The sequence below is a fragment of the Pelobates fuscus genome, chromosome 2 (assembly GCF_036172605.1).
Source record: "Pelobates fuscus isolate aPelFus1 chromosome 2, aPelFus1.pri, whole genome shotgun sequence".
Lineage (NCBI taxonomy): Eukaryota > Metazoa > Chordata > Amphibia > Anura > Pelobatidae > Pelobates > Pelobates fuscus.
In genome coordinates, this window is record NC_086318.1 from 125,423,598 (window position 1) to 125,495,686 (window position 72,089).

The 72,089-nt window shown below is 42.3% G+C and overlaps 1 protein-coding gene across 1 annotated transcript; it reads left to right on the forward strand.

Moving 5' to 3' along the window:
- Window positions 1-14,206: 14,206 nt before the first annotated feature.
- TMEM212 (transmembrane protein 212) lies at window positions 14,207-26,769 on the forward strand. Its single transcript, XM_063441043.1, has 4 exons — window positions 14,207-14,431; window positions 20,732-20,791; window positions 22,801-23,124; window positions 25,685-26,769. Exons 1-4 carry the CDS (start codon window positions 14,276-14,278, stop codon window positions 25,703-25,705), a joined length of 561 nt encoding a protein of 186 aa, XP_063297113.1. The 5' UTR covers window positions 14,207-14,275; the 3' UTR covers window positions 25,706-26,769.
- The last annotated feature ends 45,320 nt before the right edge of the window (window positions 26,770-72,089 follow it).

Genomic DNA, 72,089 nt, shown 5'->3' on the forward strand with positions numbered 1-72,089 from the left:
TGTTACAATGGCACCTGTCAAGGGGTGGGATATATTAGTCAGCAAGTGAACAGTCACAACCGTCGGAAAAGATCTCAGTGACTTTGACAAGGGCCAAGTGATGGCTAGACGACTCGGTCAGAGCATCTCCAAAATGGCAATGGGGTATCCCTGCTATGCAGTGGTTAGTACCTATAAAACTTTGTGCAAGGAAGGACAACTGGTGAACCAACGTCCGAGTCATTTGCGCCCAAGGCTCAATCATGCATGTGGGGAGTAAAGGCAAGCCTATCTAGTCCAATCACAAAGGAAAGTCACCTTAGCTCAAATTGCTGAAGAACTTAATGCTGGCCATGATAAAAAGATGTCAGCACATCCAGTGCATTGCAGTTTGCTGTATATGAGGCTTGAAGCCACAGACCAGTCAGGGTGCCAATAATGACCACTGTTCACCACCAAAAGTACTTTCAGTGGGGATATAAGTGTCAGAACTGGACTATGGGGCAATTGAAGAACGTTGCCTGGTGTGAAAAACCATGTTTTATTTTAGATTAGGTGGATGACAAAGTACGTGTGCATTGTTTACCTGGGGAAGAGATGGCAGCAGGATGCACTATGGGAAGAAGGTAAGCTGGGAATCCTTGGGTCCTGGCATTCATGTGGTTGTTACTTTGACACGTACCACCTACCTAAAGATTGTTGTAGATCACGTACATCCCTTCATAGCAATAGTGTTCCCTGATGGCAGTGGCCTCATTCAGCAGGATAATGCACCCTGCCACACTGCAAACATTGTTAAGGTATGGTTTAAAGAACATGACAAAGAGTTCAAGGTGTTGCTTTGGCCTCCAAATTCCCCAGATCTCAATTCGATTAAGCATCTGTGGGATGTGCTGGAATAACAAATCTGTTCCATGGAGACCCCACATTGCATGCTGCATGACTTAAAGGATCTGACGCTAATGTCTTGGTGCCACATACCACAGGACACGTTCAGAAGTCTTGTTGAGTCCAAACCTCAACGCAAAGCAAGAGCTGTTTTGGGAGCACGAGAGGAACCTTGAATGATATTAGTCAGGTGTTTTTAATGTTGTGTCTGATCAGTGTATCTCTGCACTTACAGATTCACACACACACATAAGAATCCACACAAATACATTCACACACACAGTGACATTCCATATAAATGCACCCCTACATCCATGGAGTGGTATGTGCTATTGCTGTGGAATTCTGTTATGCGCTCAAATACAAATGGTATTACATTACAGCAATACAATACACTGTAACATATTGCCAATGAGTATTTTTTTTTTTTTTATCTGCAGCAGTGAATTAAATATTTTTCAGTTTCCTTCCAAACATTGGGTTCTGGATCCTCGTCTACCTGCAAGTGTCATATGTAGCTTTAATTGTGGAAGTAGCCAGCAATTATCATTATTGATATTTTATATTCGCTCATGATCAGCAACCTGCACATGACATACAAGTTAACTGAAAATCGTGGGATATAATATAATATAAGAAACAAGAAACATTAGAAACATAAAACAAGTAAAACAAATAATAATAATTTAACCAATGGTTAACACATATAAACATACAATTAACTCTAATATTATTTGTTTTTGTTGTAGTAACACACCATGTCTGTTTGTGTGTAGTGGGCAACGGATTCACATTGTTTGAGTCGGAGAATGCACACTGTACATAGCAGCTGTTTTTCAAAGCTATGTGCCCACCACTTGCTGTGGGAAAGTTTCATTTTTCCTTAACTCTAGTGTCAATAGCCTAAATCTCCAAACAATGCATGTTTTAGCTGCAGGCTAGCTGAGCATGGAGTACAAATGTTTGGTATTGGTTTCAATTATATACTAGATTCCACAGTGATCATCTGTTTGTTTATTTATTTATTTAAAAAATTTTTTTTACCAGGAAGGATACATTGAGATTTCTCTCATTTTCAAGTATGTCCTGGGCCCACAAATGTGATATTGTTACAATAGGGTACAATATAATATGAAAAAATTACAATATATATAACATATATATACATACACACATACATAAATTTAACACATACCAGGTAATACAAATTTTATGGCAAGACAGGAGGCTTCATATTTGCTTTATCCTTCTTTACTGAACCTCCCAGCAGCAAAGAAATAGTTAACAATATTTTAAAATAGTTCAACCAATCAGAGTACATATCAGTATTATATAGCCTTGTGAAGCTCCTCCCAATTCCCTCTTTCTTTGCTGCTTGCCTCCCAGGTGAGTCTATTCCAATTATTGTGCCTTACTTCATACAATTAATACCTTTATTTTTCTCATTAGTGTCTTTGATACTATTTAATATTTTTATTAAGAAGTTTTTTACATCTCATTATTTACATTTATACACATTTAGCAGTTTACATTTCATTATTTACATTTAGTCACGTTATTTTACTTTTCATGCTTAGTATAAGTCTGATTAAACAATTAATTTTTTCTACGTATGTCTCTTTAAGTCGCGGAATTTCCGTGACTGGGGTTTTCTACCCTTTCGTTCTTTTATTCTCCAGAGGTCTTTAGCCGCGGTATTTCCCTTTATTGAGGGACCGCGGCTTGAAAGTTAAACACTACCGCGGACTCCATTTCCCAGGAGTCCGCGGGTCACTATTCGCGCCCTTTTTCGGCTTCCCGCCCCTCGCATCCCACTTACCAGACGCGCTTTCTCCCGCCTTTCACTTGCGGCGGCCATCTTCTGCGCGGTCCTCTGGCTCTCACGGCGCACTTGCACCATCTACCGCCAGATCGGGTAAGTACACTATTTATTCTCTAGCAATTTTAAAGTGCCAGCTCACTTTTTTTGTTCAGTTTTTTATCTCACCTTTTTCTTGTTCCTTACAGATTTACCCTGTTACAATACACTTAATAAAGGCCTTGTGGGTGAACCCCACCTTTCTTATACTGCTCTGTGTATGAGTATTTATTGTGGGTGACCCCCACCATTACTGCCACTCTTTTTTATATTCCATAATTAAAGTGATCCCACACTGGGTATATATTAAGGACATAACCATCTGTCCAAATATTTTAGTGGTGAATCCCACTTATTATTATTATAGTGGTACAAACCACTTGTATATATTTAGTGGTAACCCCACTATTTATTATTGTGCCGCCCTTACTCATTTACTACGCAAGAATTTGGGTGACCCCCAATTACAATAACCCATTTTATACTGTTGGGTGAACCCCAATTTATCATATAAGACAAATGTCTGATAATACCGAGCCAGCAATTTCTCAAGAGCTTAGAGCTTGGCTGGTCTCAACCATCGCCGAGTCTATTCCTAAGGCGCTAGCAGCCTTCCAAGAAAGGACTTCTACCGAAGTCAACCCCACCACAGGCATGTTCTCTGACTCCGAGGACTCTCAGCCCTCAGACCAGGAAAACGCCCCTGGAAAGGGGATAGTAGGTCTGCTGGCAAAGGCAAGGCTCCCGCCAAGTCCTTAAAATGATCTGCCCCTCAACCCGCCCACGTTACCACCGACCCCTTAGAGGGCTCTGCTTTTCACACGGGCGATAGGGTTGAGGATTATTTCCTTGACTACTCTGATGTAGATCCCTCGGCGAATGCGCTAGGGGATACTTCATCGGAGTTTGTCAAGGAGACTTTCCTTGTACCTAAAAATTCGGATACTAAAGTACCTATCCAAAAGGGAACCGACTCAGACATCCTTCTGGATGCTTCGGGTACCCCATTTTTTGATCCCAGAATCATCAGGCACCCACGATCAGCCGAATGGTCTTCACCAGATCATATCGCTAATTTTTGTAAGATGTGGTTACGTAAACCACTTGATAAGGAAATCAGGGCGAAACTCAGAGCCGAGTGCCCTCGCCCAACCATCCCAAATAAGGTGGCTCTCACACCAGAGTTCGATCCATTATTTGTCACCTTTCTAAATAAGTCAGGGAAGGATCCCCGCAAGGGAATAGAACAGGGCCTCAAAACAGCCCAAGACAAACTCCTAGACATATCTGGTCCTATCGTCCAAATTTTTATTCTGGCAGACGAAGCCATAACCAGTGGGGAATTTGACCCCAATACGGTTAGAGAATGGGCCCAGAGAGCCTTATGCCTCCTTGGAAACGCTAATGTGGCCATATCCACGGAAAGGCGCAGGGCGGCACTATATAAATTAGACGCTAAACTAGCCGATCTGAGCTCCCGAGAACTGGGACCAGAGGCCAATGGGTTGTTATTTGGAGTCTCATTTATGAGGGACCTCTCCAAGCACGTGGCTGTATTTACGACACTTAATAAGGCCCAATCATCCTTGCGCAGGGTCTTTCGTTCCCAGACTACTCGTTTTTCTGGGAGAGCTGGACGTTTTAGAGGCCGACCGTTCAGCAGAACTGCCTTCACAGGCTACAGGCCTCGTCCAACAGACAATTACTGGCAATCGGGACAACCCCGACCCTACCACAGGCAGCTGTTTACAAACAGAGGAGCTATCCGGGGACGTGGCTCTGCATCCCTACGCGGACGCACTGCTCAAGGTAATCAACCTTCCTTTTTTACACACACCTATTGCAGGTCGATTAAGCTATTTTTTCCCACAGTGGGAATTACTGTCACAAGACCTATGGGTTCTGCACACAGTACAAGGGTTCACAATAGACTTTCTTTCCACTCCAGTCCAGAACATGCCCCCTACACCACTACAGATGTCCACATCAGACAACCTCACATTGCAAACCGAATTGCACAAACTTCTTCAAAAAGGGGCGATAGAAAAATCCCCCTTTCCCCAAACGTTTCTCAGCAACATATTTCTGGTACACAAAAAAACGGGAGATTTACGTCCAATCATCAATTTAAAAGACCTGAATCGCTTCATCAGGTACCGTCATTTCAAGATGGAAGGCATCCATCTACTCAGGGACCTCCTTTGCGTGGGAGATTGGTTCTCCAGATTCGACCTCAAGGACGCATATCTCACTGTCCCAATTGCTCGCAACCATCGAGCCTTTCTCCAATTTGCCTGGCTAGACCAAATCTGGCAATTCACATGTCTCCCGTTCGGCCTTTGTTCCGCACCATGGTGTTTCACGAAACTGATGAAACCAGTGATGGCGTTACTCCGATCTCAAGGGATTCGGTCCATCATTTATTTGGACGACATCCTAATTATGGCTCAGGATTCAGACCTTCTACGCAAACATACAGACATGACAGCAACCTTACTACAAAACCTAGGGTTTGTGATCAATTTTCAGAAATCAGCCCTGGAACCGTCTCAGAAGGTTCAGTTTCTCGGTTTTCTGATAGACTCCGTACAAGCGATCTTACAGCTTCCCTCCAAAAAAGTCAAATCCATAAAGAAAGAGATCCGCAAACTACTATCAGCCTACCAGATTCGCCTACGCGACCTGGCACATACCATAGGCCTGCTGTCCGCCTCTATCCAGGCTATTTATCCGGGACCTTTACATTACCGGGCTATGCAACGGCTCAAAACACACTATCTACACCGATCCACTTCTTACGATCAGTACATCTCCCTGACAGACGAGGTTCGGATAGAACTTCACTGGTGGCTTCACAACATGGAAGCATGGAATGGCAAAGCCATTTTCGGATCGCAACCGGATTTCATCCTGGAATCCGATGCCAGTCTCTTGGGATGGGGCGCCACGTGCGCAGACAGGTCCACCGGAGGGCTATGGTCCCCCTCGGAACGAGCATTGCACATCAATTGTCTAGAATTGATTGCAGGGTCCTTTGCGATTCGCAGTTTCGCAAAGGATTGTTTCAATTGCTCACTGGTACTGCGCATGGACAACGTCTCTGCAGTGCGTTATGTGAACCGGTTAGGGGGTTCCCGGTCCAAACTAAACTGTAAAAAAAAATTAAACTTACCATTTGACGTCTTCTTTTTTCTAAAATCTTCTTTCTTCAGCCCCCAAAAAGGCCAAATAAAAATCCATCATACCCGTTGAACTAGAAATAAACAAAAAAATCCGAGCGCAAAAAAAAAAACTAGACGAAAAAGAAAAAACCGAGCGCAAAAAAAATAATCCATCTTCACCCATGGAGGGCTCCGCGCAGACTGAGCTCCGCAGGGCGGGGGAAGGCTTATAAAGCCTTGCCCCGCCCTGCAATTAGGCTAAGAACACTGATTGGTGGGTTTAAGCCAATCACAGTGCTCTGTGTCTCTGTGTGCTCAGCAGTGTGGCATTTTTTGTGTGTGTCTGCCTCTGACAACAGCGATGCCATTTGCAACCTGTGCCAAAAGAAACTGAGTCGTGGGAAGTCCAACACCCACCTAGGTACAACTGCTTTGCGAAGGCACATGATCGCACATCACAAACACCTATGGGATCAACACATGAGTACAAGCAGCACACAAACTCAAAGCTGCCATCCTCCTCCTGGTCCAGCATCTTCAGCCACGTCAACCACTGCTGTCCTCCTTGCCCACTCTCAACCATCCGCCACTCTGTCTCTCGCCTTGAGCAGTTCCTGCTCATCTGCCCACAGTCAAGGACATGTTTGAGCGTAAGAAGCCAATGTCACAAAGTCACACCCTTGCCCGGCATCTGACAGCTGGCTTGTCTGAACTCTTAGCCTGCCAGCTTTTACCATACAAGCTGGTGGAGTCTGAGGCGTTCCAAAAATTTTTAGCTATTGGGACACCGCAGTGAAAGGTACCCGGCCGAAATTTCTTTGCACAAAAGGCAATCCCCAACCTGTACTCGATTTTGCAAAAGGAAGTAATGGCATGTCTGGCACACAGTGTTGGGGCAAGGGTCCATCTGACCACTGATACCTGGTCTGCAAAGCATGGTCAGGGCAGGTATATCACCTACACTGCGCATTGGGTAAACTTGCTGACGGCTGCCAAGCATGGAATGCATGGCTCTGCAGAAGAGTTGGTGACACCGCCACGACTTGCAGGCAGGCCTGCTGCCACCTCCTCTACTCCTCCTACTCCATCCTCTTCCATAACCTCCTCGGCTGAGTCCTCTTCTGCTGCTGCATCATGCTCCACATCAACGGCACCCCCCAGCTCCCCAGGTACTATTCCACATCCCGGATACGGCAGTGTCACGCCTTCTTGGGGTTGACTTGCCTGAGAGCAGAGAGTCACACCGGACCAGCACTCCTGTCCGCCCTGAACGCACAGGTGGATCAGTGGCTGACTCCGCACCAACTGGAGATCGGCAAAGTGGTTTGTGACAACGGAAGATATTTGTTGGCGGCATTGAATTTGGGCAAGTTGACACATGTGCCGTGCATGGCACATGTGTGTATTCTGATCGTACAATGCTTTGTGCATAAGTACCCTTACAGGCTTACAGGACGTCCTGAAGCAGGCCAGGAAGGTATGTGGCCATTTCAGGCATTCCTACACGGCCATGGCGCACTTTTCAGATATCCATCGGCGAAACAACATGACAGTGAGGCACTTGATTTGCGACAGCCCGACACGTTGGAATTCAACACTCCTAATGTTCGACCGCCTGCTCCAACAAGAAAAAGCCGTTAACGACTATTTGTATGACCGGGGTGCTAGGACAGCCTCTGCGGAGCTGGGAATTATTTTGACACGTTACTGGACGCTCATGCTCAATGCCTGTAGGCTCATGCGTCCTTTTGAGGAGGTGACAAACCTAGTCAGTCGCACCATCAGCGACATCATACGACATCATACCATTTGTTTTCTTCCTGGAGCATGCCCTGCGAAGAGTGCTGGATCAGGCCGTAGATGAGCGTGAAGAGGAAGAGGAAGAGTTGTGGTCACCATCACCACCAGAAACAGCCTTATCAGCATCGCTTGCTGGACCTGCGGCAACGCTGGAAGAGGATGGTGAGGAAGAGGAGTCAGAGGAGGAATGTGGCTTTGAGGAGGAGGAGGAGGAAGACCAACCACAACAGGCATCCCAGGGTGCTCATTGTCACCTATCTGGTACCCGTGGTGTTGTACGTGGCTGGGGGGAAGAACATACCTTCAGTGAGATCACTGAGGATGAGGAACGGGACATGAGTAGCTCGGCATCCAACCTTGTGCAAATGGGGTCTTTCATGCTGCCATGCCTGTTGAGGGACCCTCGTATAAAAAGGCTGAAGGAGAACGACCTGTACTGGGTGTCCACGCTACTAGACCCCCGGTATAAGCAGAAAGTGCCTGAAATGTTACCGAATTACCGCAAGTCGGAAAGGATGCAGCAGTTCCAAAATAAATTAAAAAGTATGCTTTACACAGCGTATAAGGGTGATGTCACAGCACAACGGGAATCTAACAGGGGAAGAGGTGAAAGTAATCCTTCTCCTCCCACGACCACGCCGGCAAGGACAGGACGCTTTACAGACGTGTTGTTGATGGAGGACATGCGGAGCTTTTTAAGTCCTACGCATTGCTACAGCCCTTTGGGGTCCACCCTCAGAGAACGACTCGACCGACAGGTAGCAGACTACCTCGCCTTAACTGCAGATATCGACACTCTGAGGAGCGATGAACCCCTTGACTACTGGGTGTGCATGCTTGACCTGTGGCCTGAGCTATCTCAATTTGCGATAGAACTTCTGGCCTGCCCCGTTTCAAGTGTCCTGTCAGAAAGGACCTTCAGTGCAGCAGGAGGTATTGTCACTGAGAAGAGAAGTCACCTAGGTCAAAAAAGTCTAGATTACCTCACCTTTATTAAGATGAATGAGGGATGGATCCCGAAGGGACTGACAGTGGGCGATACATTCGACTAAAAAAGGCCTGATGAGGGGGACGTAACAGGGATTAAACTGATAAGAATAGTACTACTTAACACACCACTCCTATCTGGTGGCACATTAGATTGCATGCGCAGTGCCCCAAATTTGAAGTAGGAGGACCGACCAAGCATCTTTCTCCATCTCCCGGTTCCTAAAATCAATGCCATATACACGTCCCCTGATAGGGGACGTAACAGGGATTAAACTGATAGGAATAGTACTACTTAACACACCTTATAATAACGCAGAGAGAGGCAACGCAGAGAGAGGAGTCTGAAGAAGAGGAGTCAGAGGAGGAAGGTGGCTTTGAGGAGGTGGAAGACCAAACACAGCAGGCATCCCTTTCTGGGACCCTTGGTGTTGTACGTGGCTGGGTGGAGGAAGAGACCTTCAATGACATCAGTGAGGACAAGCTTGGTATCCAACCTTGTGCAAATGGGGAGTTTGCGGTTGTGCAAATGGACTGTTTGCGGTTGTTTGCGGTGCGTTAAACGGGGAGTTTGGTCTGTCACTGTGAAGCGGGCGTAACCCTTACACTACCTGATCGATACAACATCATACCTGATGTTTTAAAGCACGTTTTTCCAAACAATTTAGGGATGTTAGGTGATTTATGCCCTTTATGGATTAAAACCAGACTCTGCATCAACTATGTAATTTTCCATGGGAGTTTTGCCATGGATCCCCCTCTGGCATGCCGCAGTCCAGGTGTTAGTCCCCTTGAAACAACGTTTCCATCACTATTGTGGCCAGAAAGAGTCCCTGTGGGTTTTAAAATTCGCCTGCCTATTGAAGTCTATGGCGGTTCGCCCGGTTCGCCCGTTCGCAAACATTTGCGGAAATTCGCGTTCGCCATTCGCGAACGGAAAATTTTATGTTCGCGACATCTCTACTTCCCAATTATCTCCAGGATAGAAGACTCTGTGGAACTGGTTTTGGGCAGAAAGCCATGCTTCCTTTGGTCACAAAGGACTACGATCTATCTTTTGAACCAATGGACCAATGTGGATGATTTAGACATATGTTCATATTTGGAGTATGCTGATTCTGAAAATGTAAGTTTTATGTGAATGTGACGCATACTTTTAAAGTTATGTGGAAAAACTGTATTTCTCTGCCTGTAATAATTACATTACCCATTGTGTAAGGTAATTGTATCACAGGCAGAGGGGAGGATTTTGTGTGGGAGTGTCTGAGTGTATTGGACGTGTTTATTGGTTGTTTTTCAAAACCCTGTGGGTGGTACTAATGTGTATATACAATAAACAATAAACCCACAGCTCTGTCTGTTCCTGCTTGACCCTCAAAACGGAGCCTTGTATCGTTCTTGGGGGGGATTTATTGTATGCTGTTCCAGTTTGACTGCTAGGAGTGTAAACCTATTTGTATGTTTTTCCTATTCGGCTGTTTACAGCATTCGTAAGATTCCGGTTCAGCTGTTTACGGCATTCATATGCTTCTCCGGTTCGCTGTATTGGTGTCTACAGTAGCTGTGCCTGTGTCTCTGGAAGGGAAGATCTACTAAACGGCTGTTAACCCCTTTTTATGCCTGGGGGTGCCGTTACACACACAATGCATCACTTATGCACACACACAAACACACACTGCTTCTCTTACAGACACATAAACAAAATGCATCTTACACACACTTAATGCACCCCTTACAAATACAGATTCACACAATGCATCCCTTATGCGCACACACACACACACACAAACATAAAATGCATTCCTTATACACAAACACACACTGCTTTCTATCCCTTACAAACAAACACGCTGCATCCCTTATTCACACACACATACACACTACATCCCATACACAAACTGGTATTCCTGTTCACTACATTCCATCAGAACACACACACATTGCATCCTCTACAATAACACATATCCCCTACACACATACACCCCACTCCCTGTGAGCAAACTCAGGTGTGGGCCATGTAGGTGGACTTATGGGCTGGCCTTGTAGGCATTCTCATGGTCAGGCCCTGGGGGCCCAGACCTTGAGCTGTGTAAGGGGCCTCAAAAAATGGAGCTGCTTCCTGTTCGTTGCTTTTTGTGAGGAGAGTTACAAACAGCCTCCAGAGAGCCTGTTCTACACCTGACCAGTGGAGCCAGATTGCAGCCTGAGCCCATCATCATCCTCTTATCCTCATCTGATGGTAAGTAGACTCACTAATCTACAATTTACATTAAAGGGACACTATAGTCACCAGAACCACTACAGCTTGATGTAGTAGTTCTGGTGTCTATAGCATGTCCCTGCAGGCTTTTTAATGTAAACACACAGCATTTTCATAGAAAAGACACTGGGTGCAGCACTGGCGTTAACTCATATGTCAGATCATATGGATGTGGCATTGTGATGTCACATGGTAGGCAGAGCATATGAGGGGCGTCAAATTTCTATTTGCATAGGGTGGCAAAAATCCTTGCACGGGCCCTGATGGGAGTTATGATTTACGAGTTACATTGGCTAAAAACTCCCCCCCAAAAAACACATTATTAAGGGGGTTGAGGTGACACTGTGTGTTACTGCACCGGGTGATACCAACCCTAGTGACACCACTGGGCGCAGGCATGACAGGGACCAATCAAATGTGAAATATAACTATTTAAACTCCTCTAGCACTATCCACTTTGCCCTGCTGTGATTTCTGTTCCCAGTACCCTTTAGTGTGATCCTTGATCTATTATGTATATTCTGGTGTTGACCTTGACTTTGTGTCTGTGTTTGACTTTAACCCTTTTCTGTCTTGTTTGCCTGTCTTTATGATTACCGTGTACCTGACTCTGGCTAGTTCTTGTTTTCACTGTCTCTCCTTTACCCGGACCTCGGCTTGTATTGTGACTATGATTTATCTCTGTCTGACCTTTAGTCCGGCCATTCTAAGGCCCGGTAATACATTATTTTCTCGTCTTGTCCCTTGCTATCATAAACTCTGCAAGTTGGGTTATTACACCGTGACAATATGTCACACATTGTGCTTTGACTTTTTCAGTGTGTTTTCTCCTATTCTGTAAACTGTGTTCATAATGTTTTTTTTTACTATGAGAGTCTTTATATTTTAGTTTATTTCCAGCTTTATTTTCAAACAACTATTATATGTATGATAATACCCCAAGCTATTGGGACTGTGTTTTATTAGTGTAAAGTGCTTACTAAGATCTTGTCTGACTTGTATTGCATTTGACCTTTTATGTTTTGTTGGCTATTGGATGACGTTTCGATGACATCAGCAGGCTCTTTATTCTTCTATTCTTTTCATTGTTTTAGGGCAGATACGGACTGTATTGTTTTCATAACCTTTAATTAGCCTATGTGAAAGACCTTTTTCCTATAAGTTTAGATCGTATAATTAATCCTCTAGCGTGATTTCTCAACAAATATTTCACATATAAAAAACAGGTCTTCTAGATAAATTTCCAACTGAAGAACAGTCTGCTTCATGTGATCTTTATATATTTTTGACATCCTGCCAACATTTTGACGGCTGATACTGATTTACAACAGGTTGCCTATTTAGGGCCTTTCTGAAGAATTTGCAAATACAGTAATACAGTATTCACCATTCTTTTTTTAACAGGCAAAGTTGGTGCCCAATCAGTGCGTTTCATTATCATGATGATTCCCATTAACTACAGATGTTTTAGGTCTGCTTCAAATTCAATAGAAATTCAAAGGAAACATATCTAAGTGTGTAATTTGTTGGCATAGCATTTTCCTTGAATTGGTTTCCTTGTAAAAAACAGGCATTCCATAAAGTGAGTGTCAATTCTCCGCAGCACAGACCTATACACAACCTATAGTTTTCTCGAATATGTTTTAAGGTTAAGATTTTGTCTTCAAGTCCAATTTGTACAATGTATTAATTGTAATAAAAAACTGTAATATCCAGCATCTACAATAATTTTAAAGGGACACTTTAGGTACTGTAGCTGATTCACCTCATTAAAGTGTTTATAGTGTCTGGAGTCCCCTGGTGCTGTTCTTCCATCAAGTGTTAAACAGTTTTTAATGTTTTCATTCTAACAGAGAATCCCCAGCAGCCCATTCCCTCTGTCCTGCTTGGACTAATTCCCTCCGTGCTGCATGGAGACACTGAACTTTCCTCAAAGTGATGTGTTAATTCTGTGCATCTCTATAGGGAGATGCTAAACTGGCCATGGCAGAGTTTGGCTCCTCCCCTGGCTCCTTCGCTGAGATCATTAGAAATGACGATCTCAGCCAATCAAATGCTTACTGGACCCGGTGCGTTTTCTAGTTATTTAAGGGGGGCAAAGGGGACTACGTTTTTTAACACAATAGGGTCAGGAATACACATTTTTGTTTCTGACCATATAGTGTTCCTTTAATATCCCTTCTGACTGTTTGATTGAGTAAGTGGCCTTGAAATACATTTCCTGTTCATTCCCCTTTGTGTGAGCCCACCCCCCCGATACCTGGACTATGGCTGAAAACAATTAATGCAGAAGCCATGCATGTTCCTCTATCCAGTCTCTCAGTGCTCCCCTAATGGCAGATATAAAGTGCATATTGTGAAGCGACATATTATGTAAAGTCATCTCCCTACATATCACTGCTATTATACTGACAATCACACCGAGAGACCAGGAATGTGCACTGCCTCTGCCACGATGCTGCTCAAACGCACTATATAGAAAAATAAAGAACAAACCTACCTAATCTGTATTGAATGGTCTCCATTTAAAGAAGCTACATTGATTTATGTTTTTGTTGCTGTTGTGAAGAAAGCAGCTTTTCAAGTTTTAGGTCAAAATAGCTGAATTTAAACAAATCTCACTTGGATAATTTTGCTGCCTAAAATGTGAAACTTACTCGGAATTCATACCTTAACCATCAATCCTGAATGTAATGCCGCTAAACTTTTGACCAAATGCAAATGTAGTAATTACTGTTCCATACGTATAGTGCAGTTTGTTCCCTCGGCATTGCTTTGCCCACAGAAATACATTTTCTTTTTGATCCGAAAAAATCATATCAGGAGATAGGCATTCGGCGAAATGAATGAAGATCCGTCTCACATATACACATCTGTTTTAAATTCCACAAGTACGATACAGATGGACTTTAATTTCCATTTTTCGTGTTTAGAAACTTTAAGTTGAACGTTTAGTTGAAAGTTGGAATGGTTTAGACTCAGGCCTTATTTACCCAGCGTGAATACATTCTTGACATGTTTTCCTTTAGAAATGATGTAATATGGTAAAGGCAAATTCCTTTCCAAAGGAATCTACAGGTAACCAACATAAAGACAATAGAATGTTATTCAGAGGAAATTGCTTTGCTATCTTCTACAGCCTCGGAGTAGATTATTTGTTGGCCAACCTCTTTTCTCTCCAGAAATAATTAAAAGCAAACAGCTTCTTGGGTTAACATGTGTAAACAATGGATTTGTGTCTTGACTACAGTTTCTAAGGAACAAGAGTTTACAGACAGTGCCTTGAAAACACCACTTGTTACAAGTCTGTCTTAACGTAAAAAAGTATCTTTATGGAAAATAATGAGCGTCTATCAGTGTGCTGGTGGAATTCTAATTGCTTTTGGCATAATAAGCATGGTTTCAGGAGTTATAGCATTTTTTCCGGCATTTAGCTACCAACCTCTGTTTATTGGATGGAGCGTTCAAATTGCTTGTCCGATCTGGAATGGGATTCTGGTAAGGATATGATAAATTATACTACATTTCATTTTGTGTGTAATAGAAGACAATTGCTGTATTTAACAAGAGATGTTTCGAATTGATTTGGTTTTATAATTGGGTATGAAATGATTCTGTGGGTGAAAGAAGAACTCGTTATAGCTTAACAAAAATGTTTTGCGAAATGCAGTGATTAAGATTTGACACAGTCTAGTCGGCCTTTACATTGTCAGAAAGAACCATGGATCATGCAATATGATATGGTTTCCTAACTTATGCTATTACGTAACAAATATTTGCAAATACATCAAAATGTACTGAATAAATAAGGTGATTAGCTCTATAATTTAAATATTATCTAGTTTTTGCATTCGTGGATTTACTCAAATGGGTACAAACTCTATATAATTTGATATATATAGTTGACTTTTATATGGATTAAATAAAAGTAAAATTTTATTTGAAAACTATCACAAAGACCTTGGAGTGCAGTCCTTTCTACTATATTTATATGATTTTGCCAGACCTGCACCGGGCATTAAGAATTTAACCAGGAGTGCAAGCCCTTGTTACATATATATATATATATACACACAAAATACAGAAGAGGGCTGCACTCACCTGAACATGCATACATTATAGGGTGCTGCTGGGGCCAAAATATACAAAATACAGATATAATGTATGCATGTTCAGGTGAGTGCAGCCCTCTTGGTTTATTTTATATATTTGGGAGTCCCAGGCCAACTCCTTGGTTTTGTACCCCTCCCTGTTTAGAGGTGCCTCATTCCAGGACCCTATTTAGCCTTGGCTTGCAGAGATTCCCAGTAAGGAAGTATTTCCCAAGTAAGTGGATTAATCTCATAAGAGCAAGCATTAGGCTGCTACTAGGATAGGACCTGCCGAATATGGGGTACTTTGACGTAGTTGGCAGGCTTATGCAATGTATGATCATATAATGTAACTAAACCCCCATCATTTTTTACCTAGGTGAGGTGTTTTTAAATAAAACTATTACAATCTCTAAGATTTGAAATCATTGTTTAGTGAATAAGCGAGTGCGCTGGATTCTGTGTTTTGTGTATTTTGGCCCCAGCAGCACCCTATAATGTATGCATGTTCAGGTGAGTGCAGCCCTCTTGGTTTCTTTTATATATATATATATATATATATATATATATATATATATATATATATATATATATATATATATTTGAAAATGACCACACTCCAAGGACTTGATGATAGTAAAAATAAAATATAACTTTTATTCTATATCATTTAAAAATATCGACGTTTCAGCCCCAATACATGGACTTTCATCAGGATGGCAATAAACCAAATATTGTATTTTTTTATTTTTGAACAAAGTAAATATTTAAAGTAGTTATATATTTTTGAGGTGTCATAATTAGCCTACATATTAAAGAAAAAAATCTCAGGTACTCACTGTGATTACTTCCAGGCAGATTTATTGCAACGTTTCGACCTGAAACCAGCTCAGCTTGATAAAGACCTGGTTTTAGGGCGAAACGTTGCAATAAATATGCCTGGAAGTAATCACAGTGAGTGCCTGAGATTTTTTTTCTTTAATTCGTATTCCTTGAGGTTTGCTGACCCATGCTCAGTAGCACCCTGTGTTGAAATATTGTGGCTGAGTTCGAAACTACCTTTTTTCTACATAATTAGCCTACATTTTTTCAGGAGCATTTTGGATTACATTTGGGATATTTGAGATTTGAGACCGTAGGCTGAACTTGTATTAAGAGAAGAAAAGTTGAGTTGATTCAGTAATCACTAAGAAACAAAGAGAAAAATTGGGTAACCCCAATATTACACGTACGGGAAAGAAAGCAACGAGATTATTTCTGAGTGAATAGTGAAAAAGGAAAAAGAGATGACTAAAAGTGTAACTTTTATTTACAATAAAACACATCTAACAAGATCCCCTTTATCAGACCAAAAATCTTAATGATAAATTGCATGGGTGTAGGAACCCCCAAAAATCTGGGGGGGACAGCATTCTTGCTCGCCGGGTATATTCTTATTCAGTAAACTGGGAGTTGTTTATAACGTTAAATTTTAAGTGTGTGTGTGAAAAATCTCACAACAAAAAAATATGCAAAAGGAACAGTTCTTTATTTATCAGGTCACAGAAATTAACCAAAGGTTTGGCATATATTTCAGTTATTCCACTTAAAACTAGTGGTAATAATACTTTATGTAATGCACTATTGCCTGATTTTAACAAAACAAAAGATCTTGTATAAATACAATTAAATACTATAACTATATAAATAGACCCAATATGCTCAAAGGATCTTGTATAAATACAATTAAATACTATAACTATATAAATAGAAACTATTTTCTAACTGCAGACAGAGTGAGACCCTCCAAGCACCACAACCACTGCAGCGTACTTCAGCTAACTAGGTGCAAGGTAGCTGTTCCTGTAAATATGTGCCTGCCACTGCCAGCTCACACACTAAAGAACGCAAGTTTTTAAAATCCAAAAACTTTTTTTGCGTCGATCACAACACATTGCAAATTCCTTTGCTATGGCTTCGATGTCTAGTTTATCCATTATGTCTCTATGGATGTTGCATATAGCAACATGGTTCAAACGTTTCTGGGTCATTGTGGACCTCAACCAGGTTTTTAATCTACGCAGTGCACTAAAACTTCTCTCAGCTTCACAGGAAGAAGCAGGAATAGTTATTAGGATTCTGACAATTTGTTCTACTTGAGAGAAAAAGCATCTTTCTCTGGCAGGCATCTTTCGCAAAATGTCTACAACCCCAGAGACTGAGGTGTACTTGTAAACACTTGATAAGGTGGTTATCTGGGCAGAGAGAAGATGATATTCAATCTCTGGATACTGGGGAAGAACATCACTAGCTTGTCCTGTTAACAGATAATGTTCCAGTTTTTCATATACAAGTAAGCCCTCTTGGTCAAAGCGCTGCATTAACTGTGTCAATATAATATCCATTATTTGGAAATACTGAGGACAATAGTATTCCTTCACAGTCTTTGCATGAAATTGTTCAGTTGGCCCATGTTGAAGACGTTTAGGAATATTAGGTTGTCTTGGTACAGTAACCTCTTTTATCTGGTATTTTTCCACTAAATTAATAGTGGTAGCAAGAACTCTTTCAAAGGACGTGTCACATCGTAACTTTTGTATAGCATCATGGGTCCGTTGTACACTTGCTAAAAGTCCTGATATAGTTTGTTCTCTGCCTTGCAAGGCTACATTCAGGCATTCTAAGATCTCCATGATGCTAAGAGAGATTTGAAGACCTAGTAGAGTTTTCCCTTGCCTAAACTGTTGTAGTAGGCCACGTGCACGTGGATTTATATCTCCACTACTTCTGGTATTTGCAATTTCTTCAAGTGTTTCCAAAATCAGCTGGTAATTATCCAGAATTTTTTTCACAGGCTTCACTCTAACAGTCCAGCATGTTGGGCACAATGGTTTAATATGCAAGACTTTAATAGGCCCTTCAGCTTCACGATGCACAATTTCTGAAAAAGTGTTTCTGCATTTCATAGATTGCCCAAAGAGTTTGCCAAGATCTTGCACACACATAAGTGCATCTTCCATTATTGGACATTGATGTGCTGCGGGCTGCATAACTAAAGTTGTGCAATGTGCACCGCAATGGACATAAATGGCAAGTGGTTGTTCCTGCTTGATTAATGCCTGGGCACCATGATATTTACCAGCCATATTTGAAGCTCCATCATATGTTTGCCCTCGCAACATTGACATACAAAGCCCATTACGGCATAAAGCATCCTTGACAATCTGTGCGATTGCAGATCCACTTGTTTCATCAACTTGATATAAGCCTATAAAGTCCTCATGTGGGTACAAGTCTTCATCAACATAGCGGATACAGAAACTTTCTTGTTCTTGACCAGACATATCTTGTGTGCCATCAACAATAATTGCAAAGGCATTGTTCCCAATCTGTTTCCGAATAAGGCGTAATACGGTGTGAGACAATAACTTCAAAATCTCATTTTGAATGTCGGGACTCATGTATTCTGCTTTGTGTGATATCCAATTTTTTAGATAAGACACATCATCTGCTCGTGCAAGCAGAAACTGTTTAAAATTGCCATCATTGTCTTCATGGCCACGAAGAGGGAGACCTTGTTTTGCCAACAGGGCTATTGTTTGTACTATCTTGATGAGACACAGCCATGCATCATTCTGTTGCTGTTGAATTTGTAGTGAAATCTAAGCATTAATGGGTTGTGAATCTTTATGATGCAATAGTTGCTTCATAGAATATGTATGAGCAGAACAACTCTGATGTTTTTTAAACTTTTCAATAGCTTTTTTCCAATTTTTAAAGCCTACATACACAAATGCTGGCTCAGTGTTCTTTTCGAGTTGAGTCAGATTCAGGACAGCTGCTTTAGCACAGTAAAAACATAGTACCCCTTCAAGAGTAAAACTATAGTGCAGCCATGAAAAGCTTTGGAAGTAGTGAAAAAGGGAAAACGGATTGTTTTCCTGGCACTGGAGATTCCCTTTAAACAACTTTGTTTTCCTGGCACTATAGTTTCCCTTTAAGCATTCTTAGGCCTGATAATACATCTTGCTACATTTTCTTGTAGTTCTGATACATTCTGCAACCAATGGTAACACGTTCCTGACAATGACACAGATTTATCTCTCCCTCTTGCATCATGTCACAAATAGCCTCTCCTTAGTCTCAAACTGCATTATTACGCACTTCTCGAAACTCATTCTCTCCATAACATAACTCTCTCATTTCCCTCTCAACTACTAAACCTTCTCTGTACGAATTACATAAGCAGTTGTGCTGCTATGTAGTCTAACCTACAAGCTCACTGTTTTGGTATAATATGTGATTCTTGTCAATCTTTCAATCCTTATATATAGCCATAACATTACAGGAACAATGCAGGCACTGTCATTTCAATGAAGTGGTTTTAGTATCGGAACATCCATCTGTTCACTGTTAAACCACTTTTAATACTTTAATGTTAAGACTTCCCAGAAACCTGTCCCCTCTCCGTATCTTGATGCATTAACAATATGTACACTATTATGGTATGATACAACTTTACAATGTGAAGTGATAAGGTGTGTACGGTATTCCATATTTATATTGATGGCTGTTACGGTTGCCCCAGGCTAGCTGAGGGTTGACTGTAGACGGATGCTCCTAGCGCTTACCAAGGACCATCAGCACCGCACCAGACATCATAAGCACCGCAGACCTCACAAACTGCCGCAGCTTGGTTGGGGTCTTGCCGTCTCCTACCCACCCTGGACCTACAACAAGGCTCCAGGCTCCAGTGGGTGAACCTCTCTTCCTTCAGAGAGCGAAGCAGGAACAGGAACAAGCTCTTACAAGTGCTTAGTGATTATTCAAGGGAGTATGAAGAGCATAGCAATCCCTGTAGTGATTATAGCTGTCCCCTCCAAACACGAGTCGAGGCTGCGAGTTGAGGGTCAAGTAGAACTGAAGGTTTAATGGTACAGCTGCTTCTTTTATACAGTATTTCCCCACAAGGTTACCTCCCACGTGGACCTCGTGGGGCACAGGACATGACATGCACAATCCAATAAAAACAAAAAAAAAGAGTTTTACACTTGAACACTCCCAGTTACTGTACACAAACCCTCCCCTCTGCCTGTGATACAATTAACAAAGACAATGGACTAACTCAATTAACTTTAGCAGAAAGAAAAATTAATTTTTACAAACTCCAAAAAGTACCCCAAAATACAACATGTCCCCACAAATGTCACATCCCCTGATGGGTGAACAACATATCCAAAAATCACCCAGATCGGTTTAGGGCTTCAGGAATTTCCTGAAAGTCTTATTTTTGCCCCACCATGCACATGGTCCCATGCCTAAAAAAGTTCCATACACTCGACGGCAAAACACTGCTGGACAATTTAAGATGGCCGCCGCCACATGCTTGAATCAGTTAAAAGTCCAAGGGGCAGAAGCAGTGCTTTAAAATCCAATATGTACAGATAGTTTTTAAATGGCAATACACCCCAGGGGCCATAATCACAGGGCAAGAGGCTGGCAAGCAGCTCTCTCCAACAGCCAGTGGCAAAGTGTAGTTCGTCAAACTGGCATTTATAGAATCTTTTTACATAGTAGTCCATAAAAAAACCTTCAATAGTCTTTGGGCAGTAGGGGTAGATAATGTGTGTGCATTACCATACAAGGCTTTTGAGAAAGTAAATTTTATAATTTATATGCTGAAATGAATATTGTTATTTAATTCGACCATGTCTATCTATGTTCACAGGCATTTTCAGTTGGCATTCTGTCACTTTTGGCATATCGAGAATGGACGCAAAGGTCACTGGTAAGTTAGCACAGAATGTTACATTGCTAAGAACCTATTGATACCATGCCAAAGATAATTAGGACAGGATATTCAGTCTCTGGGCTGCAGTCACTGACAATATTTTATTTCTTTCATTGGTTTAAAAATGCCACCTTATCAGAATTTTACCCTACGACCAGAATATAACTTTTTCCTGTTTTCTAATTATATCAGTGCTTTATAATGTGTTTTGTACTTCAGCTAAAAACAGAGCAAAACTGATTTAATCCTTGCTTTCTGCTTCAAACACAGGTGGAATATTAACTCACCTCATATATGCTCAAATGCTTGGCCTTGTGCACACTTAACAGTCAGTTAGTGTCATGTATGCAGATAAAACAACATAATCTTGTGTATTTGTTCTATACAAAATAATCTGCTAATGTTATCAGTTTTTTGAGGAGGAACCTTAATTTTTCTTATATAGCTGTCATATCTTTGGCTGCCGCTTGGCATTCTCAGTCTCAGTGGTAGCCTCGGACTCCGGGCATCTTCTTCCGTTACCCAGGAGTGCATTGTGTGCTCTTCTTCTTCCATGTTGGTTGTTGCACAGTGTTCTCCGGATCAGGTCCTTCGACGTCCTCCTCAGATCACAAAGATCGGCGATGATGCTGTCCAATAGTGTTTAAGTTCACCCTACATATATTTCTCTCTTCCTAGTAGTAGATGTCTGTCGTGGTTTCTGTTGCCCAACGTGTAGTTTGATATTGATTATTATTGCCGTTCCTGAACCAGCTTTCTTTTGACTATTCTGTATATCTGGCATCCATGACCATGGCTTGTCTATTCACTTTGCAGAAATAGCAGACGAAGAACTAAATAAATATAAAAGGCAGCATAGGCTTGTTTCAATGTGTGGGCTTGGAGCTTCTGCTCCAACAACCTACATTTATCTGGTCCTGTTCATCACTTATATAAATCTTTAAAAAAAATCTTGAGTGTGTTTGACACAACATTCATGGTGAACTAAATAAGTAAGTGATATTAGTCACAAGTGCTAATGAGCACTCTCTAGTGGCATCAAGGATAACATTGACTGTAGCTTAAAATAGGTATAAAAAAATATTATATAGGAAAATCTTTAAAACCGCTCAAGCACTCAGTTCCGGATCTACATGTCAGGTGCCTGCAGGCACAAAATTCTAAGGCACAAACCAACCCCCAAAAAAGACAGATAAAGCAATTATAATGAATTTAATCTGCCTAATGGGAAATCCGGTCTTGCAAACATTACGAATTAAAAATGAGCATGTAGCAGCCAAAGATATGGAAAATTAACATTCTTCTGCAAATCTGACAAATTAATTTTACAAACAATATCATTGTCCTAAAACTATTTGAAATTGTTACATAGTATTGCAATAGAGATATGTATTCCAACACTCTATAATAACAGAATAAATGTCACCAAAGAAATTATAAAACACCACAAATTAAACACTACTTTCCATTCATCAAGGGAAAGGAGAGTCTTTAGGAACATAGAAAGAGTCAAGATTTAGAGCTTGTTCCTATATATAAACTTCGGTCACAAATAGTGTCTATGTGCTCTAGATTCAGCCTGTGGTTCATCTCAATGGTTTATCCACTAATCTGGAGCAAATACAAAGAGATTACCTGGGACTAGTGTTCGCTATAGATACCACCACTAATTATTTGATGTACAAAATGCTGTGATTTCATTGGTGGTGTGTGTGCTATACAGTTATAACAAATTAACACTAAAATTGAGATTAATATGATTTGTGTCTGGTAGGCAGGATGCTAAGACAACAGAGTTTGAAAATGTGGTGTACTTCTTAGAACGCATTCCTCTGGCTGCACATTTCTCTGTAAATATGTTATTAGATCAAAATATTCAATTAATTTCACAACCAGACTTCCAGCCACCATGCAAACAACCATTAGTATCCAATAATGACAATGGTGTAATTGAATTTGTACAACTGACCAGATAAATTAATGTGGTCTTTTTGTTTATCTTCTAGTGGGAAGCCACATTCACATTGGGTTTACTAAGCATCATGGGGAGCCCAGTACAGCTGATGGTGGCCATTGCATCCATCCTCATTGGTCCATATTGCTATTACACTTTCGCTGGGATGTCATCAACCAACTACATTGGCTACGCAATTAAATTTCCATTTCCTTACACCAAGTTTGTAAATATATGTCAAATTCCAAAATCCTTCGAGCTGTTCCATTTGATTCTACAGATTATTGATGTGATTTCAAGTGTGGTCATATTCTGCTCGTGTTTGGCATTAGTAATCAGACTCTCGGCAAGAAAAGTGAGAACCGGAACCTTTAATGTAAGTATTGGTTAAATTGCTTTAGACAGTGATTACATTGTTGTGGGTAATGATCTACAAATGGGGATTTTTACATTTAAAAAAACAAACACATACCATCTATTATGTCATTATGGTCACAACTATAATAGACATGTCTACTGATCAGAAACATATTTAAAAAAGACACATCCATTGAACAATGTCGATTGTAACAAGAAAAATAAAGCACTGGTTACGGGTTATTTGTCAAAATAAATTGTGTACATTGCTCTACAAGTGGGTGTGTAAAATTTTTATTTATTTATTTATTTTTTATCTGTTCACTTACACTTTACTTTTTTAAAATAAATAAATACAATAAGCCTTTAGATCTGTTTGCAGTCAGTTTATAGTGTTGCTAGTTCTTGTTGTGTTCAGTTTTAGTAGGGGGAGAAACAGCTCCACATTTGACCTCAGGCTGTATTTAGCCCTCAACACAGGATATTTTGCTCTTTTGGTAAATTCTAAACCTTAGCAAATTCCACGATGGGCTCTACCAGATACACAAGGCAGGTGACAGCCAGACATATCCTAAATGTATGCAGTGGTGTCAAACTGAAGTCCATTCTGGTAATTTTGGGCTACAATTATTTGTCATGCTAGAGCACTTGATAATTAAGGAGATTTTAATGTAAAAAAAGCCTAAGAATTTCCATACCATGCTGTACAACTTTGTATTAATTCATTAAAGTGATCAGATTTCCATGTTTAAGGGGAGAACATTATAAAATAATATACGGTAGCATAAATTTCCATACTGCCTTTATGTCTCTATCATAGGGCCTACACAAAAAGTCACTAAAATTGTAGTTCTGGTACAATTATTTACTCCCTATAGGGACACTACTTCAATGCCCAAATAAAAATGAATCACTCCTTAGTATATATACCGCAATCAAAACATGCATGCGTTTAATTGTGCATTGTTTTTATTATCGGAGGTACATCTTCAAAAACCTGCAGTTGTTTTGTCTGCTGCCTTTGCAAACCCTCCCCTTCTTTCCCAGCCCAGACTTTCTGTGACTGTCCAATCACAGACTTCCCAATACAGCTCAATGAGAAGTCTTAGCAAGGCAGGTGCTCTGTGCAATTGCTGCCTCCACTGAGCTAAACAAATCGAGAAGTAACACGACTGCTTGTCTGATTGACAGCCAATGGCTGTAGCAAGGTTAATTAATAAAGTTGCCAATTTCTATTGAAATCTGCACCTTTTGTAATATGCTAAAAAGAGCAAGTGCTTAAAGTGCTTAAAGGGTCTGGAGTGTCACTTTAAATAGTTAAATATTTATGAACCAAGTTAAGACTATATTCAGGTGGGATGTAAATTAAAGCCATAATGCACCAAAACATCTGATTGTTACTCATTTACATGAGAATTTGGCCATGCAAGAGCTTTGTATCATATTGTACTTTGGGATATGTGCATTGTCAATATACTGTATAAGTATAAAAGATTCAGGAATAATATGGTTTTCTTTATTTTATGTCACAATGGCACTTGTTTGGCAACAAAGACACATTGATATCTGATCTTTCTGTCCTTTTAGAAAAGATCATAGGATGTACTTCTAAACAATTTCTGTGAAATAAACACCTGCTATACTGCTATTGTGCCAGAACAATGACGTCTTATCTTCTTGATATTTTCCATTGTAGCTTCTTACATTACATTTTTTTATTTTTATTTTTACACACCTAAAATTTTTATGTTGATTTTAAATTTAACTACTTGTGCAAAAGGCAACAGTGAATGAATAAAAAAAAAAGATCTCCTTATATAATACCTTTTGGTCAGCTTGCTCCCAAAGAAAACATACATGTTTTTTATTTCACTTTTTTTCTTTAAAAAAAATATGAAAAAATAGCTTGGGAAAAAAAGCAGGTCTAAAGCCTTTGCAAGCCCTCCCCTTTATCTTTGGCACAGACTGAAATCAAATAATTCTCATTGAGAAGCCCCAGTGCTGGAGCCTTGACCGTGAGTGTACAAAATCGTGGATTTCCAGTGCTTCTCAATAAGCGGTAGTGCTACTCATTGAGAAGTAGTACATCCAGGTGTGCTGCTCTAACAGAAGAGGAAGCACATCTCCAAGGCTCTGTGATTGACAGCCGGGGAGGTCATGTGGCAAAGTTTATAAAACTGCCAACTTCCATTGATATCAACAACTTTTACAAACTGCCAAAGATTCGACAGACTTCAGGTACATAAAGCACTTAACCCAATGCTTTATGTGTTTTGATTGTTCCTTTTAAATAACAGAGCAATGCAGGTACTTTGGTGAAAAGGGAAATTATCTCATTAATGAAATGAAGAGTTCTTACAACTGACTTTAAGACCAAAAGTGCGTAACTTTATAAAATCAACAACTTTTCTGGTTTGGATGTTTTTTCGAAGTTGGCTATTGGGCCTAAATTATGCAACATGACTGGTAACTCAAAAGTCAGTGTTTGGTGAATAGTTTGTATACAGTAAATAATTATTTGAATTCAACGAACTTGAATTTCAGAGAAAATAATACTTGTATGTATTTGTTTTTTACAGACACAAAAACGTATTTGGTGAACTGGAGATTGGAGGAAGAGTCTATCTCGGAATGAAAAAAATTATATAATTGTTTGTTTGGTATATAGGGGATACTTTAAGATTGCCACATTGGATATCTATTACAATTTGTCCCACTTTATCCCAGGTAGAAAAGAACACACACACACACACACACACACACACACTCATTCACACACACTCTAACACTTAGCTAAACTATTTTATATATATTACCAACTGAATACTCATAATACAAACTTGTGGAACAAAACAAAAACATTCTATTTTAGTGATATACATCATCTACTAAAATAAATGGCAAGCTTCCTCTTTGAACCTCTGATTGCTGGAGATGCGGCACAAAGGATGCACATTTTATGCACATTTGGTGGAATTGCAACCCACTCCAACTTTTTTGGCAAATGATTTGGAGAAGAACAAAGACGCTTCTGGGGAATTAATTAAACTTCAAACTAGAAGTGTTTTTTTTTGTTACACCTGAATTTCAATGAGATAAAGTCAATTGAAAAGGAATTTTCAATACATATTTTTTTTTATTGCATCTAAATATTTGAATATATATAAAACGATGGCTGTACCTCACTGGTCTCACTGTTAGGAGCCAGACACTACACCAGTTAATAGGAGAAAGTGGTATTCAACAAAAAAATTAGAGATAAATTGCACTGTGGATGACTAAAATCCTACAGCATGAATAAAGGTTCTGAGAAGTAAAGATTCAGGTAAACACACTATTAACTAAGATAGGGCTGTCCAACCCCAGGTAGTCCGAGGGCCGAATTAAAAAAAAACAGATCTGAGGTCTGCATGGAAAGTTATGAATTTATTACAAAACTTATGCCTAGACATTTTTTGAGAGCCCTGAGCAGCCACGTTTTTGACAACCCTGAACTAAGATTAAGGTTTGGCATGGTATGATGTCAGGCTCCTCTCCCCCTTCAAGCACTCTCTCTTACATGCATCCTTCTGTCAAAATGTTATTTTGTTTTTATGTCGTGTATAACTATGTTTTTTAAGGAATTGTAACTACATTAATGGAAAAAATAATTTTTAAGCAATGTCTTGTGCAATTTTATGTAATTTGTTTATTTTTTTATATTTGAAATCAATAAAAAGAAAATAACTTGAAAAAATAATTTTCCTCTTCGACAGGATAATGAGGTATTTCCCATTTCTGTACGAGTGGAAGTAGCGATTTAAATCTGGACAATGTGTAGACTGAGCCCTACAGCAGGGTATATGTCTGGGCACAACTGGCACATCCTTTGTGCAATCCTACACTTGTGCCCTTAGTCTACACTAGAACTGAGTCATTACATTGACTTGGAATGAGAGCACTGTGCTCCCACATGCCAGATAACATGATCTACCTATTTGAACCCATGTTTAATCCTTTTAATCTTTAATCCTGGATGGAATGCAAGGGTCAGTGGCTGGAATCCACCAGCAATCGAGGACCCAAATCATATTAATGCAATGCTTCCCCTCCACCTCCCCAAAACGTGTTTCATATGATGTTGTTTGAAAAAAACTTTCCTGTAAGGATTTAAGATATTGATTGTTTTTTATGTGTTTTTTTTTTTTTTTATACATTTTCATTTTAAAAATTGTTTGGAATATGAATCATGATTACATTATTGTCATGAAAATGAAAAAAAAAAATAAAACTTAAAAATTAGCAGATGGGCAATGCTTTGGAAAATTCACTAAAAGCTTTATTTGAATTTCTGTAGATGACAAAAAATATTGTATGTAATTTATAAAATAAAATAAAATCACAATGTATATTCAAGTAAAGTGTTTGAAAAGAATGTAAGACATTCGGTAAGTGGCTGTGGGCATTGCACATGTAGTAATGCATCTGGGAAAGAACAGTGGTCACATGAAATATCCACTGAGTGCAAGGGCGTACCTAGAGCATTTGGCACCCGGGGCAGATCCTGTGATTGATACCCCCCTCTCTCAAAATACACCCCCCCCCTTAAAATGTAAAGAGACATCACAATTGTTTTTTTATTTTTTCAAGAATTTATAATATACATAAATCATTTTCCTACGTGTATTTTGATATTAAAATTTTAATAAAAATACATTAAGAATAGGAATATAATAAATATGTATAAACCCTTTATTTATTTGGTTCTAATTAAGACTGATACCTCCCTAGGGACATTCACAATCAGCTGCTCCCCCTCCCTTCTACAAAACACCTGCCCCACCTCTCTAAAAAAAAAACACCTTCCCGCCTCTACAAACCCCTGCCCCCTTTACAAACCCCTGCCTCTTCTCAAAAAAACCCCTGCCCCCTTTACAAACCCCTGCCTCCTCTCTAACAAACCCTGCCCCCCCCCCCCTCTTTACAAACCCTTGGTTGCCTCACAAAACCCCTGTTCAGCCCCCATAATTCCTTGCTCCACCGACAAAACCCCTGCCACCCCATACAAATCCCTGCTCCCCCCAAAAAACCCTGCCCCCTCTACAAACCTCTGCCACTCCCCCACAAAACCCCTGCCACCCCATACAAATCCCTGCTCCCCTGAAAAACCCTGCCCCCCTCTACAAACCTCCGCCACTCCCCCACAAAACCATGCCATCTCCTACAAACCCTGCTCCCCCCCCCCCACATACCCCCTGTCCAGCCCCTACAAAACCCTGGTCCCCCACATAATGCCTGTCCAGCCCGTAAACATTTCCTGTTCCCTCCCACAAACCCCTTGTCCAGTCCTTACAAATCCCTGCTCTTCCCACATACAGCCCCTAAAAAGGAACTGTCTCCGCGGCTCCACTCGCATCCAATGTCTAATGCTCAGGGCAAAGCACTGAGAGTGTGAAGGCAGACCACGATGCAGTGTTGCACGGCTCCACTCTTCTCCTCCTTCACATGAATATGTTGTGATACTCCGCAGCTGAATGACATCCCCCCAAGAGAGTGGCACACTGGGCGGACCGCCTCCCTCCCACAGTTAATACACCACTGACTAAGAGTTGTCTTTTGGTAGGAACCTGATGAAATTGGACTTTTCAGCTGTGTGCAGTCTTTGTAGTTATTACTAGAGAGCACCAACACAAGATAAGATAACACTATCTGTTATAAATCACTGATAAAGTCTCATCTTGCATATGATATCTAGCTGGCTCTGTTTCAAGGAGTTGGCCAGGAGTCATACGCAGATAGACTGTACAGAAGTAGAGCTAGATCATGATGTAAAGGCATACGTGACCTGACAAGCTGTAATACATAACACAGTATGCTGATATCTGATAATATACTGCTCTGGAACAGCATAAACTGAATGCACATTGGAACATTGCAGGTGGAACACATCAGAATAGTTGGCTAAAATACACAGATGTGGTAAACGTCAGATTAGTACTAGGCTAGAACAAGTGGAAAGTAGATTTGTGCACAAAGCCTGTCCCCCTGCGACAAATGAATCAAGTTTTTCTTAATCTATTCCTGATGAGTCAATCCATCTGGGATTACGTAATGGTTCGATTAGTTTGGACATAGATTAACAGGATTTTGATTCCTTCGTCACAAGGGGAAAGGATTTGTGTACAAGTCTGACGAAAAGTACTTGATTGAATGAACGCCCAAACCCAGATCACCAAAGTGTTTATTTCAAATATGACAACTGAGTTAGAGTTGATATATATATATATTTTATTATTATTGGTATTTATATAGTGACAACATATTCCGTAGTGCTTTTACTATACAGGGAGAAATGACCAATAATTGAGACAATTACAAATATGTTACAGGAACAACAGGTTGATGAGCACCATGCTCAATAGAGATTACAATCTAGAGATGAACTGAGAATAGAGAATGCACACATACGTTTGCAATTAGCAAATTTGTATTTATTTGGCTTTAAGGGATATACATTCATCTTGGGAATTGGGTAATTCTTCAGATGAATACCAGCATGTAGCTACTGCAATGCTGTACAGAATGAATATGCAAGTTTTAATGATCTTCAAAACACAAGGTAGGCATTAGAGTGTTTCGGGTATTATCTTTCAGTTCGTTCTGGCAGAACACAAATACTGTCTGTATCAGTAAGCAGGATACACTTGAGGCTTATTGGAAAACACAATCCAGGTAAAGAAAATCTTTTTAGATGCTGTAAAATCCCAGGAGCATAGCGCTCTGGGATTTCAATGTACAGAAAATTCAAAGCGGAGGTCTTTTCAAATGATTAATAAACCAATAGCACATGGACAAAGTGTTATTTCAAAGGTAAAACATACAGAACTGAACACAGTCCCTCAAAAAGATGTTCCAAATATAATAAACACCAGATTGGATAGCTGGTGGGATTTCTCTGCTAGCAGTAAGTACATTGAGCACACATAGATACTAGATTAGACTTGGGCATCAATGAAGTTTAAGTAAAGTTGGTTCTGTAAGCAAGCACCATAGACTGGAAGCATTCATTAAAGCAGAGTTGAGTCATTACTGTGTGACCATAAATCAGGAATGAAGTGCCATGAATAGATTGAGGTGAAAAACAATTCCAAGGCAATTACTGCAGCTGAACAACACCCCCCAAGCGAGTGGCACACTCTTTGATAAGACATGGCATTTCTTTGATGAGACATCCTCACCAGAAGAATGACCCATAAATCTCCAATGAACCATGAAGACAATGGTGGTACATGATATACATAGAATCAATGGTTCCCTCCCCATGTGAATCAATTCAGCCACATGACTTTACCCATAGGATTGAAACAGCACATTTGTGTGCACTGGTTCATGCAAAGTTAATAGAACAGGAAAGGGTTTAGAGACAGTAGATATACAAGATAGAAATCAATGGATGGTGCTAGTTATGAGTATCTTCATGATATAATTCGATTTATTATATGGACAATACACATTTAAAGGCATATGATTATCACATACAATTGGAGATGATAACAATACCTAGAATTTGGGAGACAGGACCAAGTGTTACAATTCATGCGATATTCTCATTTACTATTTGAGTACCCGAGATACTATGTTGGGTACACCTCTAGAGCAACAATGTACTAATCTACACACACTTAGTTATCTATACACAAACAAACACTATAAGCCCTTCTCTCTCATGCACACCTAATTGGCCACATACCTATACAAATAACTAGCTACCTATACATACATTCATACACAAATATTTATAGCCAATAATAATTATATGCACACTCATATTTAGGAAATCATTCATAGCCATATTAAAGCATACACTATATGGGTAAAAGGATGTGGAGACTCTACTAATTATTGTGTTCAGATGCTTCACCAATTGCTAACAGGTGCAAATAATAGTGGAATCTCCATAAGCAGATATTGGCAGTAAAACTGGTCATATAGAAGAGCTCAGTAAGGTGCCACCTTTGTCATACGTCAGGTTATGACATTTGTGATATTGAAAAACCCAAAGCACACCAAGTTAATCTTGCACATAAAAAAAGTTTTTATTAGGTAGAAATTTGATAAAAATTGTACAATTAAAGTGCAAACAGTATATAAGGCATGCAAATCAAGAGTAACATACCCAGGTCTGTTTTACAAGTAGGATGACTTCCGGGTTCCTAAGAGACGTCACCGCATATGCGTAACATCTGACGTCATCAACGCTCGACGTCATCACACGTGTGAAGTTTCAGACATAAATTATTTATTTTTGTTGTGCACGCATTAACAACATGCTTGGATAGCCACGACAGCTATAGCAAGCTTATTAGCAATAAAGTATAACAATAGCATGGCATTTCGAGTGATGGCACAATTTTTTAAAATGGTAAAGATAATTCGTCTAACAACATAGAGTTAAAGGCAATGTGTGAAAAGAGTAGTTTCCGTTCTGGTCGAAAGTTTAGTTTTGGCGTATGTGCTTGTGATCTGGATTGAGCCTGTAAGTGAAGGCATGGTGTGCGCTTATGTGTCGTATGTGTCGAGGTTGAGTTGGAACCTTGCCCTCTAAGGGAGTAGGTCGCTATGTAGAGATGTCCCGAATAGTTCGCTGGCGAATAGTTCCTGTCAGGTTAAGGTAAAGGCATGTAAGGAACTACGACAATAAACTCTTTAGGAGGTGAAATAATGACATGTTTAAACGCTTGCTACTTTACGATTAGTTAAAGGGAAACTCCAGTGCTAGGAAAACAATCAGTTTTCCTGGCACTGGAGGTACCCTCTCCCTCCCACCCCCCAATCCCCGGTTACTGAAGGGGTGAAAACCCCTTCAGTCACTTACCTGAGGCAGCGACGATGTCCCTCGTCGCTGTCTCCTCCTCCGCGCCGCTCCTCCTACTGATTCCGTCGGCCGGTGGGTGAGACTGATCCCGCCCACCGGCCGAGGAGACCTAATGCGCATGCGCGGCAATGCCGCGCATGCGCATTAGGTCTCTCCATAGGAAAGCATTGAAAACTAATTTCAATGCTTTCCTATGGGGAAATGAGCGACGCTGGAGGTCCTCACACAGCGTGAGGACATCCAGCGACGCTCTAGCAAGGAAAATCCCTGCTAGAAATCAGGAAGTGACCTCTAGTGGCTGTCTAGTAGACAGCCACTAGAGGTGGAGTTAACCCTTCAATGTAATTATTGCAGTTTATAAAAAACTGCAATAATTACAGTTGCAGGGTTAGAAGTAGTGGGAGTTGGCACCCAGACCACTCCAATGGGAAGAAGTGGTCTGGGTGCCTGGAGTGTCCCTTTAATGTTCAGAGAGCAGTTCATCTGATCAAAGGCATGGTGTGGAGGATCGGCTATAGTGGGACATGCTTGGCAGGCTGCTGTTTACTGCTTGTTCTCATCCGATCCCTTCTGGGCGCCAGGTGCAGACCCTGGGAGTCCCTGATACCTGGGAAAACAAAGGCAAGTCTCTGGCTGAGTGCCAGGTTCGCGGCTTGAGGTGGTGGAAGCTTGTTTTGTCGGGTGGTCGGATCTGTCCCGGTGGTGCTTCACGTCCAGTGCGGGATTGTGGTGGCTTAAGGTGGAGGCGAGTGCTTGACGTGGGGCAGGCTCTGAATTTCTGTTTGTGCCTCTGGTCCCGTCTTCGACGCCTTTTGCGTTGGTGGATTTTAATGGGGACTGCTTCGCTTAGCTGTGGTGGAGCATGTTGGGGCTGTGGTGGAGCTTGTTGGGGTTTCCTGCTTGTTATTTGCTTCCAAAATTGATTAAAGAGTCTGTCCAGCTTAGACTCAATGTCCTGCCATGCTTTGCTGGTACCAGGAGGACACGCGGCTGCCACCATATTGGGAGAGTCGCAGATGAGTATGTCAGCCTGGGCGGCTGTGCTCTGTGCATCCATTAGCTCTAGATAGCCTCTCAGGGGTGGACCAGTATAACCCCCACCGGTCCGAGGGGGGGGATAACGGAGCTCCTGCCGGGAAGTAGCTGCTCCTGGGCATCCCAGGATCGGGAGATCGGCCGCCTCTCCCGCCTGGTGAGCACCAGGCCACACTTGCCACGCGGAGGTAAGTAAGACTCTGTGGAGTTGCTGACCGCTATTAAGCATGTCGGGTCGGTCAGGTAGGAGCAACATTGCTGGGTCATCCCCTTCTGGGGTGAAATTCGCTTGTTGATAGCTGCTTAAAGTGAGATATTGAGGGAGCTCACACGAAGTGCGTCTTTCCTCCATGACAGCTAGGCCCCGCCCCCCGGAAGCTGCATTCTTAGTGAGAGGAGGGACAGTGTAGCTGCTGCTGATTTAATAGGGAAATCGATAGCTAGGCTAGTGTATTCAGTGTCCATTACAGTCCCGAAGGACTCTAAAAAGCCCTTTTTAGGGCTAGAACATCAGTCTGCTTTTTTTTTTCTGTGTAATCTAATTGCAGTTGCCTGCCTGCCTGCCTGCCAGCGTGTGTGTCAGGCTCACAGTGTATACTGTGCCCACTTGCCCAGTGCCACCGCTCATATCTGGTGTCACAATAGCTTGCATTTAAAAAAAAACAAAACTTTTTTTACTGTAATATAATTGCAGTCAGTTTCCTTCACACGTGTGCGTTTCAGGGCCTGCCAGAGCACAGTGTCACACCAGTGCAACTCATATCTGGTGTAACAGTAGTGTACATTTAAAATAAAAATAAAAAATTTGACTGTAATAGATTGAATAGCAGTTAGTTGTCTGCAAGCGTGTGTGTCAGGCCTACAGCGTCTACTCTGCCAACTTCTGCCAGTGCACAGTGCCACTCATATCTGTTGTCACAGTAGCTTGCACGCATAGTACCACTAATCGAAAAAAAAATGACAGGCAGAGGCAGGCCACCCCGCAGGGGCCGTCGTGGTCATGGTGCTGTGATTCCCTTTGGCCCTAGAATAATGCCCAGTGTTCAGAGGCCACGTACCCTGAACTCGAAAAGTTCTGAGGACATAGTTGACTGGCTAACACAGGACACCCAATCTTCTACAGCTTCCGCTCGGAACCTTGACGCACCATCCTCCTCCAGCTTAGCTTCGGGCACCTCTCAAGTTACCACTCGCCCACCTGCCGCCACCTCCAACACTAGCACCACAGCCGCTTCACTTGATCTGTCAGAGGAGTTATTTACACATCAGTTGGAAGAAATGAGTGATGCACAATCATTATTGCCAGAGGATGTAGATAACAGGGATATGTCTCAGTCAGGCAGCATTACACACATGGACGTACGGTGTGATGATGATGATGTTGTACCCGCTGCTGCTTCCTTTGCTGAGTTGTCAGATACAAGTAAAGCGGTTGATGATGACGATGCGTCCGGGGATGTCACGTGGGTGCCCGCTAGAAGAGAAGAAGAACAGGGGGAAAGTTCAGATGGGGAGACAGAGAGGAGGAGGAGACGAGTTGGAAGCAGGGGGAGGTCGTCACAAGGAGCTAGTGGCACAGTCAGACAGCATGCATCGGCACCCGGGGTCAGGCAGACAGCACGCCAATCAACGCATGCTGTTGCCACCACCAGAATGCCGTCATTGCAGAGCTCAGCAGTGTGGCATTTTTTTTTTGTGTGTCTGCCTCTGACAACAGCGATGCCATTTGCAACCTGTGCCAAAAGAAACTGAGTCGTGGGAAGTCCAACACCCACCTAGGTACAACTGCTTTGCGAAGGCACGTGATCGCACATCACAAACACCTATGGGATCAACACATGAGTACAAGCAGCACACAAACTCAAAGCCGCCATCCTCCTCCTGGTCCAGCATCTTCAGCCACGACAACCACTGCTGTCCTCCTTGCCCCCTCTCAACCATCCGCCACTCCATCTCTCGCCTTGAGCAGTTCCTGCTCATCTGCCCACAGTCAGGTGTCTGTCAAGGACATGTTTGAGCGTAAGAAGCCAATGTCACAAAGTCACCCCCTTACCCAGCATCTGACAGCTGGCTTGTCTGAACTCTTAGCCCGCCAGCTTTTACCATACAAGCTGGTGGAGTCTGAGGAGTTCCAAAAAATTGTAGCTATTGGGACACCGCAGTGGAAGGTACCCGGATGAAATTTCTTTGCACAAAAGGCAATCCCCAACCTGTACTCGATTGTGCAAAAGGAAGTAATGGCATGTCTGGCACACAGTGTTGGGGCAAGGGTCCATCTGACCACTGATACCTGGTCTGCAAAGCATGGTCAGGGCAGGTATATCACCTACACTGCGCATTGGGTAAACCTGCTGACGGCTGCCAAGCATGGAATGCGTGGCTCTGCAGAGGAGTTGGTGACACTGCCTCGACTTGCAGGCAGGCCTGCTGCCACCTCCTCTACTCCTCCTACTCCATCCTCTTCCATAACCTCTTAGGCTGAGTCCTCTTCTGCTGCTGCGTCTTGCTCCACATCAACGGCACCCCCCAGCTCCCCAGGTACTATTCCACATCCCGGATACGGCAGTGTCACGCCATCTTGGGGTTGACTTGCCTGAAAGCAGAGAGTCACACCAGACCAGCACTCCTGTCCACCCTGAACGCACAGGTGGATCAGTGGCTGACTCCGCACCAACTGGAGATCGGCAAATCGGCAAAGAAATTTGTTGGCGGCATTGAATTTGGGCAAGTTGACACATGTGCCGTGCATGGCACATGTGTGTAATCTGATCGTACAACGCTTTGTGCATAAGTACACAGGCTTACAGGACGTCCTGAAGCAGGCCAGGAAGGTGTGTGGCCATTTCAGGCGTTCCTACACGGCCATGGCGCACTTTTCAGATATCCAGCGGAGTTTTGCCATGGATCCCCCTCCGGCATGCCACAGTCCAGGTGTTAGTCCCCTTGAAACAACTTTTCCATCACTATTGTGGCCAGAAAGAGTCCCTGTGGGTTTTAAAATTCACCTGCCTATTGAAGTCTATGGCAGTTCGCCCGTTCGCAAACATTTGCGGAAATTCGCGTTCGCCATTTGCGAACGTAAAATGTTATGTTCGCAACATCTCTATCGATATGCCTTTGTTGCGGGGTACAGGGAAACTCCATTTGTAGGCCATGTGGGTGATTATAAGGCAATGTGGAAGGTGGGGGCTGTACATAGCCTAGGCTGTCGTAGGAATAAAGGTTAACGGGGGAATACTGACATGTAACCTGGTGAGGTATTTGAGCAGCTCCTTGTTAGTGACCATGTTGTGAAGTAGTTGGGGTGGAGCTGGGGGGGAGTAGGTAGAGAAAGGAGCCAACATGTCCGGGTTATGCCCGGTTCGGCGGTAAGTGGCTGCCGTGTAGCAATTTTGGCTATATGTGTGCAGTAAGCCCTGGGTTATACATCCATAGAGGCCTACGCCTGTTAATCAACATTCATCTTATATTAGTATGGATAAAAAGGAGAATATAAAAAATTAAAGCAACATAAAAACAAAACGAAAGTCCCGGTTCAGGTGGTCTTCATTCCAGGTGAGCCCCTGGATGCTGGAACAAATGGGACAATATTGGCAGGATCCCAAGCGGTAATGGTCGAGGAGGTTAGGAGTCCCATAGCTGCCAAGACATTGTCCATCTCCGTGATGTCTGTCGCTTTATATTGCTTGCCTTGGTGTTGGAGGAGGAGTATGTGTGATAGTCCCCAACGGTTCTTTCCCCCCTTGGCTGTCAATGCCGCTGTAAGTGGTCGGAGAGATTTACGCCATTGCAGGGTTGTGCGCGAGAGATCAGAGTAGAACGTTAAGTCCATGTCTTCAAAGCGGTAGGGATTCTTCCCTTTGATGGCGCCCATTAAAGCAGCCATGTCTTGCATATTTTGAAATTTGACCAGGAGGTCACCTGTTGCAGAGCTTGCGAGTTGTGGTGGCTTGGGCAGGCGGAACATGCCATCTAGCTGCACCCCTTTAGCTTGTTTAAGGGACAGGAGGGCCGTGAAAAGCCTTCTCAGGAGATGGGGAAGCTCAGCTGGGGATACAGCATCTGAGAGGCCTCTAATTTTGATATGCTTCCACCTCCTTTTGTCTTCCATAGCTGCTAGTTGGTGGGTGAGTGTAATGTCAGCTGAGGAGAGGTCTTTGACCTGATTCTGTAGCTCTGTCATTTGTGCTGCCTGTGCCTGAGTGGTTTGCTCCACTGCTGAGAGGCGATCAGTGAGCCACTTAACATCCTCCCTTACCTGGGAGATCTCCATGGAGAACGACTGGTGTAGTTCGGTCAGGAGAGAGGTAAGTATTTCCGTGGTAACTGGGAGACCAGTCATCGGTTGTTTGGGTTTGGAAGGTCCCTTGTAGACCAATGTCTAAGGGCAGTGGAGGGATTTGTCGTCCGAGCTCCCAGAGTATTCCTCGAAGTCAGCCGCCATGTTGGGTCCCGCCGCACCATGCGGTCTCCTCAGCAGGTCGCCTATATCGACCGTGAACCGCGGGCGATCCGGGGCGCGTTTTTTTAGTTTTTCTCCCCATCGGTGGAGGAGTGTTAGCAGACTGTCTGCAGTGTGGTAGGGTGCTTCTTGCGGTTGATTTTGGGCCTTATTGGGCTGCGGTCGACGGAGAGCAGTAGGTATGCCACCGTTCATGCCGAGAGCTGGCTCCGCCCCCCCACGTTTCAGACATAAATTGTGCATATAGGACGCGTTGCTATTGGCAACCGGGCGACTTAACTGATCAGCAGGGGCAACCACAATGTGTTATAGAAAACTAGAAGCAGCAAAAAAAGTTTCTCTTATTTTTTAAAGGAGACACAATGCACAACATATACAGTACTTTGGTGTGAAAATAAGATTTTCAAAAGTCCTAGTGGATATATAACCCTTCCGTTAATGCATATAATCATAGTACATAGATAATCAAAACTGAAATATCATTATTTTTACATTTGTACAGTTCAAATTTAGTCATACTACTACACATTATCCTATGATAAGCATTACGCAGCATATTCATATAAATACATATATATTACATATATGGGGCCCCATATAAACCAATAAAAATAATAAAGACAAATAAAATAAATGAATAGACACATTATATAAAATAGAAAAGAAAAGATAGGAAAAAGTAAAAAATAAATAAAAAAATATAACGCCCCAGAGTTCGTATGTGTGAGTACCTGAAAAAAAAATTCAAATGAAAAAAATGAGTCCTGGTCCTATCCTGAATCCACAGAGTCCGAACAGACATAATGCATATTCCGAAGTCCTGAATCTGAAAATATAACCAGGACAAGAAAATCCACAGATTGGTCCATATAGGTCAATACATAATCTAAATGTAAAAAAATAAAATAGGCAAAATCAATACAAAAATCTTTGTTTGGTAACACACACACACAGACATTATGCATATGTATATCTGTATGTCGAAGATTTCCTTGTGATGTATCCGTAATGATTTCTTAAGATAGAGTTCCAGACAGAGGTTGAACTCGATATCTAGTAGTATCCCTAATACTTCCATATCTTCAAAATATTAACACCCTTAGTGTAAGAAGAGCTAAAAAATAATAATAACAAAAACAAGTAGACATTAGTATATGGTCATTGTATAAGTGGTTCATCTTATCTACATCATGAAAAATCCTGTTCCTCATTCATACCGTTAGGATAGAAGGTATTTAACCTATATATCCAATGTAATTTTCTTTGACTTAGGATCTTCACCTCTAGGTGGCATTTTAACCTGTTTGATGGCCAAAAATTGCAGCTGTGAGACCTGATGTCCCATCTCATTGAAATGTCTGGCTGCTGATGACATTTTAGAAAATTTGGAGACCTTTTACTGTTCCAGCATGACTGTAGCCATTGCACAAAATGAGGTTTGTAAAGACATGGTTTTACAAGTATAATGTGGAGGTATTCAAGTGGCCTGCACAGAGCATTGACCTTGTCCAACATTAGTGGCTGACTTCACAAATGTTTATTTGGCAAAAATTTCACTAATTATTACAAACACAATCCAAAGTCTTGTGAAAAGCTTTAGAAGAGTAGCGGCTATTTTAGCAACAAAAAGTTTGTGGGGGAGATTAACTTCAAATCAGGGCAGACATCAGGGCGTGACAACCATGACGGAATTAATGGGTCTGGCTGCCCTCGGTGTAGCGTATAACCCAACACGCAGAGTGAAATTCCACCGGGGAATACATGGAGACAGATAGAAAGTCCGTAAACTGGTCCTTAGAATGGAGGGATAAAGAATAATAATAATAATTCAAGGATAGTCAGAAAGAGCAGCGGTCAAGGGAAGCCAGAAATACACTAAATCAAGAGACAAAAGCCAAGTCAGGGGAGCCAGAGATGCACAAGAACAATAAACAATGCAGAGTAAAGGAAGCCAGAAAACAGAGTAGTCAAGAGCGAGCCGGGTCAATACCAATGAATACCAAAAGGGACAAAAGAATGTGCTATAGGGACACTAGTAACACTAGGAACCACAACAGGGCACTGTGCCTTGGGCAAACTGAGTTTTTATATGTATAGGAGTGCGAGTGTACTGAGGTCGATTGATTAGAGCTCCCGTGATGTCATGACGCCGGCATGCGTGCGCCGCATCATAAAAAGGGGTGGTCGCACAGCTGCTGGCATACCAGAGGCTGAATGGAGCCTCTGACAGCGTGGGAGTGGCGCCAGATCGGCGGATCACCAAGGTAAGTACAGGCGATCTTACATTAACCCCCCTTTTAGAACCGCCCACCGGGTGGGAACCACCAGGGTGATCAGGAATGCAAGAGTGGAAGACCCGGAGCAGACGGGGAGCATGGACGTCACACGCCTCCACTCAGGATCTGTCCTCAGTGGATCAAGTACTGAAGAACACCTCTTGAGAACCGGGAGTTCACGACAGACTGTACCTCGTATTCCTCCAGACCATCCGCTTCAACAGGGGAAGGAACTGTAAGATGTCTAGTATACCTGTTACACATAAGAGGCTTCAACAGAGAAACATGAAAGGAGTTACGTATACGCAGCGAGGGAGGTAAATGTAATCTATAGGAAACAGGGTTCACACGCCTCAATATCCAATAGGGGCCAATGTAACAAGGTGCAAATTTCTTGGAAGGGACTTTAGAGTTGATGTTCTTAGTGCTCAACCATACTCTATCACCCACTTGATATGAAGGAGCTGCCTGACGATGTTTATCAGCAAACTTCTTTTGTAAGGTAGCTTTATAAGTAAGGAGGTGCTGAACCTGCTCCCAAGTATTCCTCAGGTTACCCAAGTATTCATCCACAGCAGGCATTTCCAAGGAAGGAAAGGCAGGTGGAAAAACAGTAGGATGGAAACCGTAATTGAGGTAGAAAGGACTGTGGTTCGCAGATTCAGGTTGATTGATATTATGAGCATATTCAGCCCAAGGAAGCAATTTTATCCAATTGTCTTGATTGTCTGAGATAAAACATCTGAGGTATTGTTCCAAAGATTGGTTGGTTCTCTCGGCAGCCCCATTGGATTGAGGATAATAGGCAGACTTATGACAAAGTGTAATGCCAAGTTGAGCAGTGAATGCCCTCCAGAATTGTGAAATGAACTGTGGGCCACTATCGGATACTATTTCTTCTGGTATGCCATGCAAGCAGAAAACCTCCCTGGCGAATATATCCGCTAGTTCCAAAGATGAAGGTAGCTTAGGCAAGGGTACGAAGTGGACCTCTTAAGAAAACCTGTCAGTGACAGTTAAAATAACGGTATGGCCTTCTGATTTAGACAAATCCACTATGAAGTCGATGGATATACTGGACCAGGGTTTGGTGGATATGGCTAAAGGCTGCAACAGACCGCATGGTAGTACATGAGGTGTCTTAGATTGTGCACATGCAGTGCATGTCTGTACATATTCTTTGATATTCTGTCTAAAAGAAGGCCACCAAAAGTATGAAGCAAGGAGCAAACAGGTATTTTTATTCCAGGATTACTCCATTATTATCATGGCATAATGCGAGTACATCCTTACGAAAGGATATAGGAACACACAATCTATTCCGAGGAGTCTGACCAGGTGCCTCATTTTCCATACCCTTCAGAGATTTCATGAGCACCAACTCTATGTTAAGTTGGGTAACAGCGATTATCTTAGCTTTGGGGATGATTGGTTCTATGTCAGAAATGGTAGGAGCATTGGGTTCGAATTGTTAGGATAAAGCATCTACTTTGGTGTTGTTAGTACCAGGCCTATATGTGAGAATGAAATTGAATCAAGAGAAAAACAAAGACCAACAAACTTGTCTGACTGTTAATTTTTTGCATCACTCATATAGGAAAGGTTCTTGTGATCTGTTAAGATTGTTACAGGAATGGTTGTGCCCTCGAGCAGATGACGCCATTCCTTAAGAGCCAATACAACAGCTAGCAGTTCTCTATCCCCATATCTAATAGTTTTTCTCAGCTTTGGACAGTTTTCTGGAAAAGAACCAACAAGAATGAAGTGGTTGGTCAGGGGACAGACGTTGTGATAGTATTGCTCCAACAACTGTATCAAATGCGTCTACCTCCAAGAGGAAAGGAAGGGACGGATCTGGATGTACTTGAATAGGTGTTGAAGCAAACGCTGCCTTTAGAGTATCAAAGGCAGTCAGGACTTCAGGAGTCCATTCCTGATAGATCCTCCCTTTTTTCATCATGTTAGTTATAGGTGCAAGTATGGATGAAAATCCTTTAATGAACCTTCTGTAATAGTTGGAAAACCCGGTCAAGTGTTGAATAACCCAGTAGGTATGGGCCACTTAAGTATGGCATCCAACTTCTTAGGATCCATTTCAAAACCAGACTCAGTGATCACATACCCCAGGATGTTCACCTTTTGCTGGTTAAATAGGCATTTCTCTAGTTTGCAATACAATACATGTTAGGAGAATATATCAGTACATAGTCAAGATAGACAATAACTAATTCCTGTAAGTATTCTCCTAAAATGTTGTTGTTTATTAGGTCTTGGAAGACAGCTGGGACATTACAGAGTCCAAAAGGCACGACAGTATACTCATAATGCCCATATCTTGTGTTAAAAACCGTCTTCCATTCATCCCCTTCTTTGATCCTCACTAGATTGTACGCACCATGTAAGTCTAGTTTTGTAAAGATCCGGGATCCTTCAGCCTGTCAAACAGTTCAGAGATCAGGGGAATGGGATAGACATTTCGTACTGTTATCTTGTTCAAGCTTCGATAATCTATACATGGTCTAAGATCGCCCTCTTTCTTGGAGACAAAGAATAGTCAAAGAATAAACCTGCTCCAGCGGTATTTCATGACCTCTCCTTTCTCCCAGTCTATGAGAGGATTGTGTTTAGACAACCCCCGATCACCCAAGACTATAGGGAAAGAAGGTGATGAAATTGTTTGGAGAACTACGATTTCCACATGAAGAACCCCAATCATCATATGAATAGGAATGGGACCTCAGGCTCTGGAGTTTTCTGGCCTTTCAGGACAGGACAAACAGAGATGTCCCACAGTACATACACAAGCCCTCTCTCCTTCTATGTTGTCTCTCGGCTTCAGATAATCTAGTTATAACCACTTGCATGGGTTCAGGAATATCTAAAGCCATGGTATCGGATGGGAAAGAAGGAACTAACTTGATAGCCGGTCTCCTGGGTCTCTCTCTGGTGTTTTGTCTGTGTCTTAGCCTCTCATCTATATACCCAAGATATGCCCAAGATATGTAATAAGTTCCTCCATTGTCTCTGGTAGGTTTCTTGTTGCTACCTCGTCTAACAAGGTGTCGGACAGGCCGTTAAGGAACACATCCAAAACACACGATAGTTCCAGCGTATCTCTGTCGCTAGGGAACGCAATTCTAGAGCATAATCCATGAGGCAAACTATGGGCATTTGGTTTAGCCATATAATTAATTTGTATCAAGTGATTAATGATAATGCTATTTACATTTTATTTCACAATGGCTTCAAAAATAGACTTTATAGAAAATCTTAACGCTATACACACAATATTGGTAACTACTATAAGAATACTCAATGAAGTAAAGGATGTTTTACCTGAGCCTGGTATGTATATGATATGTTAGGACAATAAGCTCTCTACTTATAGGTCTCCCAATAATAATGAATTGCAAGGTACCTTGTCCATATGTGATGTGAAAAATCTGAGTTTTCTTCAGCTTAAATGAGCTTCCAAATTAGATTTGCATTCTTGCAGCAGATGTTATAAGTAATATATATATATATATATATATATATATACAGATGTAGTTTAAAACTGACTTTTAATGTTTTTTTATTCATTCCTACTGCATTTTTGTAGTGTGAACAATGAGTATTACTAATTGATGGGGCATTAACACACACATCTATTATTTCAAAGCAAAGCCAATTCTGAAATATGTGGGGGGAAAAAATAAGAACACGTTTGTAATCATTTGTGAAATCATCACAACCATCACTTTTCTCTAATGATCTCTAGGATGTTAATATTCCAAGCAGCAGACAAAAACACATCTGCCAGTAACCAGGTCTATCGTCACTTGATTGCAGTGTTTGAAGATCATTTCAATACTTTTCACCCAAGTTAACTTTAAAGCACTCATCACACTGAACGTGAAGTCAGTGTCCTCTCAAGATCAGACACAGTTCAAAGGAACGAGATCAAAGTTTCCAAAATCTGGGATTCCCTTTTTAGTTTTTGCAAACTTCCTTTGCATATATTTTCTTTTTACCTAAAGCCAACAGTTTCCTTTTTTAATATAGATTCAATGGTTTTAGTGGGATAGAAAATGAAAAACTACAATTTTCAAAGGAGAAAAATGAATGAATAAAATTTGTTTTTTTATTGTTATTTTTTTTTTATAATGAAGTCGTATGCCATCATTGTAAGCAAAATGCGATTTTTATTATATGAATCTTATTATATCATGTTTTTGAGTGTACAAAGTTTTCCAAGACAGTTTTTTTTATAAATATAGGGACATTTTACTGGATAGTTGTTGTTCTTTAAGCCTAGATAGAATGTAAAATAGCTTCTTGCTAAAGTAGCTTGCTTAAGTCATCTGTAGAGGTGACATTTTATTTAATGGCTTTTTTGGGGGGAGTGGGGGTAGGGGTGAAGGTGGTTCAGTGTCTGCTTCATGCAGCTTCCCACTCCTTACCTTTAATGTAAGAGCTAGAATGGAACCTAATGCTTGGGGTCCAGTGCTCTGCAGCTGGGATCAGTCTCTCTACCGATTTCCCAGCTCATTGATTTTTACATATTTTTTTGTCAAAATTACATTGGGCCCTTTTTTAAATTTTGCTTTTATTGATATTCACAAAAAGTAAATACAAAGAAGAGATTGACAGACAAACATATTTGAACGCTGCATTGTTAGCAATATAAAGAAAGTATCCTTCAGCTGACCCTCTGTGATTTCAGATGTTCGAAAAGAGTAATCAATCCAATAAAATTCTAAAACCTACAACAAAATTAAAATATACATTGTTAGTGGATAAACTAAAGGTTGAACAAAAACTAATGAAATAGGAAAAAAAAGTGCCCTACTAGCTAGAACAAAATATATCTGCTAGTGTGTACTTTTGCAACCACATTTTTGTTTTAAACAAGGAATGTATTCCATATCTCACAAGCATTACTAGTGTTCCTTCAAACCGCTTTGTACATTCGTTCATATGAACAGTTTAATGAGATCTGCTCAGTCAGGTCCTGCTCTCGGGGAACATGGGTCTAACTCCTAGCTACAAGTGTGCTGGCTGCTATCAGTATGTGGAATGTCAGTTTTCTGTGAGGTTTTGGAATGTCCGGGGGAAGTATACAGAAGAGGAATGTTTCCATATTTAAAGGCATCTGACATTGCGTGACTAAGTGTCATAGGTGTAATACCATCTTCCAGTGATTTGGGGGCAATACCTCCACATGTGTGACATTGTGCCTCTTTCAGAGTTACATCTACAGCAAGATGGATTTTGTGCAGTTATGTGTTGTAACCATGCTGGTACCAAGAGTATCACCTATGTATAATTATAGGTAGGTGTTCTAGATGAGAAGCACATCAAATGAGACCTTTATGATCTCAAAATGCTTTGAACCATAAGTCTTGGAACAGTTATATGAAGGTATTTACAGCTGGGGGAAGAATATCAAAGGGGGGGAGGGGGGGGGATGGTAGCCAAGTGTTATATACAATTGAAAAGTTTAGCAACCAAACTCTATCACCCAAAATATTAATAACTGTGTACATGAAATGTTGGTCAGAAACATGACAATCATACAAACTGCATGCACAGAAAATTACAGTGGAAAACTACAGGTATAAATGGTAACATTTCTATAGTAACACATGATAATATAATAGCAATGCAAGAATAAATGAGGTATAGTATCTTCCAAGCTTCAGTCAATACCTGAGGGTTGTTGGATATGCTGCAGGATGTTAAAAGCAGAGCTCCACTGAGTACGAGTGTGAGATGAGGCCTGAGGGTTGTTGATAAAGAAAGGGTCGGAGAGAAAGTCTGAGTTTACAACCTGAACTGATGGTTTATTGTATAGTATGTCAATCATTGCTACAAATTGTGTACGAAAAACATACATAAGTAGTACTGCCCCCAAAAAGGCAGTCAAGTCCCTTTTTGACCTCTACTGAGATTAGGATCCCCCCTTTTGCTTTTTTCACAGACTGTATAGTAGGTCAAGCACCTTCCTGGCATTATCAGAGCATTGGTGCCTGTTGGCAAAGCCCACTTGATCATCTGATATAAGATGTAGTTATATATCACCCAGCCTATTGGCATACAAGGCCCTCTGGCACTTTTGAAACTGACCTATTGAGCATTTTTTTTATTTCTGAGGCTCTTTTATTTAAGAGCCTTCTAATGACAGGTTTGAGTACGAGTCATATTGTTGACATCTTAACAACCAGTTTGTTCTTTGTTAAAAAATATTCCTTAATCTCGAATTCTGAATATTTACCTAATTCTGCATCGCTGAGTAGGGACTCATTAAATTTTTTAGGGCTGCAGTGTTTGCAATCATATAGATCTTTAAGTGTTATGATGGTTGGAGCATGGTTCAACCAGGCCATTAAACCAATGCAACATTCTGTTACGTATTCTAGTTCTGGGCCATCCAGGGCCAGATTAAGAGCCCAGTGGGCTTGGTGCTGACAATTATGATGTGCCTAATTGTAAAATCTTATCGACCAAAAACACTAAAACAGTCCTACCTCCCAAGCATCATGTATCTGATGGAGATGGTGCTGGAGGGAAACTCATAGGATTCAGCTATGAAAAAACACATACCCTATGCTAATCTCATGCTTTCATCTTTCCAGTAAATCCATACCCTAACAGAAGTGTCCACTGAAGCAGGAAGTCTATGGACAGGGTAAAAGGGTGTGCCACTGATGCGTATCACGTATCCAGAACTGCTGAAAGGGGCGAAAATACCCAAAAGGGGGGCATGTCTGCCCAAAGAATTTGAAGGACAGCCTGGCATGAATGCATGTAAGGCTGCCTGTCAGTCATGCAGGCTGGCCAACTAAGGGCATACTATGCAGACAGCACCCTGAGCTTGGCATAAATGTGTCTAAAGATGCACTTGCTCCATTCTTTCTAATTACTGTCCCCTAGCAGTCATCATGTACACTTGTCTCCTTACTTCTTACCTGCAAACAGAAGCTCTTGGTATATAGTCTGGGAAAAGGTGTGTGCAGTGAGTGTAGAAGAAAGGGAACATACCACAGAGACCAAAGTCAGCATTACCTAAATTAATTTTATTGTCAACCAGTCTACACAAGTTTTGTTCCTCTACATCCTACTTAAGTTTCCATACTTAAGCAAGAGTATGTGAAAAGTAGTTAGGGTTGGCACATTTCTTGAGAAAAAAAAAACTACTAATTTACATAGTGCTACATTTGCATAATACATTTTGTATCCGTGACATTACATGATGTAAATTACAAGGAGTGACATAAGAGATAATTCTGTAAAATCACCAAAACACTACTTACAGTTTGATTCTGCTGTATATATGGATTGTTCGCAGTGTCTCCCTGTCTCAGTCTCCCAGGTCTCCCAGTGTATCAGTGTCCCTATGTATCACAGTGTCCCCATGTCTCCCAGTCTCTCAGTGCCCCCAAGTCTTCCAGTATCCCCTAGTCTCCCAGTCCCCTAATATCCCAGTGTCTCAGTGTCCCTTAGAGTCTGTGTCCCCAGGTCTCCAGTGTCCCCTATGTATCACAGTGTCTCTTGTGTATCCCAGTGTCTCAGTGCCCCATGTTTCCCAGTGTCCCCTCATGTCTCAAAGTCACCCAGTGTCCCCATGTCTCCCCAGTGTCCCCATGTCTCTCATTGTCCCCTAGTGTCTCAGTGACCCCTAGTGTCTGTGTTCTCATGTCTCACAGTGTCCCTTAGTGTCTGTGTCCCCATGTCTCCCAGTGTCTCCATGTCACTAGGACACTAGGGGACCCAGTGAGACATTGGGACACTGGAAGACATGGAGACACTGGGGGAGACATAGGGACACTGGGTGACTTTGAGACACGAGAGGACACTGGGGAGACATGGGGCACTGAGACACTGTGATACATAGGGGACACTGGAGACTTGATAAAGACCTGGGTACGGGTGGAAACATTGCGGTGTCCAATAAACCTGCATAAATCTATCACAGTGTGTGCCTGAGATTTTTTTATTTTATACTAGGGGACACTGAGACACTTGGGGCACTAGGAGAAATGGGGACACTGGAAAACTAGAGGACTCTAGGTGACTAGGGGACACTGAGACACTAAGGACACTGAGAGACACCAGGGACACTGGGACACATGGGGCACTGAGACACTGTGATACATAGGGGACACTGGAGACTTGATAAAGACCTGGGTACAGGTGGAAACATTGCAGTGTCCAATAAACCTGCGTAAATCTATCACAGTGCCTGAGATTTTTTCTTTTATATTAGGGGACACTGAGACACTGAGAGATATGGGGACACTGGGAGACATGGGGACACTGGGAGATTAGGAGACTCTGGGAGACTAGGAAACACTGAGACACACCAGGGACACTGGGAGACATGGGGACACTGGCTGGGAAACATGGGGACACTGGGAGTGCCCCATGCTTACCAGGTCTCAAAGCCGACCAGTGTCCCCATGTCTCCCTGTGTCCCCCAGTGTCCCCATGTCTCTCAGTGCCCCCTACTGTCTCAATGTCCCCATGTTGCTCAGTGTCCGTGTCCCCTAGTGCTTGTGTCCCCATGTCTACTAGTGTCCCTTAGTGTCTGTGTCCCCATATCCGTCTGTGTCACCATGTCACTAGGGCATTGGGGACACTGTGAGACATGGGGACACTAGGGATAACTGGGAGATCTAGGGACACTGAGAACCCTTGGGGACACTGGGAGACATGGGGAGACTGAGACACTAGGGGACACTGAGGCACTTGGGGACACTGAGAGACATGGGAACACTGAGAGACTAGGGGACTCCGGGAGACTAAGGACACTTATACAAAAAAACAATATGTGCTGGCACTCAATTAAGTGTTAGGTGCCGGTATTCGAGGTATAACCCCACAAAAAACCTCCTAATCAATATCATAAACTAAATATGAATACCGCACTCAATCAATGACATTAAATGATTATTAAACCTATGTTTAATTTCATAGTATTTATTGAAAAGCTTATAAGAATAATTCATAAAGATAATGGTATTTCATCAAAGTAGCACAAAATTCATCATATATACACCAACTATGTACAAATATCTATCTAGACACAGTATCTTCCTATGTGCAATGAATAGTTCAAAGTCTGTACATCTGTAGACGTAAATTGGTGATTTGAAGCGTAAAAATAAAGAAAAAATCGTGTGAGAAAATGGAAAAATAAAATGGTGAAACAATAAGAAAAAACTCTAGGAAAATCGAAAAAGTGTAAAAAAAAGTGTAAAAAAAGGAAAACAATTGGAGAAATGACAAGACTGAAAAAAATGAAAAAAATTATTATGAAAAAAATGTAAAAAATTGGAAAAAATGAAAAAATGAAAGAAATGGAAAAAATACAAAATACTAAAGTCCTGATAAGTGGCAGTCCAGTATATAGTGCACTATATGTTTGCCCACTATCTGTGGGTTGATCTCACCAATGTCGTTTGTTTCTTAATGCTGTATCCTGTAGGAAGATTCTGTGGTCTGTGAAAGGTCGTCTGGATGGAAGGGATGGAACGAATTCCTGATGGTAGAAAAAAATGATCGCCACCCTGTATCCGCTGGTGGCTGATCAAACTTGTTCAGCACGGACACTGGGGCCATCGAAGGGACACATATGTCCCGAGCGCGCAGCCCATTCACAGGAAAGCCCTACGATTGACTTCAATCTACTTACAACAGAGCCTTACACTGCCGATTGACTTCATTCACCACAACAAGTTTGATCAGCCACCAGCGGATACAGGGTGGCGATCATTTTTTCTAAGGACACTGGCTGGGAGACATGGGGACACTGAGAGACTATGGGCCACTGGGAGACATGGTGCCATTGTATCCCTAGTGTCTCAGGGTCCCCATGTTCCCCAGTGTCTCAGTGTCCCCATGTCTCCCGGTGTCCCAATGTCTCAGTGTCCCCAAGTCCCGACCGTCCATGTCTCACAGTTTCCCTTAGTGTCTCAGTGTCCCCTGGTCTCCCAGTTCCCTCTAGTGTCTCAGTGTCCCCAAGTGTCCCTATGTCTCCCAGTGTCCTCAAGTCTCTCACCATCCCCATGTCTCACAGTTTTTCCAAGTGTCTCAGTGTCTCCAGGTTGCCCAGTTACCCCTCATGTCTCAGTTTTACCAAGTGTCCCTATGTATCCCAGTGTCCCCTAGTGTATCAGTGTCCCCTAGTGTCTTAATGTGCCCATGTCTCAAACTGTCCCCTAGTGTCTCAGTTTCCCCAAGTGTCTCTGTGTCTCCCAGTGTCCCTATGTCTCCCAGTGCCCCCTAATTATCCAGTGTCCCCTAGTATCTCAGTGTCCCCAGGACTCCCAGTCTCCCCTAGTGTCTCCCAGTGTCCGTGTCCCCATGTCTCCCTGCAGCCTTTCCCCCCCATCCCTCACTTACCAGAGCTGCAGGCTTGATGCTGTGTGGACTCTCTGTGCAGGGCTGCTCCCCCAGAGACTAGAGAGAGGCAGGGAGGGAGATGCTGTAACTTCCTATCCCTGCCTCTCTGCAGCATCCCCAATTGTCAGGTGCTGGTATTGCAGAATAATCTCTGTTTATACTGAGACTGACATTTGTATTGCCGGTATTACAGCAATCCCGGCACCAGCTAGGCAGCCTCAAATACTGGAGAAATACCGGCCAGGTGGCAACCCTAGGAGTAGTGTGTAAAAAAAAAAAAAAAAAAAAAAAGGTAAAATAATTTTTTCATTATTTTTTTAAATCAATGGGCCATTCCAGGCATAGGCCTGGAGCTGCAGCTCCATCAGCCCCTCTCTTAATCCGGCACTGGGGCCATCTATATGAGAATACATGTTGTGTTCTTGGGAAAATTATCAGTACTCTCTAATTCTGGGATACACTGAGCGCCAATAAACATATAGGTTATAGGTGTTTAACAGACTATTAAGAGCTTTACACTGGGAGTCTAAGTACTTAAATCTAAGGGAAGGGGAGTCAGTATTAGAATCTATCTCTGGGTCAAAAATGTGGTTAAGATTCCAGGCAATTACTTAAATGTCCTGCTGGAATTAGGACAGTTTTTACAAATTTGATTAATTAAGTTGCATTGATTGTGTTGGGAGGATATACATTATCTGTTGTATAAATGGTGTTATTGACTATATTGGTCAAAAAGATATATCTCACTTTTGAATGAGACTCCTGGTTTCACATGGCTGCTAATTAACATTGATACACCTCTGTTTTTTTTTTAGACGTTGAGGAGTGGAACTGATAAGGAAGTTGCAAGGGAAGCAGGGATGGAGTATTGTCTTTTAGTGTTATCCAACCCAGTGTTATCCAACCCAGTCCACATCGACCACCAACAGCCCAAGTTTTGTCAGTATCTCCATTGGAATAAAACAGGGAAATAAATCCTGGACTGTTGCTGGTTCATTAGGACTGGGTTGGAGACCACTGCTTTATAACATAAGTTTGCTGTTGGCAGATTATATCTGCCTTAGCTGGTTTCAGTACCCTGTATAGTAAAGTGAAGTTTCTTCACTCCTGGGGGAATGTTTTCCCTGTGAATGTGTTGTCTCCATTGCGAGGAATTTTGGTTTCAAGTACAAAGTGTCTGGGTGGGTTTTGTCTTTTCAGAACTTTTTCCAGTCCAGTGAAATGTTTTGCCTATTAGGCGAGTTGTTCTCAGATGATGTTGTGTTGAAACCCACTGTCAGGGGTGGCGGTCCGATGACCGGGACCCAGTATGCCTAATCTTGATAGTAGGAGTAACTGTGTGGAAGTGGATTATCAGGGCCTAGTGCAGGGTAACCGCACGCCCCCTGGTGTTGAGCACCAGCGGTTGTGCGGCTACATGCCATGGCCCTGATGCAGCTTCTGCGGATCTCAGGTGCCAGATAACAAGAAGCAGACCTAATAGGATCTGAATAGGGAGGCTCTGCAGCAGATATGAATCCTGTACAGGAACAAGGAAAGGCTAGAATAGACACCAAACAATGCTGCTGTCCATCCCATGTGTTCCCTATTAAGGGTTAATAAGTATAGGGGTGTATATAAAAAATACCCCTTTCTGTCTCATTAGAGATATCTTTGCCAGAAGCTCAAGGAAGCAGACTGAAGGGTCAGTGTTAGGACCCGCTTAGGGGGGTCTGCCTTGACGTTGGCAGGCGGACATTCCCTCCAATGGCCATTGGAGCAACTAAATGACCTCCATTTGTCTAAATAAACATAGGGATTAAGGAGAAAGCGCAGGTAACATTTTCTTTTCTTTGGTTTTTACTATATATTGGGGCTGATGTGTATTGTAGTCCTTGCTGCTGGCCCAGCAGTAATGGGACTAAGCGCAGGACTTCTCTTTTTGTATTTGTATTTACTTTGTATCACACAGCCTGGTTACAATGCTGCTGCCCATCCCATGTGTTCCCTATTAAGGGTTAATAAGTATAGGGGTGTATATAAAAAATACCCCTTTCTGTCTCATTAGAGATATCTTTGCCAGAAGCTCAAGGAAGCAGGCTGAAGGGTCAGTGTTAGGACCCGCTTAGGGGGGTCTGCCTTGACGTTGGCAGGCGGACATTCCCTCCAATGGCCATTGGAGCAACTAAATGACCTCCATTTGTCTAAATATATATAGGGATTAAAGAGAAAGCGCAGGTAACATTTTCTTTTCTTTGGTTTTTAGAATAGACACCAAACAAGAAAACAAGACAAGGCTAGAAGAACCCAGAACCGGAGCAGGACAGAAAGTAGAACACAGAACATGTACACAAGACATGAGGGAAACATGAACAGGGCAGGACAGGACTGTACATGAACTGGGAATACAAGACAAAATAAAACAAGACCAGAGATACAAGGCAAAACAAGAGGAGACATAACTATATATGTAAAACATTGGAGACTTGGGGGCGGGGCCGGGCCGCCGAGCTGAGCGGTCGCAGGACGGCTCGGCTCCTGCAAACAGAGGCACAAATAGCCCGAAAATCACGATTCCAGGGGAGAATTACCGGCAAAACTGCGACCCTCGACAGAACCGGGCTACCTGGGCTGGGGAGAGGCTTGCTCTCGCAGTTTAAGTCCCTCGGCGGATGGGGCCCGCTGCAACAGGCGGGACCTAGGCTGGCGGTGAGTGAAGCGGACGGCCGCCGCGACACTATCCTGCCCGACGGAGCCCGACAAGCGAGGAATACCCGCGGACCGAGCCCCGTTCCCCCCCCCTGGACCGGGGGGGTGATCCCGGTCCAAGCCATGCTAAACTAAGCGGCATGCTGTGGAAGCAGTGACATGCAGTCCTGAGACCCGCGCACAAGATGGCGGAGACCATGTGCGCAGGGCCTGCACTCCAGAGCACAGGACGATCGGCAGCCACCACCTGAGCTTGCACACAGGTAATGAAAGATAGAACCTGACCTGCCTACCACCCAGCGGTTCCTGCGAACCTTGACCGACACGAAGCCTCCCCGCACTTGAGACCTCACAAAGCCTACTGCACCGCAACTAGCCTGCTCACCGACGGGCAGAACAGACCAAAGAGTCCAACCATGGCCCACCGGAGACAGAACACTGAGGGGATACTGACCTTGCCACGCGGAGAGCTCCAACACCAGAGAGACTCACACACAGCGCCAGCAGCTCAGCAGAGCGGGCACCGGGAGGGCACTGCTTAAACTACACACAGAGGCTTAGTCCCCGGTTCCAAGCACCGGAGGGGGCTCCTGAACAGCGGAACAGTGCGGACTCTCGGGACTCAGCGGACTCTGTTTTACCTTACTGACTCTCTCTACCTAATCCCTTCTGCAGCTATCAAAGAAAAGACGGGCGATCTCCACAGAACTCTCGCTATACATTTGGCTCTTATGTTTTTTGCATATTCTGATAATCTATGCTGATTGCATATACTTCTAATTTATGCTAGATAATAATATGTTTCCACATACCCACTAGCTGGCCCATAGACAGCAGGCAACCGGCGGGGACTTTAACACATAAAGTAATCTACTCGTGTGCTCTACACATACTACCACTGAACCATAGCCTGCTGCTCTGCTGACTAAATACTACAATAGGATATTCTTCATGTTTAGTTTATGACCAGACCTAGTAGTAAAATCGTAACCTATTAACGCTGATGCACTATCTCTATATATGGATAAGCAATCTCTATGTCATAGTCTGCCGTCATTGTAATATAACTACGACCTGATGCGTGACTAGTTGAGCTAAGCGCAATTTTAGCCTAGCATTTTATACACTAATGCGATATTTATCAGCTTGTTATCTACGTACTATCAAAAAAAAAAAAGTGCATTGTCCATCTACTACCCACTGTAACTTATGTTTAGAATTCAACGTATGGAATGCCGTTGGGGTACCATATGTTTGCCTGTAACCATCAAAAGCACTGCAAAAATAAAGAATTTAAAAAAAAAAAAACATTGGAGACTTAGACATACATAAATGGCCACGGTGTATGCAGCCCACCACTGGGTCAAAGTCCTCCAATTACGGTGGGTTCCTATCTACCTAGATATGCATGACTAAATAAATAATAATTTAATAATAATAATAAAACACACACGGCACTTACCTACAAGAAAGGGGCAGAGGACTTGAGCAACTGCCTGCAGGAATCAACTGAAAAAAAAGGATAAATGGAAAAGGAAAGGGTGTGGCAACATAAAACAAACATATAAAGGAATCCAGGAGACTGGGAATTCCAGGAAAGGAATAAAGTAATGAACCCAGAAAACCCAGCATAAAGAAAACCAGACATGGAATAGAAAACCAGAAAAAACAAGAAAAACTAAACAAGAATTGTAAAAAGAGTACTGGATACCAGAAGCCAAGGCCAGATATCTCCGCAGAAAAGAGCAGGATGTGTCACCCACACAATGAGTTTGGTTGGGTATCTCCACCTATAAGAGGGTCGCAGCACCTTGTGAGTTTCTTCTGATCCAGATGGTGCTCACTGCATGTAAAAGAGCAGGAGACACAATATAGTGTAGTAGGTACTTATACTTGGTGAAGAAAATATAGAAATGCACTTACAGTTTTTGGAGCTTCTGATCAGTTCCAAATAGTAGTGCTTGGGCGGTCTGATCCCCACCTGTGGATATACTGGTGCAGCAACAATTTTCCAGGCAGTGTGTCAGGATCCAAATGCACTGTACGGGAGTCCTGGCGTGGGTAGCAGAAGCTCACCGATGCAGATGTGGAATAAAAGGAATATAAAAACAACCAATAGTGCTCACTGATAAAAAAAAAGCAGTATTAAAATAACATTTTTAAAAAGGGGTACTCACAAAAGGAGAGCAAAAATGGTTTTGCTCAATCCAAATAGCGTAGGTGGTAGGTTTTTAAGTGTATAAAGGAAACACTTGAAAAAGCCTGTGATTTGGCAAAATGCATTAAGTGTATTTTTAAGTGTATTTTTATATTTTATGTAATAAAAAGAGTATACTTTGTAGGCAAACAATAGCCAACCACTGGAGTTATTGTTTACATAAGCTGCTTGCCAAGTAGTTACAAAACAAAAGTTGCAGAAAACTAATAACGCCGTCCAGGAAGAGACTATTCCAGAGAGTGATTGACAGCCCACGGAGGCGGCCGAACACACATAAAAAAAGGTATTTATCTGTAGTATTATACATTTTTACAAAGAATGCTGCAGAGACAGGCTATTTTCACAATAACCACTTCAATAAGATGACATGTATAAATTGCTTAGCGTGACCCTTTAAGCAGAGCTGAAAGAGAAACTTTCATTATTTAATTTTACATAAGAGAAAACCTGAAGTCAAATAAGGACACTATCGTTTCAAAAAACCCTACTACCTTGTTTTCATTTTGTAGTGATGTCTAGATGCTATAGGGCAGATTTATAAAAGTGTTCTACACTAAAAAGTGGTCTAGAGTACTAAAAGTGGAGCAATCACCATGGAAACCAGTGAAACCAACAGGCACATTCTTTTGGTGATTATTCCCCTTTCACATTTTTGCACCACTTTTCAAAACAGAATGCTTTGAAAAAGCTCCCCGACCTCTATAAGTAAAAACATACTAATACACACACAATGTGTTTGGTGAGGTTAATCAAATGGGCAATTGTGAATTATTGATTATGTACCATGGTGCACAAAAAATATTATTGTATTCTCTCTATTTGTATTTAGTTCTTCCTTCTTTAACCTCACTATGTATTTTGTGTTACTTTCATGCACCAGATTTGACTCACTTCTACGAGGAACAACGGAGCCAACATAAGATGCAAATAATTAATTAAAGCAAAGCAGGCATGGTCTTGATATGGCTCCCTGTGCCCATAAAAATAAAATGATATATCAGTTATAAAAACCCACTGTTTAAATATGTAAGCAAATGACTAATAGCATATTATTCCAATTAGCTACCAGTAATGTATGTAGCCCCATACGTGCCAATATAGATGGAGGTGACGAGTCAGAAATTAATCGTATCCTATTATGTTTTACGCTCCACCTCCTCTAGACTGTAAGCTTCTTAGAACAGGGTCCTCTTCATTATATTGTTCCTGTAAGTTGTTGTAATTGTCTCATTTATTGTTAAATCTCCCCCTCCAATAATATTGTAAAGCGCTACGGAATTTGTTGGCACTATATAAATGCTGATAATAATAATAATGGTAATAATAAAAATGCTAATAATAATAATAATGCTCCTGTGTGTTTAGGTACATTAACAGCTCTCCTTTCATCTCCTGATATATTTCTAACCCATCCTCACTGATGACTGGCTAAGCATTTTGGAGAAATGTGTAAACACACATCTATGAAATAATGGTGTAATGGCATACTAAATATTAAAAACGAAATAGAATCAGTTTATATAAGGTACCAGATAGAATGAGCAGTTCACTTGAGAGAGTGTTCTTAAATTAACTAGAAAGACAACCGCTGTTTTTTTTTTAACAAAGTTCAGTATGTACAAAACATGTTCAGTACTGTTAGTGTCCCTCTGCCCCACTACGTGTTATTTTATATTTTTGTATTTTACTGTGGATGGTGTTTTTCGTCTAAAAGATGTTTTATCAACATCTGTTGATAATGTGTATTATAGATGTGAAATGCTTCCAGCCGTTGAGGACATGTGTTTGTCCTGTGTGTGTGCCTCCCTCCAGTCAGTTACTTTTTATTGTCTCCCATATTTGCATGTTTTGGTCTTAAGGAGACTCTGTGATTTAGAAGGATTGCAGACATTTGACTTGTATAATGAATACAATAACATTTGAGGACTAGTAATGATGTCTACAAACATCTACCGCACAAACAATGTGTAACCCTGGTATAAATGTTTGCTGGCCATATTTCACAATATGATCAGCCACATGTAATTCATAAGCACCTTGGGAAATATAGTCCACAGACAATTGCTAACGTTGGCACTGTAGATGTGTGTAGACCACAACTCCCATATTTCATCTCAAGTGTTATTTTAAAATATATTTTATACTAATTATAATGGGAATCTTTAATCGCATGCAGTGAATTCGTTCTGGTGTACTCTTGTCTCCTGTTGATTTCTGTTAAACTAGCTGTACTTATTTGACATCTCTTAACATCTTCAAGCAGTTTGTAGCTGCTGTTGAGAATACCCACCCTAGTAATCTCTGTGTCTCTGCCTCCCTGAATTATCTGTCTTCAATTTATTATTGACAAAGTGCTTCCTGTTGTAGCCTTGAACTTTGCTGTGAGTTGAAAACAACAGTTAAGGCCTATTCCTCTTTTCATCTTTACCTGGAGGCTATGCAATCAAAGTCGAACCACATGAAAAGCAATTTTTACCAGTTTACGGCTCTACACATTTTGTCTGATACACAGATCTCACCAGTATGGTGTAATGAGTCTTCTAGAATGCATTTAAGGGTATAATTGAGCACATCCGGTTAAGGGAAAAAAATGTATAGTGTATACTAAATAATGTCTTCAAACACTGATTTTTATGATTTAGAATGGGTATGAGGAATTTAATAAATTGGCACCTCCAAGGTCCTCAGTAAACCCTTTACTGACCATTGGGCTGGCAAAATATTTAGTGACGGTGTGCGCTGAGATTAGAGAGATGTTGAGACACAGATTTTGCAAAAAAATAAAATAAAAAAAATAAAGCTATAAAAATAATAATAGAAAGAGAGACAGAGATACTTATTATATAATTGTGTTATAATAATGATTTCTATAACATCAGTTTTGTTCACTTATACGCTGTTAAATCATTGCTCAGAAGCAATCAAGAAAGGAATGGGGTAAGGAAAATATTAGGCAGTCCAACAAAGCTCAAGTTCGAACCCCAGCTTGGGCACCCATGGAAACTTAATATTTGGGCATCATGTGCATAGAAATTATAGCTCGTTCATGGTCTTTCAGCTGCCGGAAGGGAAGCTGGAGCAATTACTCAGGTTGGTAGATATGGTGAAGGGTGCGCTAAGAAATAAAATAAAAAATAAAAAGGCAGCTGAGGCAAATCCAGGTGCTTTTGGGTCACCTCATGTGCTCTCTATGGGACGGGCGTTCTGTAGGAGTCAGCTCTTTCACATAGGTCGGGTTTCTAGTCAGCTGCAGGATGATCTGCAGACGTGGAGTTCCTTCCTCGGTACGTATAATGGTCAGTCGTGTTGGTTGCGTCCTGCTACGTCATATACGGATCTCAAGCTGTTCACGGATGCCTCAGGGTCTGTGGGGTTTGGCGCGTACTTCCACGGTCGCTGGTGCATAGACGCATGGCTGCTTGCGTGGAAGGAGAGTAAGCTAAAGGGCAACCTTACGTTTCTGGAGCTCTTCCCCATAGTAGTGGCAGTGGAGCTGTGGGAAGAAGGGATCTCGAATAGGAAGATGGTAGTGCGCACGGACAACAAGGGTGTTGTCCATGTAATTAATCGGTCTACCTCTGCGTCGCATCTGCTTAGGCGGTTAGTGCTCTTGAGCCTGCGTCATAATGTGGGGATTTTAGCGTGTCATGTTCCAGGCGTGCTGAATGTCATCGCCGACCCCCTTTCTCGGTCAGTGGGACCGGTTTCGGGAGACGGCCCCAGAGGCGGCGCAGACGGGGGAGCAATGTCCTCGAGAGTTAGGGGACCTGATGTCTGACAATTGAGGAGGTTGGCTAGGGGATCCCTATCAGAGTCAACCTGGAGGTCCTATACAGAGATATGGCGGCGTTGGTTTGTCATCAGGTCGGAAAAGGGCTTGTCGACAGCGGCGGGTAGGCTGCGTGTGATGCTGGAACTCTTGGAGTCGCTAAGCTCGGCTGGTAAGTCTGTAGCGGTTGCGAGTCGCAACTTGTCTGCTCTCTCCTTTTTGTGTCAATGGTTCGGGTGGGAGGATGTCTCCAAGGTATTTGGCTTTTCTCGTGTGGTGGAAGGATGGATGCAATGTCGACGACCGGACTCTCGTAGGCCGATCTCATTTGAGATACTGGGGAAGCTGTTGTCCTTCCTTTCTCAGGTGTGCTCGCCTGCATATGAGGTTTACTGTGCTTTATCGGAGCGCTGCGGATTTGAGAATTGGTAGCACCCAGGGCCTCGACACACTCGTGGTTGGTGGCTCAGGCATTTGGAGCTGTCAGCATCGGGCATAGTGCTCCGTATACGATGGTCAAAGACAGATCAGGCAGGCGAAGGGGCTCAGGTTCGTATCGGAGTTACGGGGGGTGTATACTGCCCAGTTTTGCTAGTGATGGAGTTCCTCCAGTTTCTGGGTCAAAGGGAGGGGTCCCCTTTTGGTTCACCAGGATGGTACGTCGCTGAGTCGATTCCAGTTCTCTTGGATTCTGTAGGTATGCAGACCCTACCCAGTACACGTCACATTCCTTACGTATAGGTGCGGCGACGCAGGCGAGTCGGACAGGTCTCCCTGCAGAGGCATTAAAACGGCTAGGAGATGGAAGTCGGGCCGGTATCAGCTATATGTATGCCCGCATATGTTATGATAGTTTAGCAATTTCCCCTTCTCTCTCCCCCTCTTCCCTTCCCTCAATTTGTTAGTTATGTGATTCCCTGATGTAGGGTTGTTATGTCTGTTCCTTCATTCTAGACAGGAGTCTGTGCTTCGTATGCATAATAGGGCTCTACTATGTGTATGGGGCAGCCCGGCACGCGGTAGACAGAGTGTATGGCCGTAACTTGAGTTTTCCCCATGAGTCAGTTTGGGTACGTTGGAGGGGGTTAAGGGTATTACGCTGGGACCAAATGTACTCTGAATGTCTTAAATTAAGCCGCAGCTTCTCCAGTCCAGTCATCCTGGTATTGCACGCAGGCGGGAATAACATTGGCCGCCGGCGGTCGGTCGATCTCATCCAGGCCATGAAGCAAGATGTTGTCGCACTGCTTTGCTCTTTTTAAGGACTTGATTGTAGTTTGGTCAGAAATCATCCCTCGCCCAGTATGGCGGGCGAGCGCACATAGCAGAGGCTTGGAGAGATGTAGGAGGAAGGTCAACATGACGGTCTCTAGATTTATTCAGCGCACGGGGGGAGTTGTAGTACGCCACTTTGAGCTGGAAGGAGATAATGCTAATTTGATGCAGGGGGATGGCGTACATTTGTTACCGGTAGGCTTGGGCATATTCGATGTGGGACTCCAGTCAGGAATTGAAATTGCGCTGTCGGCGGGGGGCGCGATGCCGGCGCGCAGTAAGGCACGCGAGGAGGGCATCGCGGTGGCGGTATCCTGGACAGCGCAAAGAAAAGGGTAAGACGAAGAGTCACTTTGGGGAGATGACAGCCCGCATGGGAGCTGATGGCGGAGTGCCGGCTGTTTAGTCTCATGGAAAAAATGTTGGGGGAACTGTCTGTTGGGCAACTGCTCAACAGCTGACAGATTGGATAATGTTAAAAGTGATACATTTAATAAAGCTGTGGCCGTTGCCCTTATCCACTAAGAAGGTGTCTGATGTGTTATTGGGGGGCAACGGTGGGGACATGGATTATGGGTCAGCAGTCAAGTTTCCCCCTGGACAACTTGGGAAGGGGGAGCATGACTGCTGCACATGAATAAGGGGCTGGATTATAAAATGATACAAGGTTGCAAAGTGGTCAGTTTGGTAGGAGGCTGGGGGAGGAGACTCACCAGTCAGCAGAGACAAGGGAGAGGAGAATACTGACTTTCCCTCCCACCCACCCTGTTGGTTGTTTGGTGTCTGGTTTGCTTTTCTGTTTTGTCACAGCTTGGCGGTATCCTGGACAGCGCAAAGAAAAGGTTAAGACGAAGAGTCACTTTGGGGAGATGACAGCCCGCATGGGAGCTGATGGCGGAGTGCCGGCTGTTTAGTCTCATGGAAAAAATGTTGGGGGAACTGTCTGTTGGGCAACCGCTCAACAGCTGACAGATTGGATAATGTTAAAAGTGATACATTTAATAAAGCTGTGGCCGTTGCCCTTATCCACTAAGAAGGTGTCTGATGTGTTATTGGGGGGCAACGGTGGGGACATGGATTATGGGTCAGCAGTCATGTTGTAGCCTTGAACTTTGCTGTGAGTTGAAAACAACAGTTAAGGCCTATTCCTCTTTTCATTTTACCTGGAGGCTATGCAATCAAAGTCGAACCACATGAAAAGCAATTTTTACCAGTTTACGGCTCTACACATTTTGTCTGATACACAGATCTCACCAGTATGGTGTAATGAGTCTTCTAGAATGCATTTAAGGGTATAATTGAGCACATCCGGTTAAGGGAAAAAAATGTATAGTGTATACTAAATAATGTCTTCAAACACTGATTTTTATGATTTAGAATGGGTATGAGGAATTTAATAAATTGGCACCTCCAAGGTCCTCAGTAAACCCTTTACTGACCATTGGGCTGGCAAAATATTTAGTGACGTTGTACGCTGAGATTAGAGAGATGTTGAGACACAGATTTTGCAAAAAAATAAAATAAAAAAAATAAAGCTATAAAAATAATAATAGAAAGAGAGACAGAGATACTTATTATATAATTGTGTTATAATAATGATTTCTATAACATCAGTTTTGTTCACTTATACGCTGTTAAATCATTGCTCAGAAGCAATCAAGAAAGGAATGGGGTAAGGAAAATATTAGGTACATTCCTGGTATATAGTGGACTTGTCTTAGCATGTACAGGGTAATTCACGAAATTCAGAATTGACAGTAATTCAAAGTGAATTTTACAATTTAGGCCAATATAACCAATTGAAAAAAAAAATCTTCAAGTCAGTGCTATTTTCAGTTTGGCTTTCTTGAACTTAAAGGAACACTCCAGACCCTTAACGCACTTTAGCTTGCTGTGTGAAGCAGTGGAGGGCCGTCCAGTGGCGTACATACCAGGGTCCCGGTATGTACGCACTGGGCCAGCCTCTTCTCCTGGGGGGCCCAGGAGCCGGCCACCTCCGGGCCCCCCGAGGCTGGCCCTGCTTACACCCGGCGGGCAGTCAGGCTGGCCGGTGCGCGAGGGAGCACTCTCCCCTGAGTGCTTCCTCTTCAGCTCCCTCGCTCACCGCACTGATACCGGAGCCGGAAGATGACATCATCTTCCGGCACCGGTATCAGTACGCGGCGCGCTAGGTGACCGGCCCCCCAGGAGCCCAGCAGCACCACTGGACCCCACGGAATCCCCTCAGCACTCCAAAAGGTAAGGAGGCTGGGGGGATTAAAGTAAAAAAAAATGTGTTAGTGTGTGTTACTGTGAGTGTTAGTGTGTGTGTGTGTGTGTTAGTGTTACTGTGAGTGTTAGTGTTACTGTGTGTGTTAGTGTTACTGTGAGTGTTAGTGTGTGTGTTAGTGTTTCTGTGTGTGTTAGTGTTACTGTGAGTGTTAGTGTGTGTGTTAGTGTTACTGTGTGTGTTACTGCTACTGTGAGTGTTAGTGTGTGTGTTACTGTGTGTGTTAGTGTTACTGTGAGTGTTAGTGTGTGTGTTAGTGTGAGTGTCAGTGAGTGTATCTGTTGAGTGTGTGCCTGCTAGTGAGTGTCAGTGAGTGTGTTACTGTGTGTGTCTGTTACTGAGTGTGTTTGTGTTAGTGAGTCTGTTTGATGTCTGTTAGTGAGTGTGTGTTTGTCAGTGAGAGTGTATGTTTTGTAAGTGAGTGTGTATGTATGTCTGTCTCAATGCTTTCCTATGGATGTTCAGTGTCTTAGAATCGCGAAAGTGAGACAGCCACTAGAGGCTGGATTAACCCTCAGTGAAACATAGCAGTTTAAAACTAGAGGGACCTGACAACCAGACCACTTCATTGAGCTGATGTGATCTGGGTGTCTGTAGTAGTCCTTTAAGTGTGTGTGCATCTGCATGCACTGGTGTACATACCGCGGTCGCAGCCCTGCAACCCCTGCGACCAGGTGCCCGGCGCAATGTGTTGCGGCCCCCGGCCTGCGCAGAGTAAGCGTGCGGGGGGGGGAGGCACGGATCAATTTTCGCACCGGGGCCCCATAGGTCATGTGTACGCCACTGGGGCCGTCCATTCAGGCACTTGGGGTGGGGCCTCAAAAGTTTTGTGTGGGGAAAAATGTATTTGCAGCAGCTTAGAAACAATAAGATTATTTTTATGGAGTGGAAGGTGGTAAGCCAAGAAAAATGAAGAAAAATTAGAGACTCTTAAATGTTAGGTTTAAGTTCTGCAGGTCCCCACCCCCCTCATTGGTAACTATTTGGAGAAACGTACTTGAGGGTGCCTAAGCATGTCAAAAATATTTGGCTGGTTTGAAATCTGCCCTGTTTCAGCAGGTTTTACACATGCCTATTATGCTTTAAGAAGGAAATTCTGGAATTTCCATTGAATTGCCATTTGGGCTGGAGAACCAGCTGCCCATGAGTAGAGGCATGTTATTGGCCTCTCTATTCAGGAGTCATCATTGACTGATAGCACCAGTATGCAGGGTTACAGTGCCCACAGGAGGGAGAAGCAAGAAGCGATATTGGAAGCAATCCAGGATGAACACAGCAGCAGTTCCTGGCCCCTGGAGTGTATACTATTATCTTTTCATCTCCCCCAATAGCCCTAGTGACTGCCTGAAGGCAGACTAAGCAAGGGAATTTACTCGAATATATTATTAATATATATATAAAACCAGGGAAGCCTAGGGACGATAAGGGGAGGGGGACATTTCTGACATAGAGCATTGTGCTGCCCGTCACTAATATTTGTAATAATTCCTACTGCACATACTGACCATCTTCATTAACCCCTTAAGGACATATGACATGTATGACATGTCATGATTCCCTTTTATTCCAGAAGTGTGGTCCTTAAGGGGTTAAAGTGCTCAGTCACTCTACTGCTGAGCCCTGAGACACTTATATTGTGGCTTTTTGAAAAATCGTGATGCTTCAAATTGCAGGACTGGGGCTGTGACTCTGAGGACTGATCTGATTCTGATTTTAATCTATTTAATCCATAATAATTGTTGATTCTGTTAACCATGTCAGCTACTTCTTGGCTTTATATTACCAGTGCAGATTCATTATATTGCCGACTGTATCAGTATCCTATCAGTATCCTGCAGCTTTAAACCTGTGCACACTGTTTGTTGAGAGCTAATGGAGTAGCTGATATGTTTCATAACAGTAGCAATATGTAATAGAAAGCTTAAGTTATCATAGAAGCACAGCTAAAGAAGAGATCAAGTAAGGGAGAGCTAGGAAGATAGCGAGAGCTAAAGCATTTTACAGAAACATGTACAGCACGCCTCCCAACTGTACCAAATGTAACGGAACAGTCCCGATATTTGGGTCCTGTTCTGTCCATAAAAAAGCAAGACACCAGGGAACTGTTCCCAACACTCATAGCACATACGCAACAATAGACACAGTCGCACTTTAATTAGGGCCAGGGTCGTCTTTAAGGTGGTGCAAACGGGGCAGCTGCCCTGGGCCCAATTACCCTGGGGGGCCAAGGCAGCTGCCTAATCTCACATTATCCCTGATGGACCCACCAGGCCGACACACATTAAGGAGGCCGATCAGGTGGTCCATACACTTGAAGTCACCTGGTGGACCTGTATCGGCAGAGGCCTGGTTGCTTTTCGGCAGCGCTGGGAGGAAGTGACTGCCATGAGTTACTTCCTCGCAGAGACAATGCACAGCTGCACGGGGGGAGGAGGAGGCAGTGAGGAGGGCTTTCTGTGTGTGTGTGTGTGTCAGTATGTCTGTAACTGTGTGTGTGTCAATAGGTCTGTGTGTGGTGTGTCAGTATGTCTGTAAGTCTGTGTGTGTGTGTTAGTATTTCTGTCAGTGTATGTGTCTGTTTGTGTCAGTATGTCTGTCAGTGTATGTCTGTGTGTCATTATCTCTGTCAGTGTATATGTATATGTATGTGTGTGTATCTGTATGTTTTCATTGTGTGTATCTGTATGTTGTCAGTTTATCTGTGATTCTGCATGTGTGAATGTGTGTATCTGTGTTTCTGAGTATCTGTATGTGTGTCTATGTGTGTATCTATGTGTCTGAGTATCTGTATGTGTGTCTATGTGTGTATTTGTGTGTCTGAGTATCTTTCTACTAAGTTGTGGTGGAGGGCGTACACACCAGATTGATGTACCATGAACTCAGATGGTTTGCCTCCTTTCCAGTTGGAGATATTGACCCTCCATCTTTACCTTCCTCCCAGGAAGGTATGATGTACACACATTGCCCCACATACACTGCCCCCCATACACACATTGCCCCACATTCACTGCCCCCCCATACACACATTGCCCTACACACATACACTGCCCCATACACACATTACCCCACACACACACATACACTGCCCCATACACACATTGCCCCACACACATACACTGCCCCCATACACACATTGTCTCACACACACATACACTGCCCCCCATACACACATTGCCACACACACACATACACTGCCCCATACACATAAACTGCCCCCCCATACACACATTGCCCTACACACACATACACTACTCCCATACACACATTGCCACACACACACACATACATACACTGCCCCCATACACACATTGCCCCCCCACACACATACACTGCCCACCCATTCACACATCCCCCCCACACACACACATACACTGCCCACCCATTCACACATTGCCCTGCCCACACATACACTGCCCCCCATACACACATTTTCACACACATATATACTGCCCCCATACACACATTGTCTCACACACACATTGCTCCACACACACATACACTGCCCCCTCAAACACACACACACTGCCCCACTACACCCCCCACACACACACACACTGAACCTTTCACACACATTGCACCACTCACACATTGCACCACTCACACACACCACTGCTCCTATGCGCTACTACAGCCCCTTATCCCAGCAGACCCCAGGTAAGTTGTCAAACTGTTCTTAAACAGTTTGACTACTTACCCTGGGAGTGGGTTCCCGGCACTCCTGGCATCATAACCACTACACAGAGCTGTAGAGGTTATTGTGCCTGGATTATTTCTTTAATCCACAAGTGCCCCTCCCGAGATCAGGCTCTGGATCCGCCCCTGATTTCAGCTTTGTGTAATCCATTACATTGATCCTGGCTGTGTGGGATAGTTATGAGTACCATATATACTCGAGTATAAGTCGAGTTTTTCAGCACATTTTTTGTGCTGAAAAACCCCAACTCGACTTATACTCGAGTCACTGTCTGTATTATGGCAATTTACATTGCCATAATACAGACAAGGACCTGTTGGGGGCTGGCAGGAAGCTGTTACTTACCTTCACAGCAGCTCCTGTCAGCTCCCTTCTCTCTCAACCGGTCCGGTCAGCTCCCACTGTAAATCTCGCGAGAGCCGTGGGGTCAGAGCGTTGCCACGGGTTACCGTGGCAAGGCTCCGCGCGGCCGCGAGACTTACAGTGGGAGCTGACAGGGGAGCTGACCGGACCAGAGGAGAGAGAAGGGAGCTGACAGGAGCTGCTGTGAAGGTAAGTAACAGCTTCCTGCCAGCCCCCTCCTACACAGCCATCCACTGGACCACCAGGGAATGAGAGCCCCCCTCCCTGGCCAGCTAACAAGCAGGGAGGTGGGACAAAAAAAATATAAATAAAAAATTAAATAACAATAAAATAAGAAAAACTAAATAATATTTAAATAAAAAGATATTAATAATATATAAAATAACAATAATAATATAAAAAAATAATAATATTAAAATAATAATAAAAATGCCCACCCCCCACCAAGGCTCTGCATTACATACACAAACACACTCTGCATCACACACACACACTGCACTCATACACACACTGCATTCATACACACACACTGCATTCATACACACTGCACTCATACACACACACACTGCACTCATACACACACTGCATGCATACACACACACTGCAAGCTGTTTTAAGATATACCCCCAATAAAATATAAAGCATAATTAAACTCATACATATTTTCATTGAAAATATATCTACTAAATAGTGGTAGTGTCCCTTAAATTTTGAAATTCACTTTGAATTCCCAGTAATTCTCAGTTTAGTGAATAAGACTGTAAGATCAGTGAACTGTGCATGACATAACCAAGAGCCTGTTAGGCAGGAACAAACAATTTCATTTTAACAAAGACATTAAAAAGTAAATAAGCAGCTAAACAATTAGATACAGCAGACATAGCATTGCTAAAGCCCTGGAAACTGAATAGCAGTATGACATTTGTCTAGTAATGTAAAACTGTTCTGACTGCAAGAAAGGATTTTATGAAGTAACGGTTCACAGAGGATGAATATCATCACTCTTCCTGTGAGCATAACTGAACATCCATGAGAGGTTTTGGTAGGTTGACATTTGCCCCATGCCACCAGCTTACAGAGGATGGAATGCAGTTTCACCTCAACATTATACTCTGGATTAAAATGCAGTGTGGAGCTAAAGCATTATTATTATTATTATTATTGTTATTGCCATTTATATAGCGACAACAGATTCCGTAGCGCTTTACAGTATTATGAGAGGGGGGATTTAACTAGAAATAGGACAATTACAAGAAAACTTACAGGAACGATAGGTTGAAGAGGACCCTGCTCAAACGAGCTTACAGTCTATAGAATGAATGGGAATACAGCATTGAGATATACGGAGGATCCTGCGAGACTTGCTGATGTCAACGTTGTGGACCGAGTGTTCCATGGTGGCGGTGAGGTTATTGGATTGGGCAGGCGTATGTTATGGACAACGAACACAGGTGCATTTTATTGATGGCGTTTTGAATGCACAGAGATACCGTGACAAGATCCTGAGGCTCATTGTTGTGCCATTCATCCACGACCATTACCTCATGTTGCAGCATGATAATGCACAGCCCCATGTTGCAAGGATCTGTACACAATTCCTGGAAACTAAAAACATCCCAGTCCTTGCATGGCCAGCATACTCACCTGTCATTTCACCCATTGAGCATGTTTGGGGTGCTCTGGATCGGCGTATATGACAGCGTGTTCCAGGTCCTGCCAATATCCAGCAACTTCGCACAGCCATTGAAGAGGACCAACATTCCACAGGCCACAATCAACAACCTGACCAAGTCTATGTGAAGGAGATGTGTTGCACTGCATGAGGCAAATGGTGGTCACACCAGATACTGACTGGTTTTCGGACCACCCCGAATCACTCCAATACAGTAAAACTGCACATTTTAGAGTGGTCTTTTATTGTGGCCAGCCTCGGCAAAGGAGAAATGCTCAATAACACAGATTTAGACAGATTTGTGAACAATATTTGAGAGAAATAGACCTTTTGTGTACAAAGAAAAAGTCCTAGATCTTTGAGTTCAGCTCATAAAAAATGGGGGCAAAAATAAAAGTGTTGCGTTTATAATTTTGTTCAGTGTATGTTAGACTTATTCCCACAGATTGTCTAATCTCATTGATGCCTATCAACTTTAACTTCAAGTGGTTCCGTTTTACTCAATAGCTATATCCGCCTATCTTCAAGTACTCTTTGACTTTTGTATTTCACTTTACTCCTTAAAACAAAGCTGTAAGTCTACCCCTCTTCTTTTGAACAAAACTGCTCATATGTTAAGCAGAAAGGGATGTGTTTGTCCTTATCTGGATCAAAGCAAGAAAGACTTTCTTGGAAAAGTTTAATTTGATTTATGATTGTTGTATCCTTACCAATTACAGAACTACATAAATCTTCATTTGGCATAATTTGTCTGCAACAGTAATACATAAGGTATGATTCTTAACTACTTTAGTGGGGAACTTGTTTTATCATATTCTAGATATGAACCCCAGGAACCATGTTTTGTAAGGTGAAATACCCTTTAGTATGAAAATACTTTCAACCACACATATGGAAAAATAAGTATACTCCTATAATTACTAGCACTCCTGAATTTGCGATTTGCAATAAATTGATTTAAGCTGTATTTGTCAGCCACGGAAGTTAATTCACAGCAAACTGCACCATTGCAAGTATGACTCACAAATATATAATGTCCTTTCTGAAAAGTAAAGAAAATTATGAACATCCATGACCAGATGTAAAAAGATGCACAGACAGGGCGGTCTGCAACAGATTAGATGCTGGGATGATGCACAGCGTCAATATATGTCTGGCAGCACCCTTAAAGGGACACAATATTAACCAAAACAATTTTAGCTTAAAGGGACACTATAGCCACCAAGACAACTTTAGCTTAATGAATTGTTTTGGTGTATAAATCATGTCCCTGCAGTCTCACTGCTCAATTCTCTGCCATTTAGGAGTTAAATCACTTTGTTTATGAACCTTAGTCACACCTCCTTGCATGTGTCTTGCACAGCTTTCCTAAACACTTCCTGTAAAGAGTCATCTTAAGTTTATCCTTCCTTTATTGTAAGTTTTGTTTAATTTAGATTTTCTTATCCCCTGCTATGTTAATAGCTTGCTAGACCCTGCACAAGCCTCCTGTATGTGATACAAGTTCAATTTACAGAGAAAGAGATACATTTTTTTAAGGCAAACTTCATCTCATTGAAAGTGAAACCAGTTTTTTTTAATGCAGGCTGTGTCAATCAGAGCCAGGGGAGATGTGACAAGGGCTGCATAAACAGAAACACAGTGATTTAACTCCTAAATGGCAGTGAATTGAGCAGTGAAACACGAGAAGCATGATCTATACACTCAAACTGCTTCATTAAGCCAAAGTTGTTTAGGTGACTATAGTGTTCCTTTAATAAAGCAGTTTTTGGTGTATAGATCATGCATCTAAAATCTCACTGCTTAATTCTCTGCCATTTACGAGTTAAATCACCTTTGTTTCTATTTATGTAGCCCTAGCCACACATCCCAAGTTCCAGCAGCCTATTAAAAGTACAGGAGATAAGGAATACGAAACTAAATAGATTATGCAATAAAGGAAGTGTAAACATTAGATTACCTCGTACAGGAAGTGTTTAGGAAGAGTGTGTAAGTCACATGTAGGGCGGTGTGACTAGGGCTACATAAACAAAGTGATAAAGTTCCTACATGGAGAGAATTGAGCAGTGAGACTTGCGTCCATCAATTTCAGCCTTCCTCACATATGTTATTGCTGTTGATCCAAAAGTAGGCAATGATCTATACAACAAAACTGCTTATATCAGCTAAAGTTATTTTTGGTGATTATAGTGTCCTTTTAAGTGATAGCAGCCATTACACATTGTGCAAATTGTTAGGATTGCCTAGATTTTTTTAACGCTCAGTTTGTTTGTGTCATTCCCCCGTCCCTCAGTTTATGGGATATCAAGGACTCAATTTGTGGTAATGTCTCATTTGTTTTAATTTCTTTCTCAGTCTGTTGCATTCTATAATGCTCCCAGGTATAGAATTATTGACATAAATATCTGCTTCACATTTTTGTCTTACATGTTCCTTTAATGATCACTAGTCTTTTTGCGGGATGTATGGGAGGATATTCGATTACTTATCAACACCACTTCCTTTAACTTCTCTGAGTTACTCAGATGTGCTTCATTATATATATATATATATATATATATATATATATATATATATGTGTGTATATATATATATATATATATATATATATATATATAATGAAGCACATCTGAGTAACTCAGAGAGTATGTTCTTCACAGTGTCAGAACTAATGTTGAGAGGGCCCTGGTGCAAGAAAGTTTTTTGGGCCCCCCTCTAGTGCCAAGAGTGGCCAAAAGGTAGATCCCAATTGTTGTACCTCTCCAACAATGCTATGCCAGCTGCCCATCCTTGCAGTGGTGTGGTTGTGGGCAGTGTTTGCATTTAAATGCCGGGGTGTGTTTGTAAGTAGCGTTGGTTTTTAAATGTAGGTGTGCTCTTGTGTGTAGTGTTGATGTTTGATTGAAGGGGTGCTTGTATATAATTTTAGTGTTTTAATACGGGGGTGTGTTTGTATGTAATGTTTGCGATAGATTGCAGGTGTGTGTTTGGATGTAATGTTGGCTTTTAAATGCACATGTACATTTGTGTGTAGGTAGAATGTGACGGCAGATAAGAACCATTCGGCCCATCTAGTCTGCCCAGTTTTCGAAATACTTTCATTAGTCCCTGGCCTTATCTTATAGTTAGGATAGCCTTATGCCTATCCCACGCATGCTTAAACTCCTTTACTGTGTTAACCTCTACCACTTCAGCTGGAAGGCTATTCCATGCATCCACTACCCTCTCAGTAAAGTAATACTTCCTGATATTATTTTTAAACCGTTGTCCCTCTAATTTAAGACTATGTCCTCTTGTTGTGGTAGTTTTTCTTCGTTTAAATATAGTCTCCTCCTTTACTGTGTTGATTCCTTTTATGTATTTAAATGTTTCTATCATATCCCCCCTGTCTCGTCTTTCCTCCAAGCTATACATGTTAAGATCCTTTAACCTTTCCTGGTAAGTTTTATCCTGCAATCCATGAACCAGTTTAGTAGCCCTTCTTTGAACTCTCTCTAAGGTATCAATATCCTGCTGAAGATGGGGTCTGCAGTACTGTGTACAGTACTCCAAGTGAGGTCTCACCAGTGTTCTGTACAATGGCATGAGCACTTCCCTCTTTCTACTGCTAATACCTCTCCCTATACAACCAAGCATTCTGCTAGCATTTCCTGCTGCTCTATTACATTGTCTGCCTACCTTTAAGTCATCAGAAATAATCACCCCTAAATCCCTTTCCTCAGATGTTGAGGTTAGGACTCTATCAAATATTCTGTACTCTGCCCTTGGGTTTTTACGTCCAAGATGCATTATCTTGCACTTATCCACATTAAATGTCAGTTGCCACAACTCTGACCATTTTTCTAGTTTACCTAAATCATTTTCCATTTGGCTTATCCCTCCTGGAACATCAACCCTGTTACATATCTTAGTATCATCCGCAAAAAGACACACCTTACCATCAAGACCTTCTGCAATATCACTAATAAAAATATTAAAGAGAATGGGTCCAAGTACAGATCCCTGAGGTACCCCACTGGTGAC

Bases quoted from the DNA above. Each gene is read 5' to 3' on its own strand.
- TMEM212 (XM_063441043.1), top strand. From the start codon at position 14,276: ATGAGCGTCTATCAGTGTGCTGGTGGAATTCTAATTGCTTTTGGCATA. The intron at 20,792-22,800 runs GTAAGTTAGCAC...TTTATCTTCTAG, and splicing joins AATGGACGCAAAGGTCACTG to TGGGAAGCCACATTCACATT. The intron at 23,125-25,684 runs GTAAGTATTGGT...TGTTTTTTACAG, and splicing joins TGAGAACCGGAACCTTTAAT to ACACAAAAACGTATTTGGTG.